Source organism: Cyprinus carpio, chromosome B19 (genome assembly GCF_018340385.1).
Source record: "Cyprinus carpio isolate SPL01 chromosome B19, ASM1834038v1, whole genome shotgun sequence".
NCBI lineage: Eukaryota > Metazoa > Chordata > Actinopteri > Cypriniformes > Cyprinidae > Cyprinus > Cyprinus carpio.
Genome location: NC_056615.1, coordinates 25,350,095 through 25,408,440, shown reverse-complemented (window position 1 = coordinate 25,408,440; position 58,346 = coordinate 25,350,095). Strand labels below are relative to the sequence as shown.

Below are 58,346 nucleotides of genomic sequence, written 5' to 3'. Positions count from 1 at the left end.
TCCCCATTTTTTGGGGGGGGGGGGGGGTCAGACATGATCTGCTCCCAAATAGTCCTGTGACGAAGCTTCCTTCCCTTACATTAACCGACAATAGAATGATCTGCAGGTTGCACACAACTGAAACACTTGAGGAACGGAAGAACCAAGAAGGTCGAGTACAAGTGTGCCTGACATTTCCAAATTGAAGGTGGAGGACCGACATGCAAAATCTCACCCACCCCGCAAAACCACATTGGTCGGTATTACTGAAAGAAACAAATTAACAAAGGAGGGGCAACACAAACAATCCCTCTTACGCAGTGTTAAATTGGGTATGAGTGTGAAAGGTACGAGAATCTAAACGAAGTAATTCTCGAAGTAACGCATATTTTGTGCTTCTAAGGAGTTTGTTCGATCAGTGCGGAGCAGCTGCTGCCAACCTTTACCCGTCCCTTATTTTTTGGTGAACGGATATAATCTGGGTATGGATTCAATTACGGCTCAGCTTTTTTTTCTTTTGGACCAAGAGTACACTTTCAAACATTGTGTGCCAGTAAGGGACTTAAAATATGCCCCAGCCAGCAATACCTCCCATGAGGTTTGGGGCCCTTGTACCGTGTTGTGTTGGACAGTGTTCAGGCTGGAATTGTTCCTCGGCGACCACTCATTTGGACAGAAATATTTATTGTAATTGTATTTTATTTCTGTTAAACAAACTGTGCCGTTGCGAGAACACGAAGATAAGAAAAATGTCCAGACACTTGGCGTCCAAAATAATGTAGTAGTAAATACGGTAGTTTTGTCCATCTATTAAATATGTAAATTAAACCCCAGAGAGCAAATTCTCTTCTCTGTATGGATAATATATATATATGTGTATCACATTGGTGATATCAGCTCTTGCTGCATTATTTCAGTGTGTTGCGTTTACGTCACCAGAGCTTGAGGTTTAGGAGAGTTTGGTGCAGGTGGGAGACCGGAAACGAACACGAACTGTCTCGCAGATTCAGACAGCATCGCGGAGAAGGGACAGGAAGAAGGACAGGAGAGGGAAGGAAAAAACTAGATGGTGGTGTTTGAATTTTTTTTATGTAATAATTTTTTGTTTCTTTTTTAAAAACATAGGCGAGGGGAATGAAAAAGCCCCGCTATAACAGTTTTTTGTGGAATTAAAAAGATGTGCTTGTGGTGTTTTACTCGTCATAGGACAATTAACTGCGAGGATTGTTTTTGTACCGGGGAGGAAAGACAACCTCTGTCTAATAATATAAATATGGGCTAAAACGGTTCTAGGTTAAGTATCTTCAGAATCGGTTATGTGTAATTATATTAATCTATTTAAAGAGATGTTGGGACTACCTTTGTTGTTTCTTTTCCCGTTTGTCTTCCTGAGTGTCATGGTGCTTTTGCTCATATTTCATCTGCATCTTCACAGGATCTTCTTGATCCAGACACTCCCATTTCACTTTTCATCAAATTAACAAGCCTCTCGTGCCATCAGAAAAACCACAATATGAGAATCTGGCCACTTTCCTTCAAACGACGATCTTAAAACCCTTAAAAATTATATAATGTTTTGCTTCACTCTATTAGAGCTGAGTTTTGAAATGTTAACTGTTTTAAAATAATCCTTTGACTTGTGAGTGTTGTGTTGCGTCCAAAAGGTTCCCATTAAAACCACGACATCAACACATTTCCGTCCTGTGTCACTTAATTGTTTTTTTAAACAGTGGGTTTTAAGTATAACTAAATATTCACACTTTAATTGATTAAAATATTAGACGTTTTAATGTTCAATTTGCTAACAACCGTAAAACCCGTTTGGTTACGAGGCAATTAAACTAACACAAGGGACAATTTGCAAACTAAGTATGAAGGCACCAGACGCGTGGTAGATTCATGTTTAGTGGAAGTCAACAGTTTTCAGCCAGTGGAAGGAGTCCACTCTGATACGATGAGTAAGAGAAAACGATCCATAATCGGTAGGTTCAAACCGACAACCGGATACGCAGAAATTAACAACATCTTTTGCTGTTTCAAGCAATAAGAACACTAGTCTGACCAGCCAAACGTCACGCTCGTGCTCCAGTAATAGTGCAAGCACTGTCAATCAGAGACAGCTAGAAATTCAGCATACATCAGCTACTTCTGCTAGTGATAAATATTATTTTTATTATATAACTAGATATCACGATATAATGGGAGTATGTTCATGAAAACGTTTTCCTATAAAGATAAGATATTTACCAGCAGGCTCGCCATACTCACCAGTGGAATGATGGCTGTGAGCTGCAAAAAAAAAAAAAACAGCACAAGTTGCTCATTCAACATAAAAGGGGCTTCAGTGTGGTATGTTGTCTGACAATGTGTCAACCATTATAATTCATGAAAATCAGATTACATTTTAAGATCCTTTACGAAAGCTGTTTTAAAATCGTCAGGAAACTTTTTAAAGAAATCAATTCTGCTGCTACGTTATCAGTCATGGGTGTAATGGATGAACCCGGGCGTGACACAGTTGCAGCGATGACAAAATCAAAGAATCAAAATAATGTTTGTCATTTTAAATTTATAAAAAGCGGTACTGTTGTTTAATAAATACTCACAACTTGCCCCCTTTTTAAAAAGGTTCAACTCCAAATTTAGAAGCAGAGAAACTCATCCCCATATTCCCAACCACAAAAAGAAAACCACACTTAAAAAATAAAAACCGAGTCAAAAGTTTAATGACTTTTTTAAACGGGTTTTTAAAAAGTGAAATTGCACTATTAAAAAAAACCGTGAAAAATTAACCATGAAACAAAGCATGATTCCTAAAAGCTTGACCTTCCCCCCCTGTGAGATAGGGGCCCTTCACAGCCCTGCAGAAAAAAAAGCCTTCGGACGGCCTGAGTCAGGGAAAAACACCCGAAAGACATCTAAATACGAACAACCAGACCTCATGTACTTTAAAAAACCTCAAAAAAAAAAAAAACCATAGGGAAAAAAAGGGGAAACCTCGAGGAAAAAAATATAGGCCTTTTTTTACACACTTTTTCAAAATTTGGGGGCAAAATTGAAATTTTAAAAAAATTCATACTTTTTGCATTAAAAAATTTTTCTTTTTTATTTTTAATAAATGTTTTTTGAACGTTCTATTCTAAATGAACAAAAATAAGTATCTTAGTTTCAACGAACTAAGAAACAACGTTTTCAAATTGAAAAAACAAATCTTTTTTTCAGTAAATCATTATTAGAAAGGAAGACAGGACCAAAGACTGAGTAATGAGCAAAATTGTTTTAACTAAGCAATAATTACATTTTAACATAATTCAAAAGAAAAATGTTATTTTAACTATACAACTTTTGACAATATTACTTTTTTTAAAGTTTTTTCATCAAAAAAGCACCCTTTTTTGTGGAAATTTTTGGGGTATTTTTGGGAAAAAATTTATATGTTTTTCCCCCATCTCCAAAAAGCCCAGACACTTGAAAAACACTGATCAAGATCTCCCTTTTTGTTTCTCATGACTGTAATTAGTGACATACGCTAACAATTAAACCCACAGTTAGTCGGGCTGCGTCCTTCGATTTTCCTCAAAGACTTTGTCAAATAATTTCATTAACTTAAAGTTTTATCAATTTAAAAAAGTAAAAGTACAGGAGGCATTAAACAAAAAAAACGGGTTTAAACTCACCCGCCTAATTCAGTCTGGGTATGATCGAGAGGCGCCGCCTGCGGGGGGTAGGAAGGGGAGTACGATGCCCCGGGGGGCGCCAAAAAAAGTTATTATATTTCCTATTTCTCAAAAAAGCTTGACTTTCAAAAACATAACGGGGAAAAACATTTCGCACAGCGGGTTTTTCAAAAGGATCTGTGAAAATAAAATAAAATTACTCACATTTATCTCTGGGCTTAAAACCTTTATTACCTTTTTGATGAGTTAAGATGAATGCCATGCAAACACGGACATCTGAGTATAAATGACCTGGGTTTAAAAAGCCATTTTATGACTAGAATAATTTATTTCGATCTCTGTGTTACGTTTCTTCGTGAGAACTTTCACTGTTGTGACTACTTCCTTATTATTTCAGCATTAAATGCGTGAAATCACGGAAAATTCATTCAAAAACGGGATTTACAAATGTCCAGCAATACTCAGTAACTGATCCACCAAGCAGGGCGGAAGGTACAAACTGAGGAGAAAAAGACCTGCGCAGCTGTTCAAAATACAAAAACATCAAGATCAATATATTTCAACTTTCTAAATATAACCTCACTCACAGTTTTTTTACTGCTTTATACAGAAAATCTTTTTTTTTTTTTTACTTGTCACTAATACAATTTGGAAAAGCTCAAACAGCAGAACCACACAAAAAATCTGCAAAACCATCCGCTCTCAAACAGCACTTTGACTTAGTTCTCAGTTTCATAAAAACACTTCTTGCAAAAACACAAATACATTTCCACTACACAATCCTCTGCAGGTAACACACAAAAAATCTATCAGGAATTAATATTATGGAAAAAGGTGTTTTGGTAAAAATGCTCTTGCTTTCTTGAGATGTGTTTTTGTGATATTTTGAATGCAGTGCTTCATTTTGTAAGAGATGCGTGGAGGCATTTTGCATTTTGTGTGTGCAAATCTTGGATTTGTGTGTAAAGTTTTGAGAGTAAAACAAAAAGAGGCAAAGTTTTGAAAAATGTAAGCAGTTGAAATAAACTGCAAACTTCCAAGGGACCCTAAATGTGTCCTACATATAAAATAGTTCTATTTTAAAACTTCATGTAGATTTTAATAACAATCGATTTAATATTAAAATTATTTTTAAATGAAATGCAAAAAAAAACAGTTTTTGGTTTAAAAAAAAAAGTAAAATAGTTACACATTTGCACAAACTTAAGTTATACTGGGGCGATGTACAAAAAATATAAAACTATAAATAATATTTATTTTGTATATAATTTCTGCTGCCTTCTTTTTCTACATATATATGCTTGTGCTTTCTTAACATTTCAAACTATTTAAAAAAAAAAAAAAAAACTGAGTTTTGTTAATTCAAAAGGTTTTTTTTTCTAGCTCCAACTATTTCTTCTAATGAAATTCTTTCAGAGAGTCACGCAAAGCAAGAGCTTTAAAACACAAAGAGCTCTTTTTTGCACAGTTTTGAGGCATATATTTTGCATACTTTTTCTGTCTGTCCCTATGTTTTGTTTAGAGCTGTGGTTTTGATATGTAAATAAGCCAGAGGCAATCATGCACAGGTAAGTTAAGCCATTAAGTCTTTATTAAAATGAGCAATAATACAACAACAGGAGGAAATAAAATATTTACATACACACACACATGCACACACACACACACACGAAGCAGAGTGGATAGTTCTAAGGGTTCAACCTCTAACATCATTTCCAGCTCCTCAGTGGAGGGGCTTAGAGAGGTAAAACCTGGGGGAAGACAAGAAAAGAGTTTATATATTCCAGCATTATCATAGATTTATTATTATCTTCAGACCAATAGTGGTAGAGGCTTACCTCTTAAAGTTTCTTGTAGTGCCAGTATGTGCAGAAAAAGCCACAAATAAGGCCGAGCAAGAGATGAAAGAGCAACCCACAGCTAACTTCTATGACTGCACAGAGAGGCCGAGTCTGGAGCGTGAGAAAAGATGAGAGAGAAAAAGACACAATGAAACCAGTGACATATATAATAACCTGTTTTTTAACAGCACATGCAAATCAATAAACCAACAGCGCAAGAAAAAAACTCTTTCTAAAAGTTTATTTAAATAACCGTTTTGTAAAATGAAAAACCCCAAAATTAAAAGGTAAAAGGGGGAAATTTTATGGATGTTCGTTTAAAAATTTCCCCCTGCTCCTTAGAAAGCTTCAACCCAAATTTAGAAGCAGAGTATCCCCCCCCCCATTTTTCCCAATACAAAAAAACCAACAAAAAATTACAACCCAGCTTAAAAAAAGAGAAACCCTTGGTAAAAAGGAAAAACTAAAAAAAGGAAAAAATAATCCATTACGAATGCCTCAAAATTTGGGCCCCCCCTGTTGGAAACCCCCCTTCAAGGCCTGAAAAAAACCTTGGATTATAGGCCCCCTTTAGCCTTATTGCTGGTAAGATTGTGGTACTTTTGTGGAAAAAGAATATATATGTATTTTCCCCCATCTCCTCTAGCTCTCAGTCACTCTGTAAAACACTGATCAAAGATCATCCCTTGTTGCTTCTCATGACTGTAATTAGTGAGTGACATACTGCTAACAATTAAACACCACAGTTAGACTCTGGACTGCAGTACCTTCAGATTAAACCTCAACCTGACTTTGTCAAAATAATTTCATTAAACTATGAAATGTTATTATGAATTTAAAGACAGTAAAATGTACAGGTGGCCATTAAGACAAAAGAAACGTTGTTAAATCTCACCCGTCACTAATGTCAGTCTGGATATGAGTCGAGAGGATGCCCCATGCTGCTGGTGTAGTGTGTGTTGTAGTAGCTAATGATGTCCGCTGGAGGGCGCCAAAAACAGTTATTATATTTCCATATTTACGGTCAAGACCGCTTGACTTTCAAAGACATGAACGGGACAAAGCATTTCGCACAGCTGGTGTTTTCTCAAAGGATCTGTGAAAATCAAATAAATATACTCACATTTATCTCACTTAAAACTTTTATTACCTTCTTTGATGAGTTAAGATGAATATTGATGCAAACACGGACGTCTGAGTATAAATGACCCGGTTTAAAAGTCATTTTAAGGCTAGAATAATTTATTTCTGATCTCTGTGTTGCGTTTCTTCGTGGGAACTTTCACTGTTGTGACTACTCTTATTTTCTTGTGCATAAATGCGTGAAATCACGGAAAATTCATTCAAAACAGAATTTACAAAGGTCCAGCAATACTGTAACTGACCACAAGTGGGCGGAAGTGTACAACTGAGAAAAAAAAGACCTGTGTCGCTGTTCAAAATACAAACATCAAGATCAATATATTTAAATATAACTCAATAACAGGTTTTTGTTACTGCTTACACAGAAAATCTTTACTTGTAACACAATTTCTGGAAAGCTCAAACAGCAGAACCAGAACAAAAAATATGATCTGCAATACGATATTCTAATTCTTTGACTTTGTTTTAGTTTTCATTTTAATATTTTTGTTTTTGAAAACACATTAAAACAATCCTCTGTGTAACACTCAAAAATCCATCAGGAATTAATATTATGGCAAAGGTGTTTGCAAATGTTTGCTTTTGAGATGTGTTTGTGATATTTTGAATGCAGTGCTTCATTTTGTGAGAGATGAGAGGCATTTTGCATTTTGTGTGTGCAAATCTTGGATTTGTGTGTAAAGTTTTGAGAGTAAAACAAAAAGAGGCAAAGTTTTGAAAATGTAAGCAGTTGAAATAAACTGCAAACTTCCAAGGGACCCTAAATGTGTCCTACATATAAAATAGTTCTATTTTAAAACTTCATGTAGATTTTAATAACAATCGATTTATTAAAATTATTTTTAAATGAAATGCAAAACAGTTTTTGGTTAAAAAAAATAAAATGTAAAATAGTTACATTTGCAGATAACTCTAAGTTTTTTTTTTTGCGAAGTTTTCTTTTACCGACCTGCGTGTACAAAAAATATAACTATAAATAATATTTATTTTTTGTATATAATTTCTGTGCCATCCTTGTTTACATATTTTGCTTGCTTTCTTAAATCTCAAACTATTGAAAAAAAAAACTTGAGTTTTGTTAATTCAAAAGTTTTTTTCTAGCTCAAATATAGCTCTAATGAAAACTTTTTTATTGAGTGGTTAGTTGAGATTTTTAACACAAAGAGCTCTTGTTGCAATTTTGAGGCATATATTTTGCATATTGTTTCTGTCTGTCCCTATGTTTTGTTTAGAGCTGTGGTTTTGATATGTAAATGAGCCAGAGGCAATCATACACAGGTAAGTTAAGCCATTAAGTCTTTATTAAAATGAGCAATAATATACAACAACAGGAGGAAATAAAATATTTACATACACACACACACACGCAAAAGCAGAGTGGATGTTCTATGGTTCAACCCTTAACATCATTTCAGCTCTCAGTGGAGGGCAAGAGAGGTAAAACCTGGGGAAGACAAGAAAAGAGTTTACATATTCCAGCATTATCATAGATTTATTATTATCTTCAGACCAATAGTGGTAGAGGTTTACCTCTGTGCTGTTTCTTGTAGTGCCAGTATGCAGCAGAAAAAGCCACAACAAGGCCGATAAAGATGAAAGAGCAACCCACAGCTAACTTTATGATTCTGGTATCAAGAGAGGTCGAGTCTGAGCGTGAGAAAAGATGAGAGAGAAAGACAATGAACCAGTGACAGACATAAATAACCTGTTTTAACAGTACATGCAAATCAATAAACCAACAGCGCAAGAAAAACACCTGGGCATCATGACTCAAAATGCTTGTGTGTGGATTTTACTTCTAATTCCAGCGTGATGTCAGAAGAACTAGTATTTCATGAACACAAACACAGGAGCATTTGAAAGATGTGGCTTTGTATTTGCTGACAGAAAAGAGGAAGCGATGGAAACTTTGGCCTGGACCACATTTGTTGGGCAATGGTCAAAGTAGTGTTATTTTAATATTATTTATTTACTATTTTATTTTTTATGACTATTTATTAGTCTTAAATTTTCTCTGCATTTAATTTTTAAGTAATTTTGTTATGCGTCAGACCACATTTATCAGTTGTGGACAAAATGCCTTGTCAATTCCACTGTCATTTTAATATGATTTATATTACAGTTATTCATATTTTTAATTGGCGTCTTTTTTTAGTCTTTTTAGTTAATTTAATAATTTTTTTGTAATTTTGTTTTACACCAGGCCACATTTGTTGGGTCATGAACAAAATACCTGCACAGTTCAAGTGTCATTTTAATATTATTCATATAGTATTATATTTTTTTTTCCTTCATATTTTTAATGATTATTCATTATTTAAAATTACCCTTTTCCTTTATATATAATATATTTTATTCAGATTTTATTTTTATTTTAGTTACATTTTAGTTACAATCCAGGTGGATGCTGCACACTGGTGGTGGTTGAGGAGAGACCCCCCACATGATGTACAGCAATACACAATAATAAAGAATTATATAAGTGCTTCGTTTATTTGTTTTGTTTATTTTTTTTATTTAATTTTGTTGTTGACTTGTAAGTTTTAATTAATTTTATATTTTGTTAAATTTGTATTAATATTATTATTAATAATTAATAGTTAGTTTTTATTTTTTGAATTTTCTATTTTGAGTTAAAATTTTAGTAATGTTTGGCACCAGACCACATTACCTTATTACAAAAAACCTGTTATTTTAATAATATTTATATACTATTATTATAGTTTTTATGCATAATTTTAATTAGTTTTTATTTATTATTTTCAGTTCATTTTAACTTCCTTTTTAGTCATTCTGTTATGCACCATCTGTTGAGTCATGGATACAATGCCTCTTCACTTCCAGAGTTATTTTTATATTATTTATATACAGTTTTAGTTTTTATCAATAATTAGCCTTTAATTTTTTATTTTCAGTTATTTTAATTTTTAGTGATTTGGGGTTTATTTTTATTATTTTAATTTTTATAATTGTATTTTTTATTATTATTTTTTTAATAAATATTACCATTTAATTTTTATTTCTGTTTTAGTTTTTCATGTCCTATTTATATTTTCTTTTATTCCAGCTTTATTTAAATATTATTTTATTAATACCACATTATTAAATGTCTCACCCCAGAGAGTGACGAGGGGCTCCTCCAGACCGCTGTGCTCCACTCGGCAGCTCACTGGGACTCCTCTGTGCAGCACCAGCTCCAGGTACGAGTGCATCTGGTAGCTCCAGTCGCCGTTATCCATGAATTCAGTAGAGACCACGTCTCCAGTGACCTCTGATCCGTCCAGCAGCCAGGTGACGTTGATGGCCTGGGGGTAGAAATCGTACGCATGGCACTCCAGCGTGGTCAGCTGACCGTAACGAGCCTTACTATTGGAGCGAACCGTAACAACGGGCGGCACTGGTGAGAAGACAAGAGAAAAAATCTATCAAATTTAACTGATGCAGCTCTTCAGTCAGTTCAGACTCTCTGCTTTAATTTCTAGTTTCTTACAACTCAAAAGTTGAGGTTGCTTACCCTTTCTCTTTTCACTTTTGATATAAAGTCTGGCATTAGCTCTGCATATTGTTTCCAACTCCTCCTTCCGCTGTTTCATCTTCCAGGTCTGATTGTTGAAATGCTCAGCACTTCTGATCCCAAGCTCATCGTAACCAACATACTTCCCCAACCTCGAGTCATAACTGCACAGAAGCTTTTGGTTGAAGACCAGCTTCACTGTGTAGACCATGTCAGACAAATCCTCTTTGCTAAACTCACATTCATCGATGTCCTGGAACACATAAACATCTGAAGGGAACAGAGAGTTACTCAAGTAAATGTCAGTATGTGCCAGTTAAGATACGTTCTTGAGGGTTCAATATGCCATAGAAGACCATTTCTGATGGTCCCCCGAAGAACCTTTCAGTAAACTGTTCTAAACACTTTTTCTTCATGAAAAGAACATTAATAATCTAATGAATCTATTTCCACTATAAAGAACCTTTTGTTGATTGGAAAGGTTCCATGAATGGGTCATGAACTATGGAATGCCAAAGCTGACTTAATTAGAAAGAAAGAAAGAAAGAAATGGAAAAAAGCTAATATAAATAAATAAATATACAAAGAAAAGGAAAAAAAGCAAAAATAAATAATCATTTATAATTTTATTTCCTTGTTTATTTGTTTTTTTCACATTTATTTAATTTTTCTTTTATTTATTTCCACTTTAATTTATTTTCACATTTATGTATTTTACATATTTATTTATTTCCACATGTATTTATTTCTGCATTTATTTATTTTCACATTTATTTATTTCTACATTTCTTTGTCCGCAGGGTAATGAGGAGGGCATGTTTTACCTCAGGAATAGCAATCGAGTCAGAGTAGGCGAGGGGAAAGCTTTGATTTTCCATAAATTCATGAATAAAATTAGCCTATAGATCAGACTACAGGCTAATTTAATTCTTTCTTAACTTTTAACTTCTTAAAATTTGTTATAAAGAATTTTAAATCTACTTCATAACAAATAGGCTAGGCTAATGAATTTTTGTCATAAGCAATAGACTATAGGCTACGAAAAAATCATAAATCATGAATATAACTAAATAAAATTATTACTGCATTAAGCTGCTTATCATTACTCTTTTGTTGTTATTGATTGCTTCTATTGTCCTCATTTGTAAGTTGCTTTGGATAAAAGCTTCTTCTAAATGACTAAATGCAGAGAGGAGCACACACCTAATGACTGAGTCAGTCTACACACTTAACGACTGGCGCGTCACGACTGGACAACACTGCGAACAACACGGTGCTTTTAGCTATTGAAACGTTGAGGTTTGTTTTACTTTTCTTAGTTTGTGTTTTCCTGCTATGTTGGTGTTCCTAATAAATGTCACAACAATTTGTCTTGAATATGTTTTGCATTAAGTCCGATGCTTCTGTTTCTTTTTGGAATTATTGCTTGAGAAGACACATTTCATTATGCATTTTCAAATGCCTATGCCTACGTTTAATTCCCTTAATTATAAAATTTCTAGCGTTATTTTTAAACGTTTAGTCAAACAATATTATCTCATGTATGTCTAGAATCAGGGCTTTAAAATTATAGGCTTTTTTCCCGTTACATTTCCTGAGTTACAGGTTAGGACTTTCAATTTATGATTTTTTAATGAAAATTTAGTTTTATAGAATAACTATGATATTTATGTTATATTGCTTATGACCAGTGGATTTGTTATGAAGTTGATTTAAAATTCTTCATAACAAATTTTAAGGAGTTAAAAGTTATGAAAGAATGAAATTAGCCTGTAGTCTGATCTATAGGCTAATTTTATTAACTTTAATTAGACTGCAGATCGAAAAAAAAAATAATCCTTGATAATCTTTAAAAAATTAGTGAAGATACTGACATAATTTAGGCTATACTTTCTTCGACTGCAGAAAAGAAAAAAAAAACATTTAATTTGCAGTGTTAACTTATGAATTAAATGAAAAACAAGAAATAAATCACAACAAGAAAAATAGAGTTTTTTTTCTTGTAATCAAGAAACCTTTCGTTTGTTCTGCATATTTCTAGCCGTGATGTGTGATTAATCGTATCTGAAGCCGTGTCTACACCGAGAGAACCCATTATAATCAGTTGATGTGGTGACTGATCTTCTACAGTAACTGATGCCTCCTTCTATCCCCAATCTTTGAAACGTGTTGTATGTGTTGAAAGTGAAACCTAAAATGAATTGTATGATAATGAAGTTGTTGCATGATTTAGCTGGATTCATAAGATGGAAATTGCAGCTTTCGTGAACTTCAGCAAATTAAAGAGATAACAGCGTTGAAGTGAAATAATAACCGGTGATATCAGATTTTGGCCATACTGCCCATCTAAGTCATTCAACACTATCAACAGACATACTTCGTTTGCTTTCCCCTCATCTACTCTGACTCCATTGCTATTCCTGAGTTGAAACATTCCCTCCTCATTACCCTACAGACAAAGAAATGTAGAAATAAATAAATGTGAAAATAAAAAAATAAATACATTTTGAAATAAATTAAAAAAAATACACAAATGTGAAAATAAATAAAAGTGGAAATAAATAAATAAAATAAATAAATAAATAAATGCGAAAAAAATAAGGAAATAAAATTATAAATAATTATTTATTTGTACATTTATTTATTTATGAGTCCAGAAAACTCCAGAAATCAGCAATTTGTTGTTTTATTTATCCGGATTGAGGTTTTAGAAAGCTCAAACAGGAATGTACATTTAACAAATCATAAGAAGCTAAAATGTATTTAATCATATGGTTAGTCACCATAAAATGGCCAGACTGGCTCTACAAGTCAGTCCTGTCTTCATATAATTTCACGGAACTAAACTCACCTTTAGACGAGACACAACAAAAAGCAAAGCCCAGCAACACAAGTCCAAGCCCGACTGTCCTCATCTCTGTTCTTCAAGTGCTGTTTGAGGAGAGTGTTTGCATGTCAGTCTGAATAATGAAAGCAGTCATATGCTTCGCTGCTTATGGATACTTCCTCATGATTTAGTATCAATCACGCATGAGACAAGGAACAAAAAGTACAATGACCGTAAACACTCTTTCAACACGTTTTTTTGTCTTTACTAAAACACATTTCAATTATAACATCGTGTTCTTAATTTTTTTTTCACACACCACTATCATCTAAACAAAATTAATAACAATTAAAATAAAAATAAGGAGCATTAAGTGTAAATTAACTAAATTACACAAGTTATTAGCTCAGTTTGACAACCCAATGAACTACTGTCTGAACTAAATAACACAAACCAATCTATGCATACATTTATGTTACCCAAATATAATTGTTTCTACACTTACCTCAGCACAACACACTACTATAGGGCTTCTGCTAAATGAGCAACTGCCTTTGAAATGAATGGGGATGCGAACAGATGTTAATGCAAACAGGATTAATTGATTTACTGACGATATTTAGAGTACAAAAACAACTACTGCCACCTTCTGATGTAGCTCAAGATAGTATCCTAATCTGTGTAATGCAGTTTTACATATGCTTAATACATTAATAAATTATAATTAGTGCTGTCAAACGATTAATCGCATCCAAAGTAAGTTTTTGTTTACATGTGTGTGTATATATAAATACAAACACATGCATGTACATATTTAAGAAAATGTTTATATATTAAATATTTATATATAATATAAAATATGAATATGTAATTGTATAAATATTTTCAAAATATATACTTTATGTGTGTGTATTTATACATAATAAATATACACAGTGCACATACATATATAATGTAAACAAAAACTTTTATTTTGGAAGCGATTAATCGTTTGACAGCACTAATTTGAATATATACCTGCGTACATTCTCATCAATAGTATATATAAAATAAAAATATAAAATGTTTTATATCCATCTATTACAGCCATTTTTATATTTTTATATAGTTTTATTAATTTCAAGTATTTAGTACAAGATAAACTAAGTGAAAATGAAATTTGGCAATTAGCTGAAATCAGTTTTTAATATATTTTGTTTCAAGCAGCAATTTCTTTTCATGGTTTTAACTAACTATAATATGCCCAGATGCAATAAATATTCCACTGAAAATCATATAGAAATGAGCTTATGAAATAGCATGCACTTTAAGTAACACATTGAGCCGCAAGTTTGTTTTAAGGATATCTCATCCTCTTTATTAACGTGACATTTTTCAGATGAGAATAATGATCGCATGAAGCATCGGTTGAGATGATGCTTACAGCTTGAGGTTTCATTTCATGGCTATGTTTTGCTGTTGCCTTCTTAAAAAAAAAACACACAACGAGCTGTGGAAAAAAACAGCCACAATACTAAAGAGAAGAGCTGAAGACAGTAGAAAACAAAGAAAAAAATAATGCAGGGAACAGAAATCAGGTCATATTGACAGATGCAAGCTGCGAGGTCATGAAACTGTTACATATGTACAAATTTTGGAAGAAAAAAAAAATTAAAAATACAAACGTCAAATTTGGTTGTTAATGTTGTGTTATGAAACTGAACCTATATTTCCAAGTATTTAATTTTTAAATATGAGGGTCACTTTGTTAAAACCATAAATTGTGCATTAACTCTCTGTGCGAATAATAATAAACACACTAAAACAAAACCAGACTTAAACTCAAAAATCAAGATTTACAAACAGTATTCACATCAACACCTAATTAAGCAGCTGTGCACCTCTCATAGTGCATCTAAGACTCTGTTATGCTCTAGAAATCGAGACCGAAACCACATGAACACAAAAATAATTTATGCATCCAAAAATAAACCAAATGCTCATGTGGCCCATCTTAATTCAAAGAGCAAGATTCTGCATGTTTGTATATAAAACACTGGAGATTTGAACTTATTCATTTGACCACAGGGAATAAAGCAGGCTGGGTGGAAAGTTATCAGATTCAAGTTTAAACACGCCACTAAAGACAACAGCTCGCCCATCGGACAGAGACGGGTGCATTCCCTGTTCTCATAACTTCTGGGTGTACAGATGCCATTTGAACAGGTGGAGCTTTGTTTTTTCATTCAAATGCACAACAAGCACAACACATCCATGTATGTGCAAAGTGTGTAAAGAGGAAACCACGGGATTCAGTGGCACACATCACACACACTCGCTCATGCAAACAAAAGTGACAGCAGTTTCCACTCCAAGCCTTTTGTTTTCTTTAGGACAAACTACTAAAGGGTCAAACGAAAAGATGGAAAGAGAAAGCAACAAAATATTCACAAAAGAAAAAGTCAGATTTTTGTTTTCTTCCCTACCAGGGAATTGATTAAAATTCTTCTTTATAAAAGAAAATAGATATTTATATATCTTTGTACATGTATATACACAAAGTAAAGAAGGATGGACTAACAGAAAGGACGATGCCTTGGTCTGCTTTGTTCCTTCTCCATCCAACATTTCCCAGAATTCTCTTTGACCTGCTTCTACATCTAAAGAGAAACACTGCTCTTCTTTAAATATCTCATCAGTTACTGTTATTAAGAGCAGAACTCTATTCTATTCTGGGATGGAGTGCATGTTTTATTTGATGTCCGTTCTTTCAGTCTGAGTCCGAGTCACTGGTGTCAGAGGAGGAGGACGAGGAGGATGAGGAGGAGGAGTCTGAGCTGGAGCTGCTGGCGCTGAGACGAGACGCCACGGCATGAGCCTCCACCCCAGTGGGCTTCTCCACTGAGACAGAAACAGAGACGTGTTATTCAGTTAGTCTCGATTAACCTGACTCTGAATCAGCGTTGATCATTCAGAAACATCTCGGTCCCTACCTTTGGTTTTCTGTGGTTTCTTGGCGGAGTTGAGCTGGCCGCTGACGTCCTGCAGTCGTCTCTCCAGCTCTCTCTTCTTCTCCAGAGCCAGTTCCTCACGGGATTTTCCTGCAGTGCCTTTGACAGACACTGGAAAACACAAGAAGCACATTCAGTCAAATTTACATACAACGTCTTTACAGCATGAGATAAGATGCACATTATGTGATAATCAGTCTCTACCTATACGAGTGTGACAGTAAAGACATTTATATTGCCTTTTTCTTTTTCAAATATTTGTATTTGAATATATATTTGTTTTTTAAATAAACTTTTTATTCATTGGAGAATGCTGAATTTCCAAAAAACATTAAGCAGCAAAACTGCTTTCAGCATTGATGATAATAAGAAATGTTTCTTGATCATCAAATCAGTATATTAGTATGATTTCTGGAGGATCATGTGACACTGAAGACCGGAGTAATGATGCTGAAAATTCACAGGAATAAATTAAATTTTAAAATATATTCAAATAGCAAAGAGTTGTTTTAACTTGCAATAATATTTCACAATAGTATTGTTTTTAAAGTATTTTGATCAAATAAATGCAGCCTTGGTGAGCATGAGTTTTTTTCAAAAACATTAAAAAAAATTATCATATAAACCCCAAACGTTTGAACAGTAGTGTATTATTCTTTTTTTCTTCCTCTTAGCATGTAATTATTTAACCTTGCACATATATTGATTAGGGGTCGACCGATTATCGGCGTGGCCGATTATCGGCGCCGATATTAAGCATTTTTATTGTTATCGGCATCGGCCATTTTTCAAAACCGATTTGCCGATAAAAACCATTTTATTTTGAAATGCGCGATCTGGCACTGATCCAGCCACCTCAGTCAGAGCGCACCGCTCTGTGGCCTAGACTAAGCCCCGCCCATCGTCCGTCTGATTTGTTGGGAGTCACGATCCTGGCCAATCAATACGGCTGGCGCGGCTGGAAAATGTTCTGCTCTCACACCGAAAGCACAGGAGCTGCTTCAGTGATCATCATCACACATCATTAAGTTATCTCTCGAAGGTAAGAATGCAGTAAACGTTCCTGAAGTTGGAATAAATCACTACACTGAAGTTGCAAAACACCTAAATATAATCGATTTATGATGACAAGCCCCGTTCAGTTATTATACTGTGAATTCCCGGTCAATGTCCGTCATTGCAGTGATATGCTTTAACGGATCATCACATCAGTGCTGAGATAGTGAAACTAAAACCTACTTCTCTCACCATTCGGCCAACTTAACGTTATATTGTGAATAGATTAGCAACACGAATGAATTCATTCACGTCTGCTGCGGTTTTTTTTTTTTTTGTGTGTTGTTCACATAGCTTCACTGAAAAGCGTCCGTTCCGTTAGGGCTCTTAGTCAAAAAAAATTGCGCATATTTGGAGAAATATTGCTTTATTCTAACATGATTGCAAAATAATTTATCATACAGATTCAGAATTACCATTATGCAATTTTGAAGAGCTGAAAGGGCATCAAGCGCGAGCTCTGACGCCCTGACGCGACGCGAGCTCCCTATTCCCTATCCCTATTCCTCCGCGGCCGCGCTCTCTCATTTGACTAATAAGGGTGCGATTTGCCGGGGGGATTTCCCCCCTTCTGGTCTATGCATCCCTGCCTCTGCTATCCGGTGGGGATAAAAACATCATGCAAACCCGCTCTGACGTCCAGATCTGAATCAAATGATTCGCGATCCGATTGAAGCGCTTCGAAACAGTGAATCATTTTGCGACGAATGGTTTAACTTATTCGGAGTTTCAAAAAGCTCCGTTGTGTTCTTTGCTCGCTTTCTCGATGTAATTTGTTGTTTGGATAACCGTGGACATTAAATCATTACAATTAATAGGCCTAACGTAGGCTTACAATGTTTTTATTAAACTGAGATCACACTAAATACAATTTCCGTCGTATTAAAAACATTTAATAAAATTTTATAAAAAGCATCTGTTTATTTCACAAATCGCACCCTGCTAATAACCCTATACTAATAACGTAAATTGTCAATAATCTCACATTGCAGGTTTCTGGATGACGCTGTCCTGTATACTTCCTAGTTTGTATCGCCGTGATAAACAGTCAAACAAACATTTTACACAAAAAAAACAAAACAAAAAAAACCACTATTACAATATGGGTTGTGTGTGATTTTAATGCAATTCTGGGTTGCAAATACTGGGTTGCAAATGCTAAATATAACACAAACACATACATACATACATACATACATACATACATACATACATACATATATATATATATATATATATATATACATATATATATATATATATGAGAGAGAGAGAGAGATTACATTTATTTTCCATTATTTGTTCATTTGTTGCTGTTTAAATTTGCTTTAAGTTTTACTTAGTTTACAGAATGCTGCTGATGGATGCTCCCAGCACTTTTTATCTTTGTTGTTGTTATTAATATTAATGTTGTTATTATGAACAGTTCTCAGAATTAAAGATGTGTTAAAATAATTTAAAGAGAGTCTTTGTCAGAGGCCTTTTTATTCATTTTTACACTAGACACATATCGGTTCAAAATATCGGTTATCGGTCTCCTTGATCTGTAATAATCGGCATCGGCATCGGCCCTGAAAAATGCATATCGGTCGATCCCTAATATTGATACATGAGTCACTAAAGCGATAACTCTTTCTGACAAACAAGTTGAGGAACGAAAGAACAGCATTGTGTTTGTTCACAGGAAGGGTAAAGGGCAGAGTACTGTCTACCTGGAAAGTGTGCTGAATCAAACCAGGAAAGGTGGGGGCTACACACTGCATTATGGGTAAACTTCTAGTATCAGATTCCCATTAACTGCTCAAGAACAAACCTCCCTTTTCCAAGAAAACTTGTAGCGTTTAAAGCAAATCAACTGCACATATATAAAAAGGTGAGAAATCACCCCCAAAAAGATCAAATAAAGTCATTGTGTTAAATGAGAAAACCATTCAGTAGACATTACAGTACATCTAGAAAAAAAAAATTCAAAATTGATTCAAAATTGCATACATAATGATAATAAAATTATATTAATGATTAAAAAAAGGAATATTGAAATATGAACTGATTTAAAAAACTAAAACTACTCAAAATGAAACTCAAACCACTAGCAGCTCACAGCAAGTCACTTAAGTTAGATTCATTCAAACATGTGATTAATTCAGAAACTAATTAACATTTTAATCGATTTTTTCCTCCATAATTACATTATTCCAAATTATAAATAGAATTAAGTAATCAATCAATGCAACTAATAAATAATTCACTATAAATGAATGAATAAATGGACAACCCTAGTCTGAATCCTATCTGAATGCTCTTACCGCTAGGTTTCCGTGGTTTCTTGCGTAAGCACATCATGACGTAGTGCTCCAGCTCACGCAGCGTGGATGGCTTGAGCGTCTCAAAGTCGATCTCGATCTCCTCGGGGTTGGTGTCACGCAGCGAGGGCTCTCGTGATTGGATGATGTGAACGACGCGGCCCAGTTTCTCGCCCGGCAGCCTGTTGATGTCCAGACTGAGCTGCCGCTTCTCATCGTAGCTCATGGGGCTGGTCTCCTCTTCCTCCTCAGAGTCGTAGTGTGGCGTAAGACCGCCTTGGCTCATTTGGTGAGAGTTAAAAGAGGGGGCTTGAGATTTCTTTGAGGATCTAAAGAAAAAAAGAAAAAAGAGGACAAGTTCATGTTTTTGTTGATGTTCAGGTTCAAATGAGTTGTAAAGAATCAGTATTTGAGACGTACTTGCTCTTGCTGCTCTTCTTATTGGAGCCCTTCTTGCCCTGAGTGGAGCTCGCTGCTTTGCTGTTGCTCCTGCTCTTTGGCGTCTTGGAGGGTTTTGGCGTTTTCGCCGGCCGGACGAGTACCTCATCCTCCATCATACTCCTGGCCCGCTTGTGTTTCTCCGGCTTCTTCTTTTTCTTCTTGTCTTTCTTTTCTTTCTTCTTCTTGGGCTTGATGATGGGTGTAGAGGAGAGCGCGGCCAGCTGCTCGTGCACCGCCCTCAACTGCAGACAAGCGAGTGAGTGAGTGTCACTGCGTTCTTTCTAAACCCACGGTCACCGCAGCTCTCAGTAATGTACAACTACGTCAAATCTGTCAGTGCCGGTTTAGCAGAGTTTGCTGGAAAAGTTCAGTCGCTACCTGTGTACACACCTGTTCCTGAAGCTGGGCCAGGCGATGCGCTCTCTCCTCCTCACTGTCCGAGCTCGGGCTGCTCTCGCTCTCACTCTCGCTGCTCGCGTCGCTCTCTGATGACGAGGAGGAGGAGGAGGAGGAAGAGGAGGAGTGACTGCCCAGGCCGCCACCCAGGGACGCAGGTGGGTGGGACTCCAGGGGCTCGTCTGGCATCTTGGCGAAGCGGAACTCAAAGACATCCTGAAACAAAGAGAAGACATTTTTAATATCCAGCTTTGGACATAAGCTATTTGAATGGGTTATCAAGGGAAGTGGAAGTAGAGCTGCACAGTTAATCATACATTTCAACTGTTCTCTCAATTAAACGTAATAAAGCACATTGGCCCGCTGGTTAATTAATTATCCTGAATATTTTTTTTTAAACATTTCTGAGTTTAAATCCTCCAATCAGAGCTTTTATTCTTTTAAAGAGTACAGTGCATTACTTAACCTTCCCAACCTGGAAACCATGCACATATTTTCTCTGAAGAGCTAAAAAAAAAAAAAAGATGGTCTGAATACACAACAAGCATATATGTTGGAGTTTACTGATTACCAATGAAGTCTTAATAAAGTCGGTTTTTCCTTCTTGAGGGCACTTAAGCTATTTGCATGCAAACCTGCTTAGTGATGAATAATAAAATGTTTATGATCCTGATGAATGAAGTCACATAGGCATCCTCTGCGGTCCAATACAAAGTCTTTTTTGTTATTTAAATAGATAAATGTTAACATAATTTGGACTTAATAGACAGGGTAGATGCCATAATGATCTGTTTTAGTGAAAACAAGGCTGTGAGTGATAGTCTACAGTCTTTAAAATGGCACACACTGTGTAAAGGTCCAAAATCACAAGGTAATGAGTAATTACACTTGATTTGCATGAAATTTTAATATGTGCTGGTGTTTACTGGCTGTTTGTCTGCCTTCACAAAGCTTTTACCAGTTTTCATAATGCAGAGTGTTGAGGTGTATTATAAATATGATAAATTAGAAAACTAAATGAAGTAAAATAAACCCCTTCATATGATTTGATGACTGCAAATGACTTGAGGAATTTCTTTTAATTTAAGTGCATGCATCTGTACCTGTAATTTTCGAGCCATGGCCACCACATCGTGATCTGGGGGATTGTACTTGTAACAGTTTGAGAACATTAGCCTGATGTCAGCAGCAAACTGCAATGCATCCCTGTACTCCCGATGATCCATTTTCCTCTGCAAGACAGAGCAAATCATCATGTCTGATCATGCACATGGTTGCAACACATCTAAACTTCTTTATACGCACCTTAATTGTGCTTAGATCCATGGGATATTTGATTATATCATGATAGTCGTGCAGTCCCAGTGAGGAAGCATCCACCGGCTTGTAGAAGGGCCAGGCGTAGGCCGCGTGCTTCTTCGACAGCAGCTCTTTGAGAATCGTGCTGCAGTACCGTAGCTGCTGGCTCATCTTCCCGCGCCGCACCGGCTGATGTTGGTTCTGGGAGTCCGGCAAGTCTTTTCGTGGTGGTTTGATGGGCCTGCCACTGCCACCTCGTCTTGCCGGTACTTTGTCTCCAACCAGGCCTCCAGCAAGGCCCATTCCCATGCCCATGCCAAGGCCGAGGGATAGGCTCTGTTTGGGGTCGGCACTCAAAGCAGAGAGGGTGAGCAGGGAGTCACCTCCGCCCATGCCGAGACCCAAGCCACTTACACCCATAGTGAGCGGCATGCCTGTGGTGGTGGGGGTGGTCGTGTCTGCCTTGCGCTTGACACCCTTTTTCTATTAAAAAAAAAAAATGGCGAAGAATGAGTCAAATTGCATGTTCCATTCCAACTAGTTTATACTGCATATGAAAACTAATTTGCATAAACAGATGTGATTAGGAAAGAGGTGGTCTTACCTTTGCAGTCGGTTGGGTAGGAGGTAGGCCCATCAATGCAGGGGTGCTGTGTGAAGTGGGAGGCAAAGTCTTGGTTATAAGCGTCTGCGGTGGGGTGGAGAAGACCGAGTCTGGGGTGTCTGGAGTGGGAGGGGAGTAGGCCAACAGGGACACGGAAGATATAGCAGGGACCTGATGAGCTGTCGTGAATCCACCTGAGTCTAAAAATAAAGAAATGCATGAGCATGAAAACACACAAACAGCCAAACATCAGCACCAGTAGAATTTTATGCAAAACATTTGAAATTGCTCAAAGAGTGAACATGTAAAAAGAGCAATTAGTTTTAAGGCAGGCAAACATCCAATAAACACCATTTTAATTTTAATGCAAATCAATTGTAATTACTTAATTTTAAAAAATAATTTAAAATAAATTATATAATATAATTGAATAAAATTTTAAATAATAGGCCATAAATCTACATTTTACAAATACAACATAAAAAAAAATACATTAATATTTTCATATTTGAAAATTACAATTTCAAACTTTACACACACAATTATTAAACTATAATAAAATTTTGACTTCTGTATATACTCTCTTATTTATTTTATACACTTAGTTTTTTTGGGAAATAGTTTCTATGGTCTATAAATTAACATTTTTAAATTTTCCAAAATTAATTCCAAAAGTTACAAAAATTTACAAATTTCAAAAAAAGTGAAGGACATTTATATAGTTAAAATTCAATTTTACTTATGTTAACTATATACACAATTACATTAGAATTCATATAATTATAATATAATTACATTCTATTAATACCTATAATTAAATAAAATGTATATAGAATGTATTCAGAAAATGTTGATAACTTTATAGGATTGTGTTCATTTCTGTGACTTTTTCAGTTCTGAAAATGAATCTTTTTTTATTCAAGATACATGTTAATTTATCTTTTTTAGATATATATATATATATATATATATATATATATATATATATATATATATATATATATATATATATATATATATATATTTAAATATACGGTATATATATATATATATGCTATATCTATGTAGCTATCAAAACCATTACAACGGAAATCCTGTCAACTGCTCTCTTCATCAGTTTATTCAGGTTGATTGTTTTTTCCCTCCATTCTTACTTGATTTGTGGCCTTTTTTAGGTTTGCCCTGTTTGCCCCTCGGGACAGGTGCAGGAATCTCTTCCTCCTCTTGGGGCATCTGTGCGACCTTCTGCAGGAAAGCCTTCTCCAGAGACTGAGCCATCAGGACAATGTCATCTGTTGGCTGTAATAAACAGATGACTATGAGATCACATGGCAGTTTCTAGACGATACCACTGATGCAAGTAATTGTTCCATAATAGGCTGGGCAGAAGACCTGAGCCACTTGATGGTGAACAACAAATAAAATCCAATCTCTGAAAAGGTCTGAGTGCTTACAGAACCTTCCACCAAACATAAACGAACTGACTGACCTTGTTGTAGATGTAGCAGTTGGTAAACATGGTGTTGAAATCCTGCAAGCACTCGCTGGCACTGCGGTAATAATTGTGTTCCAGTCTTTTCTTGATAGTTCCCATATCCATGGGCTGTTTAATGATTTTGTAATAATCCTGCATGAGATAATACAAATCATTATTAAGTCAGAAAAACACCCGCTTGAGTTTAGACCCATAACTTGTGGAATTACACGCCATCTTGTTTAATATTTAAACACAGAGCCTAATAACAAGTCCCCCAAACTTACAGGCAGGTTGAGCTTGGTAGCGTCCACCGGCTCATGGAAAGGCCAGGCGAAGTGATGCCTCCACAACGTCTTATGCAAAGCCTTCTGGAGGAACTGCAGTTGGTTGGTCATGCGGCCCTGTCGAGCGGGGTCCTGAACAGGGGGTTGAGGGGGCCCGAATTGAGGCACCTGGGGCAGAGCAGGTCCCTCAAACCCCTCATACAGCAGCGACGGCTTGCGGATGCGTTTGCCGGGAGTGGAGATGGTCTGCTCCATCATGATGACCCCCTGCATGCCGTCGCCCCCGCCCAGAGAGCTGAGGACAACAGGAAGATGAGGGTGAGCCATGTAGATCATAAACAAATCACCAAACCATGAATAGAAACAGAACAATGAACAACTTTGTGACTAAATGTGATGAAACATGCATTAAATATGAAAAGTCAACATAATCACAGTAGACTCGTCATGACTCAAACTCTGACTAAATAGAGCATTTTGCTTATGTGGACTAAGCATTAAGACACAACTGCCCCTTCAGCAGTTTATCTGTTCCGGCATGGGTGAGTTATGCTGGTACACATTCCAAACCCATAAACCACTGTCCTGAGGGAAACTGTGGGTGGGGCCTTAAACAGACCTAATAACCCAGAACAGGTCTTGTTTGCGTTTATCTGAGGAATTAGCAAATGAGAAGCAGGCCTCAAAATAAATATTTTGAATGACAAATCAATTATTCCTGTCTTTTGGACCAATTTAATTATTCACCTTGATGTTTTATCACTAAGTGGTTAATAAATATAACATAGGATTATTTTCCTCATAGATCCTTCAAAAAAAAAGTAACATTACCCCAGTTTAACTTTACTACAGTATCATCTCATTTAATTAGATTTTATATAGATAATATTCCTGTTATAAATTCATTATTGCAAAAATGGTTCATAACTTTATACCATCATTATTTAAAAAACTAATATGAATTCTCAACTCATGTATATAAGATTGTATGGCATTTGACAGTTAAACAATGCTTGTTAAATTGCACTACCCTCAGTAACTTTAGGTTTCAAACACGTTTTTTATAAACTGATAGTATGAAAAACCTAACTTCCTCACTAAGACTTACCTTCTGAAGTCTAATTGTTGAACACTTTAAAGCGAACAAATTGGTAGCATCCAATTTATTACATGTGCATCCTCTTGGGATTCATTCTCAGTGTATACTGGGATTGCACAGATAGCACATGATGCAACATTTGTAAAACCATTGCAGCAGTTACTTGATTTTACTAACAAAAACTACAGACACAAAACACTTGAAGTGGGTGTTCACTCATTCTGCAGAGATGTTGCTCTCATGCCTTCCAGCCAGTTCCTGAAAGTGAAGGTTTGCATACCTGCCCCAGTATGGACTGAATGACATTTAACAAACTGAAGATTACTAAATGCAGACAGGCTGCTTCTAGAGAAGTCAGCTCAGTAAATCTAACATATCTATCATCTCAAGACACATTTGCAAGCTTAAAATCTTAAGCCAAGTTGATGTGAGCACATTAAGCAATTTTATTTTCTTTTTAAAAGTTGAATGTTTAATTTAAACAGTGCTAAATAATACAAAAATCACAAAGTGTTCACATTTAAAACTTTTATTTTCAGTCAAATAAAATGTTGGCATACAAACAATGTTTGGAAAAAAAAAAAATAGGTCTAATTATTCTGTCCCATCTAGTGCATGCTGGTTAGGGGGCGGATGGCAGGCTTCATGCGGCTCCTTTAACTATTTGCGTTGCTAAGCAACAGAAAGCGAAACAACCCCACAATTTATTCAGTGTTGTACCATTAGATTTCCCTGATCTCTGGCGCTCGACACTAAAATAAAGTCGTGATGTGATCAAAGAGGCTCGAGCACAGAGCTGCGGCCTCCACGCGTGTAAAATGTTGACAAAACTCCACGTGGTGCGAGGCGGAAGCGCATCAAAAGACGAGTTTCAGAATGACTAAAACGTCTGGCGAAACTAAAATCGGTCAACAAACGATCTATAAAGTAAGTCGAACAATCACAGCATTAAAACAAAAGCAAAAATAACCCCCGATGCTGAGATATATTCACTAGTTTTTGTAGTCAAGGCACCGCCTTATGACCGAAAACTATAAGTTACATACCACTGAAATAAGTTACATATTACTGAAATATCGATCTAATACCAAACGTCAGACAGTATTATATTCTACCGATCGAATTCACAACCACATGGTCACTGCTACACAATATAATCAATATATCAGAACACACTTTTGAGTCTTTCTAACCGCCCAAAGCACATTTCTGTAAAAATTTTTGTAATGAATAGTCGGCAATCGCTAAGGTGAAGTCAAATACTGAATACTAAAAACACTAAATGCTGGTCGCTGTTAGCATTAGTTAGCAACCAGGCTAATTTCCCGTTCGCACCCCAGCACTGCACGCGTAACGACACACAATCACTTATACAACTCAAACGAGCCTCATATGAAAAATAGGTTTGTTTTGCTCAAACCTGACAGCGTTAACACGGACAGAACATCTGTAAATAAACTACCGTTATCTGCCCGTTTCATGGAGCGAAAGCGCGCCTGCGCACTAAACGCGGGCAGTTGCTCGTTAAAAACCGGACTTTAAAAACTTACAGACTAACTTAACATTGTAAAAAATAATGTCTCCAACATCACTATCATTAGAAAGTGTAAGACAATGCAGTCTTAATACTCCAGTCTTGCATCCGATGTTATCGCGACAGTTTGCAAGTGATTAAAATAAAATAATTCCGAACGATGCCGAATTATGACAATATTCCAACAACATTTTCGTTCAAAGAACAAGTGCAATGCCATTTACTCCAACCGGTACCTGTCAAAGGGCGGGCTAATGGCCGTCTCCATCGGGATGGATCCGGATTCTGTTTATAAACCGGTTTCGTTCGCGGATCGGAGTTTCTTGGCCCTGTTTTCCTGACTTCCTCTATTCTCCAGCTCAGAGCTACAATGAAATGGCGACGTTGAGGCTCCGCCCGTGTTTTTATAAACCCATCGACGGCTCCATTGGCTGATGTAACGCCATACGTACACGCCTACGCGAATTCTACTGGCCGCTCTAGCTGTCAATCAAATAGGCCACACCCACACATCCCCCGGAGCACGATTTGCGGATTTAAATCAGATTATTTCGCAAAAAACACTTGCCTAAGCAACGCCACTGCTATAGATATGAGACAAACATTCAGTCAAACATTTCCGCGAATAATTTAAAACACTCAAACACGCGGTAACATTTCCAGTAACGCTGCGTTTCTCAACAGTTTTGTGTTACGTCAACACACTTCGCTGATTGGCTGCTCAGAACTAAGGCGCGCTCCTCGAGAGCAGGTTGGAGACACCCCATTGGCTCAGCCGATCAGTCACGCGTAACAGACAAATGCGGCACGCACACATACACTGCCTGAAAAATCACAAAAATACCACATAAAAGCCCCAGCATCTAAACTCGGCCACCTCGTGATGTACAGTAGGAAGTAACGAAAACGGCAAACCGGCCTAAAATAAACAAAATGATACGTCTCATTAAAAACTCGACTTTTTAACACAGTGTAAGAAAACAAGTCGCAAACTCAGACCCAATATTAAAACAAGCAAACAAAAAAGGCGATGCCCTCTGTGTCGATCCAACATGGCCGACAAGGAGTGCCCTCCATAAAATGACGCAGCAACTTTGGTTTTTCAAACGACGACACGCAGTAGTTACAACACGATTACCACAAAAATATGTTTAAACTCACTTAAATTGGTCAGAGGTTATGTAAATATACGAGTTACATTAAAATTGTACACAAAATCCTAGAAAAAAAGAGATTACCGCATTTAGGCCAGCGTCGAGCTCTAACTACCAAAGCCAAAATCATCTACAACACCGAAAACACGTCTGATTTCCCTAAAATCTTTGCTTGTTATAATAAAAGGTCATAATTACTAACAAATCTCGCCTAGGTTTTCAAATCAGAATTATTACTTTTTTAGAGGACACTTGAAATACACTGATTAAAGGATTTTCTTACAGAAACCATTACCAAATGTTAGACGCTTGAAAGTATATTAATACGACACGACAACCTGTATTTTAAAACGATTTTTTAAGTGTAAACGGTAATAGAACAACGGATTTTTAGTCAAATATGCTGCCGCCCATCCCCCACCGCCAAGGTTACAGATACACTGAAACAATGTCAGACTGTGGGAACAAAACACAACGCTAAACCGGTCAAATTGTTCGTGGTCTATGAATTATTTAAACCCAAAACGCCTAATTTGAATTATTAACAATGTTTTACGAAAACTGAAAAACTTTTGTTTTCTAAAAATAGGTCTAAATGTTCTAACAGATACCTCTATCCAGATTAAATGAATTGAAAATAAAAAGGAAAAGCAAAATATGTCGCATTCCTCATTGTTGGGAAAAATCCTGATTTCCTTCTTGTCTTCAGCCACGTTTCTTTATTCAACACATTTCCCTCAAACATGTCCGACTTCTTCTTCTTCCCGTTCATTGGATCACAGTGGGGGCAGGGAGAGTCACGTGACCACCCACACAACAACTCGCGTGGCTTAAACCGCTTTTAAGCAGGAAACGCCGAAAACAAGTCTTCTTTTTAAGATGCATTGCATACGAAAGCATTCCCTAGCGATTAAAGACGCGATTTTAAAAAACATCCATAAACTATAGACGTGTAATTAGTCAGTAATGTTGATAAATCCAGAACAAAGAAGACATGGCTGTCGTTGCCGCGCCGTGATTGGATGGAGTCGGTCACGTGTCTCGCAAACCACCGCGCCATGGCAAAACATTAAACCTGGTTATTTTTCCACCGAGATTATATTCTTGGTTGATATAATCCGATTCCATTCGATTCCTTTCAAAATGCTATGAATATAAGAATTCAGTTTAGAAAAACCCCAGGCAAAAAAGTGTATTAGGAGCACGAGAAATCCATGTAATCAATAGCTTTCATCTCCCTTGAATGTAATCCTCTCTGCGCATGCGCAGTTTCACTCGACTGCCTTCCACACGAAACCCCACAGCTGGCGCTTTGAGCTAAAACTGGAAACTTGTTCTGTGACTAATTTATTTTGACTGATGAAAAAGCATAGCTACATTGAAACTGGAAGTAAGTTTTAGTAATAAGTAAGGCAAACAAGTACTTAAAATAAGCAAGATATCCGCTGGGTACATTACCCAGGTTATAATCTTTTTTTTACACCAGGAAATATTTTTGGAAAGACGCAGATAATTATCCTTTTAACTGATTTTTAAAACTATTAAAACCTACCATATATATAGAGAGAGAGAGAGAGAGAGAGAGATGGTTCTCAAATATTATAGTTGGCAAAATATGACTTCTGTAGGTTTACTGTAGGTTTATAATAATACATTTAAATATTACCAGATAGTTCCTGACTATGTTGTCCTACATCTAACAACAACAGCATGACACATGGGAAAGTACTGTACAAGCCTGGCCTGTCACTCATGTCCCACACTAGTGAGCACAGACAGCACTAACCCAGTCTGACTCAGCATCACAAGACTTGGCCAGCAGGGAAACGGTTGCTATGGAGGCTCTCGCTCACACACTCTTTCTTTTTCTTAATAGCCGGATGTTCTTGACACTGCGCTGAAGGAAAGCACACACTTTTACAGTGTAATGCTTAGTGATTGGTTTTTGGTGAGGGGTGTTATATCCATTTGCATCTTTTACAATTTTGCCCCACAGAACAAACAAACAAAAAAATAGCCTAGATTTAATCCTAGTTTATTTCTGTACTTCATATATTTTTATTGAAATGTTTGAGCATGCTTGTGTTTTTTTTTACCCTGTAAAGCCTAACGTGTGTGTGTGTTTAAAAGCAACAGTTTATAGAACCTTTAAAGAAAATGACAAATAATTTTTTTTTCCTTTTTTTTTGAATATCATAGACCTATTTGATACATCAGACTTTTATTGCTCATATCTGATATAGTGAGAATATGGAGCTCATACTAAAATAGTGCAGTTGTTATTTATACGGCCTAAAGGCAACATTAAATTGATAGCTTGTATTGTAAATCAAACAAACTATTAAAATAATAAAACAGACCATATTTACATAAGGTGCATATAAATGTCAGTTGTCACTATGTGCCAATAATAATATGTGTTAGTAAGATGATTTTTAAATGCTTATTTTTATGCTAAAAGCTCTGTAGTTTTTATTTTTTTATTTTTTGTGGGAAGTTTTTATTGTGCAAAGCAATGATTTAAAGATTAACAAATAAACGTTCCTCAAAAGCCAGATGTTTCATATTTTATACTTACATTTTAACATGATTTTTCTAAAAATGTATAATTTAAGGTGCTTCAGACCAGTATATGTTCATCTTGAAATATTTACATAAATATTATTTCTACATCTACTTTATAAATGTTTCACAGAACAATGACACATACCACAAAGTGGATTATTTAGCATTAGCCTATACTAAAAGACCTCTTACGAAGTATAAACTATCGATCAGAGGGCAGAAGGCATGTGGTAGATTCTGTACAGCAAGTTTTAATCATGTTTTAGAGGTCTTAGAAATGAATGCATCAAATATGGGGATATAGGGTTAAATGTAAATACACCTTTGAAAATATATATAATCTATTGATCCTTTCCATTCAATAATAATTTAAGCAGCAGAGTTACGTTAGTTGTCAGACAAAGCCTTCTAGATCATAAAAAAACATTCTCCAAATAAAATGTTTGCCCTGAATCAGTTTCAGTCCATCCTTTTACCGAGGCATGTCTGACACTGCTGCATTGACTGCAAGAAGCCCATTCTTTGAGGTCTACATACTTTAACATACTTTTCTGTGACGTCACTAGCTATAATTGTGGAGCTATTAAGAGTGATTCTCACAGCTATTTGCACTTCTATTCTGAACGCAGACACAATCAACCCCAATAGCTCTACTCTGCACAGGTGTGAAGTGTTGCTATGCACAACCATTGTTGCATTGTCTCACATTCACCTCTGCAATGATGTGTGGAAAGAAAGCTGAACCAAACCCATTAAGCAGGAGCATTTGATATATTTATTACACTAATGCTTTTGTGATACATTTTAAGCACTTTGGTTCACATAAATGGCCTTTTGAGTATATTTCTTTTAAATGTCATGATAACAGAAATGTTTGCTTTTAAACTGTCTACTAAGATTGTTATATTTTAGTCCATTTATTTGTGCTTTCTTTCTCAGATGTGTTATGTGAGACATCAGATATGAGCGATGACCTACAATGTGTGTCAGTGGCATATGTCAATATGCCTTTAGATATTTTTCTGTAACTCCGAAAGGGAAGCACAGCAACAGTTCAAGCTATAGTACACACAATGCACCAACACTGAACAAAGCAAAGTTAACAGTTATCAGTTTCCTTCTGGCAGTACACAATCACTTTTGCATTAGGCAGAAGCTACAGTGGTGGAGGCAGATGAGATTTCTCACGTTTCTCACCACTATTGTTATAAATCTAAGTGAAGCTTTTTGACTCGTCATGTGAGCTTCTGACTGCATCAAAATTGTGAGAGGGGATTTATTTCTTTACTAAGAACAGTTCTTAACTGTGTCATGTCAACGATCAGGATGATGAACATACGAAACTGAAAACCGTCAGAATATAATACTTTGGATAATACTAATACTTTTAGCATATTCTAGAATATAATCTGGAACTGGGATTGTAGAATAGAATCTTCTCCACATTTTATTTGTGATCTCGGAGTGTCTTTAAGTGTTTAAATCAAAGTCAGAGTATAAAATACTTTATAAAAGTAATAATACTTTTAGTATAGGAATATATAATACTTTTGCATAAGTTGCAACGCCCGGAAGATTTTATTTTGTGTACAACAGTGGCATCTAGTGTTTATGATGGGAATCACCAGAAACTTCAAAATTCAACCTTGTGTGTAAATGTGTAGACTAGAATAGATAATCTTTTCAACATTTTATTTTTTAAGTCTTTACATCGAAGTCACAATATACTTTTTTTTTTTTAAACAAAATACATAATAGTGCTAGTACAAAATAATTTCAATGGAATATAACTTTTGAAGGACATAAATAACACTTTAATATGCCAAGACCAGTGTTAGGAAGGTTACTTTGGAAAGGTGATAGGTTACAGATTACAAGTTACCCTATTTAAAATGTAATAAAAAATCAGACTTTAACACTTGTTTTTACTTTGAGATCATTCTGATTGAAATACATATTTCAAATCATAAGATATAGTTGAATAGCTATGATACTGTTTTTAAAATCAAATCCTTGCATAGATGGGAAACACTGGCATCTAACAATTCCTTGGAAAAAACAGTTCATCTTAAAAAATAAAGCATATACATCAACCTAAACAGGAAATAAAACAATTCGTGAATAAACACGTGTCCTAAACTCCTGAAACATTGGGAGAAAGGCAAAGAAAAGAGGCTGCAAAGAGCCCAAAGCCCGAGCTACAGTTACAAACTTGTTTTAGAAGACTATGTGACTATAAACCAAATGTGAGACATTTAAACTGACCAATCAGCAGATTACAGCTTCACCCACTGGGCAAAAGGTGTGACAGTTAGCAGAGCCCTGATGTATACACATGTTGACCTACAGACCTTGATCGATATCAGCACTTCTGTGCCTTCAGGAATGCCAAATGGCCCTTTTGTTACTCAAGATTGGTTTGGGACAGGAAAGCAGAAGTCTTTGATTATTTTTGACCCTACAGATGTAACCGCCTTTGTAATCATTAAAATTTTCATAAGTAACTGTAATTTACTTACAATTTTTTTTTTCTCAGTAACTGTAACAGATTATTTTGTAATTAAATTATTCAGTTACATATAACTAGTTACCAGGTATGTGCACACAGAGACATAAAAGGGGGCTTGAGCACCTGCCCTTTTTCTTCCTCAAGAGAAAGGCGCAGCACAGCATTGTAGCACACATTGATCAGCACATGTGCGTCACTGACAGACAGAGAGCCACAGAAGTGAAGCCCTCTCTCCCTTTCAACTATGTTTGTCTTGGTGTGGAGGTGAGTGGTGAATTCTGTGATTAACAACAGACTAAGCTACCTGTGCCTCGAATTTACAGCTAATTATCCAAAAGACAAAAGGCAAATATGGTTAATTTGTCTTGCTAACATACATGACTCATGAGAGAGAGCTACCATGTATTGGTGCATATAGGTGAATTTGAATGTATTGGAATGTTTTGTTTATTTTAGTTTATTTCAGTAATTCAAATTGTGAAATTCGTGTAATAAATGCACACAGACTGAAGTAGTTTAAGTCTTTGGTTCTTTTAATTGTGATGATTTTGGCTCACATTTAACAATAACCCACCAATTCACAAACAAATTAGAATACTTCATAAGACCAAATAAAAAAAAATATTTTTTTTTTTTTGTTGTGATTATTTTGAGTATGTTCATTTACTGTACATGTACTCAATACTTGGTAGGGGCTCCTTTTGCTTTAATTACTGCCTCAATTCGGCGTGGCATAAATGTGATCAGTTTGTGGCACTGCTGAGGTGGTGTGGAAGCCCAGGTTTCTTTGACAGTGGCCTTCAGCTCATCTGCATTTTTTGGTCTCTTGTTTCTCATTTTCCTCTTGACATAGATTCTCTGTGGGGTTCAGGTCTGGTGAGTTTGCTGGCCAGTCAAGCACACCAACACCATGGCCATTTAACCAACTTTTGGTGCTTTTGGCAGTCTGGGCAGGTGACAAATCCTGTTGGAAAATGAAATCACCATCTTCAAAAAGCTGGTCAGCAGAAGGAAGGATAAGTGCTCCAAAATTTCTTGGTAAACGGGTGCAGTGACTTTGGTTTTTAAAAAACACAATGGACCAACACCAGCAGATGACATTGCACCCCAAATCATCACAGACTGTGGAAACTTAACACTGGACTTCAAGCAACTTGGGCTATGAGCTTCTCCACCCTTCCTCCAGACTCTAGGACCTTGGTTTCCAAATGAAATACAAAACTTGCTCTCATCTGAAAAGAGGACTCTGGACCACTGGGCAACAGTTCAGTTCTTCTTCTCTTAGCCCAGGTAAGACGCCTCTGATGTTGTCTGTGGTTCAAGAGTGGCTTAACAAGAGGAATACGACAACTGTAGCCAAATTCCTTGACACGTCTGTGTGTGGTGGCTCTTGATGCCTTGACCCCATCCTCAGTCCATTCCTTGTGAAGTTCACCCAAATTCTTGAATCGATTTTGCTTGACAATCATCATAAGGCTGTAGTTCTCTCAGTTGGTTGTGCATCTTTTTCTTCCACACTTTTTCCTTCCACTCAACTTTCTGTTAACATGCTTGGATATAGCACTCTGTGAACAGCCAGCTTCTTTGGCAATGAATGTTTGTGGCTTACCCTCCTTGTGAAGGGTGTCAATGATTGTCTTCTGGACAACAATCAGATCAGCAGTCTTCCCCATGATTGTGTAGCCTAGTGAACCAAACTGAGAGACCATTTTTGAAGACTCAGGAAATCTTTGCAGGTGTTTTGAGTTGATTAGCTGATTGTCATGTCACCATATTCTAATTTGATGAGATATTGAATTGGTGGATTTTTGTTAAATGTGAGCCAAAATCATCACAATTAAAAAAACCAAAGGCTTAAACTACTTCAGTCTGTGCATTGAATTTATTTAATACACGAGTTTCACAATTTGAATTGAATTACTGAAATAAATGAACTTTTTCACAACATTCTAATTTATTGAGATGCACCTGTAAGTTAACTAAAGTTTAGCTAAGGCAATAGGAAGTCTAGTAGGATAGATCAGTGCGCATTCTTTCAATGCATGATTCAGTTTATTAAAATGCATTTAGAATAATCACAAAGATATGGGGGCAGAAATGTATAAATTTATATAATTTAATATAGTTCATCAGTATCACACAAAGACACATTTTTTTTTCACCAAAAAGCAGCATGATTACAAATGTGATATTGGTTTTTATACAGCAGTTCAATAAACAAGAATTTAATATTACGACAAACAGCCCAAATTACTTATTATTTTAACTGACTGATTCAATTTAATAATTTGACCGAAAAGATGATGCACACTTTTAGAAAAAGGGGTTTATAAAGGTAAAAATGGCCATAAAAGGTAAAAAAAAAAAAAAAAAAAAAAAAAGTAACTTATTGGAAAATATTAATTTCTATCACTGCTGTAAACTGATCACCAAACAGAATATAAAGAATATCAAAAACTTTAGGAGTCAGCTGTCCATGATATTCCTTAAGATATCAGCACAATAACACACTCAGCAAAATATTGTCTAATTATAGTTATCGATAAAATCCTAGAAAATATTGAGATATATTTTTGTCAATATTGTACACCCCTAATATATTTAACATTTTGTTTAGAATTTTTATTTTTTTTTTAATTGAGAAGTGCCCTTTTTTCCACTTTTTCCCACCTGCCCCTCAAAATATCTCTGCACATTTCTCAGCTACCGTGGACAGCTGACTTCTAAAGTTTTTGATATTCTGCATATTCTGTGTGGTGATTAGTTCACAGCAGTGATAGAAATTAAAGGGATACTCCACCCCGAAATGAAATTAATCACTTACCCCCATGTCGTTCCAAACCCGTAAAAGCGCCGTTCATCTTCAGAACACAATTTAAGATATTTTGGATGAAGGCTTGAGACTGTCTCATAGACTGCCAAGTAAATAACAATGTCAAGGTCCATAAAAGGTATGAAAGTCGTCGTCAGAATACTCCATCTGCCATCAGACGTGCAATCTGGGTTATATGAAGAGATGGGAACACTTTTTGTAAGCGAAGAAAACAAAAATAACGACTTTATTCAACCTTTGTCAACGGTCTCCTCTGTGTCTCTCCATATCACCATATGCTGCGTATGCTCTTCTGTTTTGTGTGTGTCAAAAGGATGCGCTGTTTCTACGTGTATTTAGCTTTGATTTGAAATAAAACAGCGCATCTTAATTTGTGTTTCGAAGACGAACAGAGCTTTTACGGGTTTGGAACGACATGGGGGTAAGTGATTAATGACAAAATTTTCATTTTGGGGTGGAGTAGCCTATCCCTCTAATCTTTTCCAATAAGTTTTAATTGATTTTTTTTTACCTTTTATGGGCATTTTTACCTATAAAGCCATTTTCTATCATCTTTTCAGTCAAATTCTTAAATTGAACCAGTCATTTAGAATAAGTCATTTTGGGCTGTTACCAAGCAAATTAAAATTTAAAATGGATATTTTAAACATAAAATATTGAATTCTGATATTTGAAATTATTTTTATTATTTTTTTAATTGAAGATACTTTAAATGTGAAATTAAAACTGTCAGTAGGTGGCAGCAAGTCACTGTTAATAAGTGAGTCATTGCGACTGAACTGAATCATACACTGAATCAGAATTATATTTATTGGTGAAATAGATCAATGTGTGCTACACTACTGTCCTGTGCGGAGACGCGGAGGGAAGAAAGGGATCGTTTTCATGAACCAACCTGATATTTAGATTTTTAAATTTGTTTGTTAGGGAAAGCTGTGCGCAAACTGAAACACATGCACACATATATACATATATTCATTTATTAAAAAGAAAAAAAAAACCTCCCCAGAAAAAAAGGGCACTTTCTCTCGAGGAAGAAAAAGGGCAGATGCTCAAGCCCTCTCTGATGTCTATGTGTGCACGTGCCTGGCCACCGCAGACTGATTGCTGGCCCCTTGCTGACCACCCCTATGAAAATATCCTGGCACCGCCACTGTCTAAGAGGGAAAAGTGATTAATAGCAGTTCATTTCTGAGTATTTGCTGTTATAAATTGTTGTTTTGAATTAGGCTATCTATGTAGATCCAATGAGCTGAAAACTCTTCCTACTTCAATACAAAACAATGCTGAAGTTTGACAATAAAGAGATTTTTAAATGCTATAATAGTGATTTCATAATGTCTAAATATAAATCCATTAGCAAAATGTGAAAAGCACTATGTGCCAGAGTGGAAATGGTAAATGAGACAATAAATGATCCTCTGCTGCCATCTAGTGGTCAAAGTAGGAATCATGACGTTCATTTTAATAGTGTTTGTTTTTCTACCAGATGAAATCTTGGCAGAAATCTTCCACTGAACATGGCAAACTTTCCATGAATTCTCTATAATTAAAAATTTAAAAAAATGCAGATGTTCTTTGAAGTAAATTTTACTTACGGTGTTCTCATATTATTTAAAAAATATATGAAAATATGAATAACTTCGAGGCAAATTAAATATATATATATTAAAAATATATATTCAAATTACCTATCTAAAAAGTGAGCAAAGTTACATGTGTTTGAAAATAAAAATGAATAATAAAAATGTTCTACTGTCTGGTGTCTGCCATCAGGAGTTAAAGTGGATGTTATGTGACACACATTTCTTTCTTTCTTTCTTTCTTTCTTTCTTTCTTTCTTTCTTTCTTTCTTTATTCTTCCTTATGGTATTGAAAATGGGTGTGTTGTGTTGTGTTGGTGACGAGGATTTTACCTTTATGAATGAAAGATGGCTGCAGTTGCTTCATTTCCTACGCCATTCCTGCCATGTCCTGGTGAGCCTTCCATACCCTTTGATGTTTGGCTGAAGATGTTCAGGAATTATTTACTGGTCGTTAATGTATCTGGCCTGTTGCATGAAAGATAGCTCTATTTCTTCATTGTTTGGGCACAGAAGGTCAGAGATTATTTTATACTTTGCCAAATCAAGGAGAGACGAAGGAGGAAGCTATTGAGGTTTTACCACTTTGTTCCTCGATGGAATGTAATTGCAGAACGGCATGCTTTTAGAAAACGAGCTCAAGTACCTGGTGAAACAGTCCTACAATATGTAACCTGAGTTTGGATCAAATCTTGATGAAATGTTACGTGATCAATTAGTAGAAAATGTGGCCAGTCATCGTATTAGAGAAAAACTGTTGTTGGAGACTGATTTGACTCTTAGTAAAGCCATCACAATTGCTACTCAAATTGAAGCTGCTGGTGAACAAGTTATAACTATATAAGACCGGAAGTTATAGCCTGTGCAAGCAATACAAGGAAAGTCTATAGCAGTTGTTGGTCAGTATAAAACTACATACTCTGCATCTACAAAGCCTTCTGTTTCCTTTAAGACTTTTAAGACTTCTAAAGCTTCTAGGATGACTTCATCAGTCCATGCATGTTATCGTTGTGGATCAACAAAACATCTTGCAAATGATTCTAGATGCCCTGCTTTTCAGGAAAATGCCATAATTATCAAAAGATTGGACACTTTTCACGAATATGTTGTTCATAATAAACACGCTCAGTACATGAAATTGAATTGCCTGAAGTTCAAATTTTGTACATGCCAAATGTGCTAACTCATAAGATTAAGTGTACTGCTACAATCACAACTGCTTCTGCTTCTGTACCTGTGGAGTTGATAGTGGATTATGGGTCCTCTGTTTCCATTCTGCCAAAATCTGTGTACGAGACATACTTTAAGAAAGACTCCATGCTGCCTCCTTCTGTTAAATTGGTGACTTATTCCTGTGATCCAATATCAGTGCCTGGATGCTTACCTGTTACTGTTACCAAGAATGATGTTAACTGGGAGACTTCAATGCTCTTCTCGGAATGGATTTAATTAATGGTCTGCATCTTCACTTTGGAGGATTTTCTGTTTCAATAAAATCTGCTCAACCTCCAGCACATGTGATGGGCATTTCTGCTTCAGTGCCTGTGGATAAACTGGGATGTGCAAAAGGTTTCCTGCATAAGGTGAAGATCTCTTCCAGTGTTGCACCTTTACGTCAAAAACTCAGATGTTTACCATTGTTTGTTCGGAATGCTGTTTCTGAAGAACTTCAACGTCTTCTTAACCTAGGTGTTATTGAGAAAGTTGATGCATCGCCTTGGGTTTCACCAATTGTAGTAGTGCAGAAAAAATCAGGAGGCATTTGTATTGGTGTAGATCTACGAGAAGAAAACAAAGCTGTGATTATGGACAGTTATCCTCTTCCACATATTGATGAATTGTTGTCTAAGCTATGTGGAGCAACTGTTTTCTCTACAGTTGACTTAGAGTGCTTACTTTCATCTTCTATTACATGAAGAAAGTCGTGATTTGACTGTGTTCATAACACACGGAGGCCTATTTAGGTTTCGCCGTGTACCATTTGCCTAGCTTCGACACCTTCTGCAATCCAGAAAATCTTATCAACTGTTCTGCAAGGTTTGACATATGTGGCCCATTATCTCGATGATATCATTGTCTGTCTGGGGTCGGACACAGAGTGAACATGATTGCATGCTTAACAATGTTGTTTAAATATTATATTGTGCAGGACTTCAAATTAATACTCCGAAATGCCAACTCAGTAAGACAAGTCTATGCTTTTTGGGTCATACAGTGTCCGCACAAGGTGTTCATCCAAACGGGGATCATCTTAATGCAATGCTTCATGCACCAGTTCCTACAGATGCACATCAGCTTTGTTCCTTTCTTGGATTAATCTCATGGTACAGCAGGTTTGTTCCAAATTTTGCATATTTTGTAGATGTGTTGGGTGTTTTTGTTGGTTGTGTTGTTGAATTAGTTTGGTTCAGTTAGGCTCAGAAAAGTTTCAACACTGTGAAAGAGTTGCTGCTTAAAAGCTCTGCTTTGACATTATTTGATCCTAATTTACCAGTTGTGGTTTCAACTGATGCATCAAACTATGGATTAGGTGCTGTACTGGCTCAAATTCATGAAGATAAAACTGAATGCATTGTTGCATTTGCTTCAAGAACTTTGTCAACTGCTGAAGGCAAGTTTTTAACAATTGAAAAAGAATCCTTAGCATGTGTCTGGGCTGTTGAAAAATGGAGAATCTATCTTTGGGGTTGAAATTTTATTGCATACTGATCATCGAGCTTTGATAGTGTTTCTTTCTCCCAAAGGTACAGATTTTGCTGGAATGAGAATTGCACGTTGGGCAGCACAACTCTTATGTTTTAACTATGAAATGGTTTACGGTTCTGGTTCTCAAAATCGTACTGCTGACTGTCTGTCTCGTTTGCCTTTGCCAGCTTGAAGAGGATTTTTCTGATGCAGAACCTGAATTCATTGCATTTTTGTCTTCGGAGATGTCTGCTATAACTTTAACTGAGTTTGCTTCTGCCTCTGCATCATGTCCAGAAATGACTTCGTACGTGCAGAAATTGATGGTGGATGGCCTTCTTTGTCATTGGCTGTTAATAAATATCTACTTCCCTATTTCCAAGTAAGGGATGAATTGAGTGTTTAAAAGAACTATGTATTCAGAGGAGCATGTCGTCTTGTTCCTGTTTCACTACGACACATCTTGGTGAATTTGGCCCATGATGGCCATCAAGGAATTGTGCGTACAAAGCAGCAAACTCTACTGGTGGCCAGGTATTGATTCTTTGGTCAAGGAAAAGGTGAAGAACTGTCAAGTTTGTGTCTCTTCTGACAGAACAGCTATTGTTTCTGCTGCACCTTTGCAACCTGTACCTTATCCCTCTGGCCCATGGGAAAAAGTAACTGTTGACATAGTGGGCCCGTTTGAAACTGCTACTTGGGATTGTCGTTATATGATAACTCTGATTGACTACCATAGTAAGTGGCCCGAAGTGGCATTTACTACGATCACAACTAAAAATTTTATTAAGTTTTTGACATCTGTTTTTGGTCGATTTGGAAATCTTCAGTACCTTGTGTCTGACAATGGATGTCAATTCCGGTCAGTGGCTTTTGCTGAGTTTCTGAAAAAGAGAGATATTCAGCATATATGTACATCATTCTATCATCCAGCTGCAAATGGTGCCATTGAGAGATTTCATTGTGTGCTCAAGAGCTGTATTCAATCTCCTATTGTGTCTGGCAAGCCATGGAACCCAGTAGTAACACAATTTCTTCAAGTTTACCGTGCTACTCCGCATTCTGTTACTGGACTCCATTTGAGTTATTCTGTGGTAGGAAAATGCATACTTGTTTGAACAACCTTCCTCCTCCTGTAACTGGCAAAAGTATTGTGAGTCAGAAAGTATCCCTGTCACAAAAATAAAATAAAAGCATATACGTACTCTAGACGAAGAGCTTGTACCCCTAACTTCAAACAGGGAGATTGGGTGCATATACAGAGTTCCAAAAGGGCATCCAAAATTCTCAAAACCTTTGCAAATTACTCTTCAGATTGGTTCATGTACTTACCAGTTGTCAGATGGGAAAAATTGGCATCCGTATCATTTATCTCCTACCCTAGCACCTATAGAATGTTCCATTAAAAATGAACTTGTGGCCCTGCCTCTTCATTCGGGTCCCTCATCTACCTCTGGAGTGTTGTTTTAAAATGAACTGTCAAACTCACCCATTCAAGTTCCTCTTCCTGCAGATCCTTCAACTGCTCCTGAAAGAGTTTCAGCACGTGTAAGACGACCTCCACGTTGGCTGCAGGATTATGTTACTTAGTTTAAAAGTAACTAGTATTAAAGTGGTGCATTGTTCCATGGGTACATTAAGAATCAGTTATGTTGTATTGCTAAACTGTTCATTAAGATGTACTTTAATGTGAATAATATGTAATTGTTGTGTTAACTTTAAATTTTGGATTCAGTGAGGAATGTATGATTTAAGTAAAGAGGGAATATGTTGTGTTCTTGTATTACTGATTCACCAGAAGAGGGCACTATGGGTTACTAAGTTGGTACATATAAAAGGTGTAGAAGAACAATTGAATGTGAGCAACCATGTGGCATGCAGGCTGTGTTTGTTGTTGGCCTTTGATGCTGATAAATCTTTGAATTGTAACTTCTGGAATCTGACTCTTCATGCTTACCTGGACTTGAAACACTACAGGGTGAAGGGGGTTCAAACCTTTGTCACTTTTTTTCACTCCTAATGAGTTTGTATCCTCCCATAGACAAGCTAGTTAATGGGCTTTTGGTCAGTTAGAGTTAGTGTTAGGGGCTACTAGAATCCAGGGGGTGCCGACACTGATCTTGCATACCCCTCGCAAATGTGCAGTTGCGCTCCTGCTAGTTACTCCCCAACACTGGCTATGAGGATTTTGTGAACCTTGGGTGAAGTTAGAGAACTAGACTACTTTGTTTTCCCAATTTCAGGTTTCTCAAAGTGTCAGTGGGTATCCTAGCCCCTGAGAAAAGTAAAAACATCCCCTTTTCAGGATCCTTTATTTTAAAGATAACTTTGTAAAATCCAAATAAGCTTTACAGATCTTTATTACAAAAGGTTTAAACAGTATTTTTAGTACTTGTTCAATGAACCATAAACAGTTATTGCACATACAGCTGTGGAACAGGAGCAGGAACCTTTAAACACTACCGGATATGGCAAATTATGCAAAAGTATACAGTAATATAGTAATAAAGGCCTATTATAAATAAAAAGAAAAATTTGGATACATTACTATTTTATATTTTAGCCAGAAGTCACTCAAGCCATTATTTATTTGATCAAAATTTTAATATACTTTTCAAAATACATTTTATGCCATGCTGATTTATTATCATGTGATTCTTTTTTTCAGGATTATTTGATGAATAAAAAGTTAAAAAAAGAATAGCATTTATTTAAAATATAACTTTTTTTTAACAATTTACACCATCGTTCAAAAGCTTGAGGATCTTTTTTTAAGATTTTTTTTTAGAGTGATGGTAAAGATTGATATTGTTAGAAAACATCTCTATTTTAAATAAATGCTGTTCTTTTTAATTTTTTATTTATCAGTTAACCCCAAAAAAGTATCACAGGTTCCATATATATATAAAATAAATAAATAACTAAATTTAAATAATAAAGAATAAGCACCACAACTGTTTCAACATAATATATCAGCATATTAGAATGATTTCTGAAGGATCATGCACTGAAAACTGGAGTAATGATGCTGAAAATTCAACTTTGCATCACAGGAATAAATTATATTTTAAAGTATATGAAAATAGAAAAGCATTCTTTTACATTTTTTTCTGTATTTTTGATTTATTTATTTTTGGTTTGATGAGTATAGGGCACTTTCATAATGCTGCAGAATCAAAAATGGTAATATAATAAAGTCCTTTTACGTCACCATTTCGCTTGCCTAAACTTCACATAACAGGCCTGTAGGTGGCACTCTGGCTTGATTAACTATGAGACGTGGGACAAAAACAGGGTGCGAAATTTTGTAGGCAAAACCATGTACACAGACAAATGAAACTACATTTATGCATCTTATATGTACTAAGCTACTGAGCTATGCTTTGAGTCAACCTCCCAACCTTTCTCTTTTTTTAATCAAAATGTGCTTTTTACTTTGGACTCTCTAATATAATTTCAGCTTTATATTTAACAGCAATCAAGATGTGTTTAACATTTCAAAACACATTCTCGAGTTAGCAGACACATTACACTTTAACATGTGCCAAACAATTCCTCAACAAATATAAAATATCATAATGAAATATTATCAAAATATTTAGCTGACGGAGGTGACGAAAACCTGAATTTGTAGTCATCAGATACATTGAATCAGTCAATTACTGTATTAAAACAAACAGTGAGTATGTTGCTGTTTATAAAGCTTTTATTCAAGAGTCAGTATTTTGATATATCACTGGAACACAAAATCTTATGATGGTGACATCTGACAGTGTTGACAAATATGGCATTTCTATCACAAAACAAATGAAGTTCATGTAGTAGAAATTTTGTCTTTTTTCTGTTGATGCTAGACGCTAACAGAAACTGCTTCAGGAGAATAAAATAATCTAAATATTTAAAATAATTTCCTCAGAAATTGGAAATAGTGTTGACATATCATGGTTGTGACAGAGGAAATATTTACATTAGGATTTAAAATATTCTAAAACCATAAAATTTACCAGAACCTGTCTGACACTGATGTACTCTGCAGAGGAGGACTGTGGCAAGGGGGTCCTTTAGAGTGACAGCTGCCCCTGATAATCCCTGAATTTATTACATTTTAAAGTGGTCATATGATGTTGCTAAAAAGAACATTATGTTGTGTATTTGGTGTAATGAAATGTGTTTACTACAAATGCAGTGTAGCCACCTGACTAATGACTGATCTTTGTGTGAATCTCCACAAAACCCAAAGACTTTCTGAATGTATATAAGCGGTGGCCTATTTTAGAAAGGAATATTTAAAAGATGAAAAAGAGAAATTAGGGAGAATTAATACATTTTGAATAAATTGTTGATATTGTGTAAAAATAGGCTATGTAATAATGTAATCCATAAAAAAGTAACTGTAGTCTGATTATGAGTACAGCTCTGTATATTGTTTATATATATATATATATATATATATATATATATATATATATATATATATATATATATAGATATATAAAGATAAACAACATTGTGTACTCTCCTAGAATGAAATACAGAATATTCAGAACAGTTAAGAAACAACTACCACGTGCCATCTAACCCACAGTTACCACATGACTGCAACAAAACCAGTTCACTGCATTTGTTTAGTTAACTTTCCTAACACACAAACCACAAACCATTACACCTCAAACCACATGTACTGCAAGACTCGGTACGACAAACCATTTGAACAATAACATCAATAATAATAATATAAAATATAGATATATATATTTTGTACAAAATTTACTGTAAATACAAGAGTTTATATAACTGATCTTTAATGACATTTTGATAGAAACACTGTATAATGGCATCTTATTGAGAAGCTGTTCAAATGTGCTCACAAGAGGGCGCCAGTGTCTGTGCTTTAGCATTCAGGATGAAGCAGCAGATTTGGCGCATTGCATTTATTTGATTTCTTTTGATTGGTTGCGTGAATCGTAAGAAGTTGCCATGTGAGCGAGGAAAAAACAGGTTTGAATTACACAGAAAACAATGCATGTAGCGTTTTTAGGTCATTGTATAAAATACCATTTGGGATGATGATATTCTCTGACAACACTATTAAGATTAAGTCGTATAAAAGTGAAAGCCTACATAAGAAATGTTTATAAGAAACTATTTACTGACAGAAACTGTTCTTTATTTGGTCAGGATGGAGTTAAATCTATTTCTTAGTCTCTTGGGGGAGCTCTTGGTCAGCCAACCACCTAAATAACGATGACTGCAGAGGGGAATTTTCCAGACTAAAACAGCTCATCTAGATGAGTGCAGCATTTGACCACATTTCTGTTGATAATGTAACCATAAAGCTACACACCCCTCTAATTCCCCCTTTGGGAACTTTAGGGGTTTTATCAGGTTTAATAAACTGAAGCAAGCTGAGACAGTCACAATGTCTGTGTGGCCTGCCCCTGAAACAGTATCATATTAACTGCTGTTTTATCTACATTTATAATAGGGCTGTGACTATCTATCTATCTATCTATCTATCTATCTATCTATCTATCTATCTATCTTTTATTGTAGATGAGATTAATCATTATTTGACAGGTTTATAATTAAATTATATTGAACAGGAAAAGCTGATTGGTATTATAACAACTTTATAGTCTCACATATTGTTTTGTCTATAGAGCATAATAGTTTTTGGTGAAAATATACAGCATGAAACAACATAACAACAACATGTAAACAACACAATAAATCTCACTGAGACAGGTAGTGCATAAATATTTAATATTTAAAAATTTTATTTAGATTTAGCATTTATATGGTCAGTTCAGCCACCCAGAAGTAATTTTTGTTTGATTGCTTTATTTAGATTGTTTGTTTTTCGTAATGTAGGTTAGTGCGTGTCAGTTCTCTATTATGTTGGTATTAGTCAGGACTGTAAAAGCCCAACCCAGTGGTTTGTTTAGTTTCATTATCACAGGTAATTTTTGGAAATTAGCAATTTTTTTTGTTTGTGATGACTCATTGAAGCAGGTTCTTTCAGATCCATCTGCAAACCTGTTTTCATCAAGCATGGTAAAAATGCTAAGAATTTCCCCAAGTTTCCCTGACATGTCAACCACAATATCACTTCATAATTTTTATAATATGAACTAATTCAGTGGCTATAAAACTGAATAATCATTGATCAGATTCAAAATAAGTTCAGAGTTTAAAGATCATATATTTGCAAGGGAGCAGCTAGTCTGCATTTGATCTATCTCTCAGTCCCTTCCCTCTCCCACAATCACAGAGTCACATGACGGTGAGCTTGGCTTTGGCTTGGCATCACCAACAAACTGGAAAAGAAAAGAAAAGAAAGCGAAAGAGTGCCGGCTCGGGACTTTCCAGGGTGTTGTTATTATGCTTGGCATGTGATGTTCAGCCACTGGTGGCGTGATTATACAATCAAACCAAAAGAGAAGCGCGGGAAAACTCTTAAATGCTTTGTCAGGACCCGAGGAGACAAGCAAAAATGGATGATTTAAACACACTCTTACATGACACACTGATGCACGGTTGCCTTATATGGATAGTTTACCCAAAAATGAAAATTAATCATCATTCATCATTTACTCACCTTCAAGTTATTCCAAATCTCTAGAGTTTCTTTTGTTAAAAAAAACAAAAACAAAAGAAGAATATATTTGGAAGAATTCTGATAACCAAACAGTTACCGACAGCCATTGACTTCCATAGTATGGAAAAAAAATACTATGGAAGTCAATGGCTACCGGCAACTGTTTGGTCTTTTACATTCAGCAGGAGAAAGAAACTCATACAGGTTTGGAACAACTTGAGAGAAAGTAAATAATGACAGAAATATAATTTTTGGGTGAACTGTCTCTTTAACTTAGAGTGAGATATCTTTTCATTTGTTTCGCTGGTGTCTGTTGTTTCATTTTTGTCTGCATGCGTGGGTAAAACTAAAAAGTACCTAAATATTTGTCAGGCATTTCATAATATCCCATTCACTTGAGAAAATGGCTGCCCTTACTCTGCTTTGTATGCTGAAATTCCAGTCAGTTACAATATAATATATTTAATTAAAAAGCCAAATTATAGAACAGTAAAGTCAGTAGCTTTTAAGTTTTACTATATATTTTTTAAAAGTTATGTTGCTCAACTTCCATTAAGCATCAAATCCTAATGTTCAGTCTCATTCAAAAGAGTTAAAAATAATGCTTTTGTGTCACAACAGAGGAATAGATCATTTTAAATTGTGAATAAAGTGCTACAATGTGCATTAAATCCCTAAAGATATATAATCTACATTTATTTCAGCATTATGTTGGTCATTTTGAGGCAGTGCCTTGTAATGGAGGCCAAAATATCACTGTACCATTTCTTGGCAGCAGAATGATTTCCAATAGGGGGTGATAAAACACAACATCGCAATCTGGATGCACCATGAGACAGACACAACCAGGCAGCAAGCTAAACAGAACAAGAACAACCGGGACTTTCCAAAAAGACAATGTCTCAAACCAAAGATGAGCAATAAATATAGCAGCATTCTGAATATTTAGGGGAAATTATTAAGTTGATGTATCATGACAACAAATATAAAATGGTGGTATGGTTTTAAAATGACTTTTAGGTTTTAAAATGACTTTTAAACAAGCACTGAAAAACTACAAAGCTTTTTTGTCATCCTGAGGATGTTGAAGGAAAGAATACGTGCATATGCAGACTCTCAGTCTCTTTGCTGAAGAGAAGGTTTCATATGTGATGAGATCCTTTCACTATCACCTGAGCTTGCTGATTTCTTTTGATTTCAGGTCACAAAATGGCCGGCGAGCACAAAATGGTGCCGATAATCTGGACGGGCAACCTGGGCATTTCATGGAAGTCACGTGATTTCACAAAACCCAATTGTGCACCTTCACTGGCATTAATAATTCTGCCAGCACTTAAGATGTCTTTCATGTTATAAGAACACAAATACATAGACCTATAGACCATTGAAGTATACATGATGTAATGAAAAATGTTTAAGATGGGTAGACAGAGCTGTCAGTGTTATAAACTGGAGACCAGATCTTGTCATCTGTCCCGCTGGCAATAGGGGGTGATAAAACAACATTGCAACTGTGGACGTACCAGGCGGCAAAACAGACCTACAATACCAAATCAAGAACAATAGGTACTTTCCGAGAAGACAATATTAAACACCTAAGGCGATCTATAAAGCAGCGCTCTGAATATCAGGGGAAATTGTCAAGTTGATGTATCATGATGACAAACTAGAAAAATATGAAAGAGAATAATAAGTTGTGCTGTTGTTTTAAAATAAGTATGTTATATGTTAAAAAGAAATAAGCATTGAAAAACTGCAAAACTGTTATTCTTGTTATTCTCAGTATGTGAAATGAAAGAATATGTGCATATATTGTTTTCTATTGTTTTTTTCGGGATGGTAGTGTGTTGTGTAAATGGTTTATTTGTAGCTCAGATAGCCAGCAATGAGAACGTAGGAAGACGATGGCAGAACCCCAGATGAATCACGTCCAGACCACTCAAGCAGCAGTAACTCAACCCAGCGCAGGAATCCTAGGCGGGCGAGGAATAAGGACCAGATCGCACAAGCTGCGGTAACTCAAACGCAGCACAGGAATCACAGGCGGGCGAGGAATAAGGTCCAGAGAATACCAGCTGGAGGTACAGGAACACAACTAGACAAGATAGACAGACGAGAAATCAACGAACCAACAACACGAACCAGATGCCAGCCAAACTTAAAGGCAGTGCAAATGAGTTGCAGCTGGTGCTCATTACCGCAGCTGCTGCTAGTTAACAGACGCCCACAATCAGACAGAGACGCAAGATGAGTGCACTGACCCATGAACCGTGACAGTACCCCCTCCCCTAGGAACGCCTCCTGGCGTTCTCGGGAGAACCTACCTGCCGATTGAAATCATCGATAAGGGAGTGGTCCAATATGTCTCTAGCAGGAACCCAACTCCTCTCCTCCGGACCATAACCTTCCCAGTCCACCAAGTATTGAAATCCTCGTCCCCTCCGCCTCAATTCCAGAATATGTTCAACCGAACAAGCTGGTTCCCCATCTACGAGACGCGGCGGGGGGGTGAACCGGGACCGGCGGTTTAGTGGGTGAATGAAAAACGGGCTTTAATTTAGATACATGAAACACCGGATGAATTCTCCTGTACGCCGGAGGGAGTTTGAGGCGGACTGCCACCGGACTAATAATTTTGGTGACAGAAAAATGGGCCAATAAATTTGGGTGCAAGCTTATTACTGACGGATCGGAGAGGAATATTCTTTGATGAAAGCCACATTCTTTGACCTACGATGTAGATGGGAGGTTTCAACCGGTGGCGATCACCTGAACCTTGGTGCGCGCCCCCACCCGGAGCAGGGTCAATCTGGCCCTGGTCCAGGTGCGTCGGCACCGCTGGATAAATGCGTGGGCAGAGGGAACCGCGACTTTGGATTCCAATTCTGGAAAAAGTGGTAGCTGGTACCCTAAACTACACTGAAAAGGCGATAGGCCCGTAGCTGAAACTGGTAACGAGTTATGTGCGTACTCAACCCATGAGAGCTGCTGGCTCCAAGAGGAGGGGTTCTGAGAAACCAAACATCGCAACACTCGTTCTAGATCTTGGTTGGCTCTCTCTGTCTGTCCATTACTCTGAGGATGAAATCCAGAAGAAAGACTAACAGTCGCCCCCAGTAATTTACAAAATTCTCTCCAAAATTTGGAAACAAACTGAGGCCCCCTGTCAGAGACCACGTCCATCGGGAGGCCATGTAAGCGATAAACGTGATCTATGACAGCAACTGCTGTTTCTCTGGCAGAAGGTAATTTGGGCAGAGGAATGAAATGAGTTGCCTCCGAGAACCGCTCCACCATGGTCAAAACCACTGTGTTTCCCTGTGAGGGTGGGAGACCCAAAACAAAATCTAACGAAATGTGAGACCAGGGTCTCGAAGGAACTAGCAACGGCTGAAGGAGTCCAGCAGGGGGTCGATTGGAAGACTTCGAAACAGCACAGACAGAGCAAGCCAAAACAAAAAGACGAATGTCACGAGCCATGGCTGGCCACCAAAACCGCTGTTTAACGAGAAACATGGTACGATTAACCCCAGGATGGCAAGCTACCTTGGAATAATGACCCCATCGGATAACTTCGGACCTTAAAGCCTCTGGCACAAACAACCGACCCGGTGGGCATCCGGGCGGGGGCGATACCCCTTGCGAGGCTGTGCGAACCTTCGACTCGATGTCACACGTGACTGCAGAAATAAAGACTTTCTGCGGTACAATGGGTTCGGAAAAAGATGGGCAATCCGAAACATCAAAAATACGGGATAACGCGTCCGGTTTGATGTTCTTAGAACCTGGACGATAAGAAATAGAAAAATCAAAACGACCGAAAAAAAGAGCCCACCGAGCCTGCCTAGAGTTGAATCTTTTAGCGGACTTGATGTATTCAAGATTCTTGTGATCGGTCCAAACAATAAAAGGAACCCCCGAACCTTCCAACCAATGATGCCACTCTTCCAAAGCGAGCTTGACTGCCAACAGCTCTCTGTTACCAATGTCATAATTACGCTCGGCAGGGACAAACGGTGAGAAAAATACGCGCAAGGATGCACCTTACCGTCCGTGAGGGAACGCTGGGATAGAACCTCTGACGCGTCAACCTCCACCACAAACTGCCGGGAAGGATCAGGGGCAATAAGGATGGGAGCTGAAACGAAACAGCTTTTCAGTTTGGAAAATGCAACTTCCGCTGCACTAGACCACCTGAAGGCAGTCTTGATGGAGGTTAAGGAAGTCAAAGGGGCGGCTAGCTGGCTGAAATTGCGAATAAACCGCCGGTAGAAATTGGCAAAGCCCAGAAACCTCTGCAGGGCCTTACTAGACTCTGGGGTTGGCCAATTTACCACAGCCTGAATCTTGTCGGTATCCATGCGCACCCCCTCGGCCGAGACGATGTATCCCAAAAAAGGAACAGACTGTGCATGGAAAACGCATTTCTCCGCCTTGACAAAAAGCCCATTCTCTAACAGCCTCTGAAGCACTCGCCTGACGTGTTGAACATGTTCCTGGAGAGAATGACAAAATATCAGTATGTCATCCAGTTAGACTTGAATGAACTGATCTACCATATCTCTCAACACATCGTTGACGAGTGCTTGGAATACCGCGGGGGCGTTACAAAGGCCAAAACGAAGAACAAGATATTCAAAGTGCCCCCTGGGGGTATTAAAAGCGGTCTTCCATTCATCCCCCTCTCTTATGCGAACCAAATGATAAGCGTTACGGAGATCCAATTTCGTGAAAAATGACGCCCCCTGCAGACGCTCGAAAGCTGACGACATCAACGGTAGAGGATAAGTATTCTTCACCGTGATGTCATTCAACCCTCGATAGTCAATACAAGGACGAAGAGAGCCGTCTTTCTTTTTCACGAAAAAAAATCCCGCACCTGCTGGAGAGGAAGAGGGGCGGATGATCTTGGCTGCAAGAGAATCAGAAATATTTGTTTGTATGAACTGGGTCTAAGGGTTGGGTATTTATTTTTATTTGCCTTTAGGCGGAGACGTACCTGACAATAATTCTATAGCACAGTCATAGGGACGATGTGGAGGTAGAGAAGCAGCCCGAGACTTACTTAACACTCTCTTCAGGTCGAGGTACTCACGTGGCACGTTAGACAGGTCAGTGTGATCATCCTGAAACACAGAACAAGACACAGGAGAACATGCAGACAACAGACATGACGCATGACAATATTCACTCCAGGACAAGACAATTTTTTCCCCTGTTTATGTGGGGATTATGGAGCACCAGCCAGGGATGCCCCAAAACCACAGGAGCAGGAGAAATTCAATGTACTCAGTGTGTTGTCTGGAGATGATGAGTTTCACTGAGACTGTGGAATGTGTGACGGAGGGTAACGACTGCCCATTAAGTGCCACTGCAGAGATGGGCTGAGAAAGTTCCACCATGGGTATCTTAAGTCTTTTAGCAATTTTAAAATCTAGGAAATTATCCTCCGCCCCCGAATCCACCAAAGCCTCACAATCAAAAGTCAAAGCATGAAGTGTCAGCCTTACCGGTGGTGATGTGACAGAAAGAGAGGATTTATTAAAAGTTGCTCCACCCGTCAGTAACCTCTTACCTACTGGCGGGCACTGGCTTTTACTGGACATTGCAGAACGACGTGACCGGCGGCTCCACAGTACAAGTATAAACCTTTCTCTCTGCGTCTCTGCTTCTCCTGCTGCGAAAGGCGAGACCTGCCCATCTGCATGGGTTCGGGATCAGGGAAAGAGAACTCCTTCTCCTCAGTGACTGATGATAGGCTGCTCTGATGAGTGACGTCAGGGATTCTCCGTAGTGTCTTCTGTTGGACACGCCTCCTTACTCTGGCGTCCACACGAATAGCCAGCTCAATGAGTTTATCCACCCCCACGGGTAAATCCAAGGAATAAATCTCGTATTTGATGGTGTCCGAAAGTCCGTGTAGAAACAGGTCCAACTGTGCCTCAGAATTCCAGCCGCAGTCCGCGGCTAAAGTATGAGATTCGATAGAATAATCGGCTATGGTGCGATCCCCTTGTCACAGCTCTGCAAGAAGTCTAGCTGCCTCTCTGCCATAAGCAGCGCGATCAAATACCTTCTTCAGCTCCTGTGAAAACGCTTGGAAGGAGGCGCAGCACGGAAGTCTCTGTTCCCACACGGTGGTTCCCCAGCTTGCCGCTCGTCCTGTGAGCAGAGTTATAATGAACGCTATCTTAGATTCCTCGGTGGGAAACGATGACAGTTGAAGAGAAATATAGAGGGAGCATTTAGCCAAAAATGAGCGACACAACTGGGGCTCCCCGGAATAAAACGCTGGTGGTGGTAGACGAGGCTCAGGAGAACGGGTGCTTTGATCCACGGCAGCTGGTGGATTGGACGCAGGTGGTTGCTGAGAAGAACCGGACTCTAACTTGAAGCGCTGAAACTGAGTGGTAAGTTCCAAAACCTGAGCGACCAGGGCTTGGACAGCACGACCCGTAGCAATCATTTGGTCCTCTTGGCGTTTCATGCGAGAGTTACTACTGGTTAAAAAGTCTCGTAATTCTGCCGAGCTCGCTGGATCCATTCTGGTTGGTTCGTTCTGTCACAATGATCGAGTCACGAGATCCAAGTGCGAGGTAAAAATGGTTTATTTGTAGCTCAGAAAGCCAGTAATGAGAACGTAGGAAGATGATGGCATAACCCCAGATGAATCACGTCCAGACCACTCAAGCAGCAGTAACTCAAACCCAGCGCAGGCATCCCAGGCAGGCGAGGAATAAGGTCCAGATCGCTCAAGCTGCAGTAACTCAAACCCAGCGCTGGAATCCCAGGCGGGCGAGGAATAAGGTCCAGCGAAAACCAACTGGAGGTACAGGAACACAACTAGACAAGAGAGACAGACGAGAAATCAACGAACCAACAACACGAACAGGATGCCAGCCAAACTTAAAGGCAGCGCAAATGAGTTGCAGCTGGTGCTCATTACCGCAGCTGCTGCTAGTAAACAGACGCACACAATCAGACAGAGACGCAAGATGAACGCACTGACCCATGAACCGTGACATATATGCACACTATCACTCTCCTTGCAGAAGAGAATAGTATGATCTGTATGTGATGAGATCCTTTCACTGTCACCCGAGTTTGCCATTTTTATTTACTTCAGGTCACAAAATGGCCGGCAATCACAAAATGGTGCCGATGATCTGGACTGGAAAAAAGGGCATTTCATAAAAGTCACGTGATTTCACAAAACCACCAGTTGTGCACCTTCACTGGCATGAAAAATTGTGCAAACACTTAACTCATTCATGGCTGTTCGCTTTATCAACAATAGATGTTGATCCAGGAACATGTCTTACTTGGCAAAATCACGGTGGCCGTGTGACCCTGGACCACAAAACCAGTCATAAAGGTAAATTTTTCGAAATTGAGATGTATACATAATCTGAAAGCTGAATAAATAAGGATTGGACAATGTTAGGATTGGACAATATTTGGCTGAGATACAACTATTTGAAAATCTGGAATCTGAGGGTGCAAAAAAATCTAAAATCGCCTTTAAAGTTTTCCAAATTTATTCTTAACAATGCATATTACTAATCAAAAATTAAGTTTTGAGATATTTACAGTAGGAAATGTACAAAATATCTTCATGGAAGATTATATATATATATATATATATATATATATATATCAGTGCTGTCAAACGATTAATCGTGATTAATCACATCCTAAATATAAGTTTTTTTTTAAATATTATAATGTTTTGATTGATTTTTTGTAAACCCTTTAGAACTTTATATATTTCTGCATAAATATGACTCAAAACATAATAAAAATTTCACGCAAGTCCTGAAAGTAGACAAAGAGAACCCAATCAAACAAATGAAGAAAAAATATTTTCTTTGCCATTTATTTATTCAGGAAAATGATCCAGTGTTACATATCTGTGCACTGCAAAAGTATGTAAATCTTTGCTTGCAGTATCTGGTATGGTCCCAATTTTCAGCAATAACTGCAGGTTAAGTTTCTTGTAACTATTTATCAGTCCTGCACAACATCTTGTAGGAGTTTTAGCCCATTCCTCAGTACAGAACCACGTCAGCTCTGTGATGTTGGTGGGTTTCCTCCTATGAACTCCTTGCTTCAGCTCCTTCCACAACATTTCAGTTGGATTAAGGTCCGGACTTTGACTTGACCATTACGAAACATTCGCTTTGTTCTTCTTTAACCATTCTTTGTGTGCACAACTTGTGTGCTTGGGGTCGTTGTCTTGCTGCATGACCCACGTTCTCTTGAGAATTAGTTCATTGACAGATGTCATGACATAATTATAATTCATTGTTCCATCAATGATGGCAAGCTGTCCTGGTCCAGATGCAGCAAAACAGGCCCAAACATGATACCAGCATCACCATGTTTCACAGATGGTATAAAGTTCTTATGCTGGAATGTAGTGTGTTCTTTTCTTCCAACATAACACTTCTCATTTAAACCAAAAAGTTCTATTTTAGTCTCATCTGTCCACAAAACATTTCTCCAGTAGCCCTCTGGCTTGTCCACATGATCTTTAGCAAACTGCAGACTGGCAGCAATGTTCTTTTTAGATGCACCATGCACACCGTGGTTGTTCTCCTGATGGTGGACTCATGAACATTAACATTAGCCGATGTGAGAAAGGCCTTTAGTTGCTTAGAAGTTACCCTGGGTTCCTTTGCAACCTTGCAGAATATTACACGTCTTGCTTTTGGAGTGATCTTTTTTGGTTGACCACTCCTGGGGAGGGTAACAGTGGTCTCGAATTTCAGTCTGTCTGACTGTAGATTTGTGGATTCCAAACTCTTTAGAGATGGTTTTATAACCTTTTCTAGCCTGATGAGCAACAGCAACTCTTTTTCTGAGGTCCTCAGAGATCTCCTTTGTTCATGCCATGATACACTTCCACAAACATGATCAGACTTTGATAGATCCCTGTTCTTTAAATAAAACAGGGCACGCACTGACACCTTATAGTTATTTCACTGATTGAAAACAACTGTGAAAAACAGATGCACCTTCAAATTAACTGCCAATCCTAGAGATTCACATACTTTTCCCACTCACAGATAATATTGTATCATTATCCATTATTTAAGAAAATAAGTTATGTTTATATTTCATATCTATTTATATATAATATAAATTATATGAATATAAATATATACATAAATATTTTGGAAATATGCGCTGTATGAGTGTGTATTTATATATACATAAATATACACACACATATATATTGTGTAAACAAAAACTTTTATTTTGGATGCGATTAATCGTGTTTAATCGTTTGACAGCAGTAATATATATATATATATATATATATATATATATATATTAGGGTGTAACAATTCACTCGTTTTCTCAATGCATCGATTACAAACCCTGACGATGCATATGCATCGATCTTGAAACATGGATTTTGAATCGTGAATCGCCGATTTCGGATAGTAATCGATTTAAAATGCTAAGAATCGAATGAATCGTGATTTCTATAGTGATTCATTGCTTTCAAAATATATACAAATTAAATTACTACAAGCACGAATTAAAGGGTTACTCCACCCCAAAATGAATTTTTTTTCATTAATCACTTACCCCCATGTCGTTCCAAACACGCAAAATCATTGTTCGTCTTTAGAACACAATTTAAGATATTTTGGAGGAAAACTCAAACTGCGCATGCTATTCTGTGTCAGCCGCGACACAAGGATATATGTTTTCTACGTGTATTTACACTTTGATTTGAATGAAAACAGCGCATCCGTGTAGCGCGGCTGACACAGAAGAGTGTACACAGTTTAAGTTAAGCGGATATTCTCCAAAATGGCGATACGGTGATGTGGAGAGACATGGAGGAGACGAATTGTTGAATAAAGTCGTTATTTTTGTTTTCTTTGCATACAAAAAGTATTCTCATCGCTTCATAAAATTCAGATTGAACAACTGATGGCATGTGAACTATTCTGGCGATGTCTTTCATACTTTCCTGGACCTTGACACTGTTATTTATTTGGCAGTCTATGGGACAGTCTCAAGCCTCCTGGTTTTCATCCTAAATCTTGAATTGTGTTCCGAAGATGAACGAAGCTTTTACGGGTTTGGAACGACATGGGGGTAAGTGATTAATGACAAAATTTTCATTTTGGGGTGGAGTATCCCTTTAATGGAGACCTTGAACAGAGTTCGTGCCTCGCATCTCTCCTTCACGTGCTCCACTATTTACCGCCCGAGACTGTCACAGGATTGCACTCGTAGTCCGTTCGTCAGCTGATGTGTAATCTCTCCTTAGTACTCGTGGCCATTAATGCTAAAGTGAAGTAGTTTTACTTTTTGTTAATGGCTCTCGGCATCTTACCGACGACATTATGAGCAGACGAAGTCTGCGCATTTATTGCATGGATGGAGCAGAAATGTAAGTGTCTAAAGCATACGCACAGTTCCATTGAATGATAAATGTGTTTTAATAATGTCGTTGAACCAAATGTATGAAGGAAACTGTTCAAATAACCACAGCATTAACAACAACCTTGAAATAAGAGTGTGAGGTTTATCTGATAATCAGATGCATGAAAGTAGCGTTTGTTGCTTTAGCAAACAGACATCGGGCGCGTTTTCTCTGAGAATCATCACTCGCTGAGATAAAGTTGTTTTCGCACTGAAAGAGAAGTGATCTCGCGCTCATAAGAATTAAGATGTGCAAGGCTATATCTGCAGCTAATCTGTATAAAAAGCTGATGAACTGATGAAACGTTAAGACAATAAACACAATAAATAAATAAAATGTATGAATAATGCAGTGCTAACTGACATTTATTACAGTACAGAAACTATAAAGTATATTTTCTACTTTATTCTGTGCAGAAAATTGAAATAATTGTTTGTAGTATATAAAACAATCATAAAATTGCCATTAGGAAAAATTATAGATTACAAATGATTGATTATTGTCCAGCAGTGTATTTAATTTCTTATAGCAAATTCAAAGTAAGAGATAAGAAAACAATAATAAATAATAATAAAAATGTAAACAATAATAATACATACATACATGCATAAAATTATTGTATAAGACATTTCTGTCACTTCTGAAATGATGGCTATGCCCCTAGTGTGGCTAAATGTTAGCCTATGCATAATACTTTTAAAGCTCTTTTTTAAAATCTTGGCTTACATAAATTTCTACATATGCCATAGCATCATTAAACTAGCATCTAACAATGGACAAAAGTGTGTTTTCTCTCTAACCTATGGTTCTGTAACCATAAAGGCTGCTGTGTAATTTGCCCCCTGACTAAGCATTTAAAGAATTTAGGGGGAGCATTTAAATAATCCCGTGAATTCACTTGAGGAATGCAGAATCGAATTGTTAATCGAATCGAATCGAATTTAATTGTGAATCTTTTAGTTATTTATTGGAAGAATTTAGTTATTGATTTGAATGGAGAATCTATTAATTGTTAATCGAATCACTGTCTATCCAAAGATTCACAGCCCTAATATATATATATATATATATATATATATATATATATATATATATATATATATATATATATATATATGTATTAGGGCTGTGAATCTTTGGATAGACAGCGATTCGATTCACCTATGTATATATATGTGTGTGTAGGAAAACAGATACATAGGTCATAATCCACAAAGGTATATATGCGTCATTTAAAACAGAGGCAGTCATTTTGAGGCAAATTGGCCACAGGCAGTGTTATAAAATGGAGACCAGATCTTGTCATATCTGGTCATATCTGTCCCGCTTGACATTAGTGGGTGAGACAAACGGCATGAGCATGAGTAGGCACCAAGCCAGACATGCAAATGTGTAACCAGGTGAAACTTTCCAGCTGAACAGGGTTTGCTAGTTTGGTAGTTGATCTTGTGATGTAGCCACACAGCCCAAAAGAAAAATCAAATGAGTGCATGTCAAAGCTACAACAC

General features: G+C 36.9%; 2 protein-coding genes across 4 annotated transcripts; both read right to left on the bottom strand.

Moving 5' to 3' along the window:
* Positions 1 to 7,886: 7,886 nt before the first annotated feature.
* On the bottom strand, positions 7,887 to 13,125 carry LOC109111240 (SLA class II histocompatibility antigen, DQ haplotype D beta chain-like). Its single transcript, XM_042745710.1, has 5 exons — positions 13,006 to 13,125; positions 10,155 to 10,424; positions 9,756 to 10,037; positions 8,171 to 8,287; positions 7,887 to 8,084 (listed from the first exon to the last, which is right to left on the bottom strand). Exons 1-5 carry the CDS (start codon positions 13,067 to 13,069, stop codon positions 8,059 to 8,061), a joined length of 759 nt encoding a protein of 252 aa, XP_042601644.1. The 5' UTR covers positions 13,070 to 13,125; the 3' UTR covers positions 7,887 to 8,058.
* A 1,186-nt stretch (positions 13,126 to 14,311) lies between these two features.
* On the bottom strand, positions 14,312 to 28,879 carry LOC109111241 (bromodomain-containing protein 2-like). 3 transcript variants are annotated; one of them, XM_042745574.1, is made up of 12 exons: positions 28,230 to 28,879; positions 23,832 to 24,126; positions 23,560 to 23,697; positions 23,225 to 23,369; positions 22,071 to 22,270; positions 21,473 to 21,949; positions 21,271 to 21,399; positions 20,150 to 20,383; positions 19,751 to 20,013; positions 19,334 to 19,659; positions 15,954 to 16,082; positions 14,312 to 15,861 (listed from the first exon to the last, which is right to left on the bottom strand). In XM_042745574.1, the coding sequence occupies exons 2-12, from the start codon at positions 24,102 to 24,104 to the stop codon at positions 15,731 to 15,733; spliced, it is 2,445 nt and encodes an 814-aa protein (XP_042601508.1). In that variant the 5' UTR covers positions 24,105 to 24,126; positions 28,230 to 28,879; the 3' UTR covers positions 14,312 to 15,730. The 3 variants fall into 3 exon arrangements, with proteins under 3 accessions (XP_042601508.1, XP_042601506.1, XP_042601507.1); XM_042745572.1 differs by lacking the exon at positions 28,230 to 28,879 and adding an exon at positions 26,701 to 28,153; XM_042745573.1 differs by lacking the exon at positions 28,230 to 28,879 and adding an exon at positions 26,701 to 28,152 and having other exon boundaries at positions 20,162 to 20,383.
* Between the last annotated feature and the right edge of the window lie 29,467 nt (positions 28,880 to 58,346).

Coding starts and splice junctions, on each gene's coding strand:
- LOC109111240 (XM_042745710.1), bottom strand. CDS start 13,069: ATGAGGACAGTCGGGCTTGGACTTGTGTTGCTGGGCTTTGCTTTTTGT. Junction 10,425..13,005: donor TTGTTGTGTCTCGTCTAAAG/GTGAGTTTAGTT, acceptor TGTTCCCTTCAG/ATGTTTATGTGTTCCAGGAC. Junction 8,085..8,170: donor CTACAAGAAACAGCACAGAG/GTAAACCTCTAC, acceptor TGTCTTCCCCAG/GTTTTACCTCTCTTGCCCTC.
- LOC109111241 (XM_042745572.1), bottom strand. CDS start 26,732: ATGGAGACGGCCATTAGCCCGCCCTTTGACAG. Junction 23,370..23,559: donor ACTGCTACATCTACAACAAG/GTCAGTCAGTTC, acceptor TGTTTATTACAG/CCAACAGATGACATTGTCCT. Junction 20,014..20,149: donor AGGAACAGGTGTGTACACAG/GTAGCGACTGAA, acceptor GCTTGTCTGCAG/TTGAGGGCGGTGCACGAGCA.